Source organism: Lissotriton vulgaris, chromosome 7, assembly GCF_964263255.1.
Source record: "Lissotriton vulgaris chromosome 7, aLisVul1.2, whole genome shotgun sequence".
In the NCBI taxonomy this organism is placed as follows: domain Eukaryota; kingdom Metazoa; phylum Chordata; class Amphibia; order Caudata; family Salamandridae; genus Lissotriton; species Lissotriton vulgaris.
In genome coordinates, this window is record NC_141695.1 from 1,151,287,007 (window position 1) to 1,151,359,095 (window position 72,089).

General features: G+C 44.5%; 1 protein-coding gene and 1 pseudogene across 1 annotated transcript; one reads left to right on the forward strand and one right to left on the reverse strand.

Annotated features, from left to right (window-relative positions):
* Nucleotides 1-512: 512 nt before the first annotated feature.
* IL17B (interleukin 17B) lies at nt 513-50,147 on the reverse strand. The gene is made up of 3 exons (XM_086931593.1): nt 49,859-50,147; nt 32,231-32,586; nt 513-2,816 (listed from the first exon to the last, which is right to left on the reverse strand). Exons 1-3 carry the CDS (start codon nt 49,877-49,879, stop codon nt 2,558-2,560), a joined length of 636 nt encoding a protein of 211 aa, XP_086787719.1. The 5' UTR covers nt 49,880-50,147; the 3' UTR covers nt 513-2,557.
* LOC147703059 (calpain small subunit 1 pseudogene) lies at nt 3,309-3,996 on the forward strand (annotated as a pseudogene).
* Nucleotides 50,148-72,089: the final 21,942 nt, after the last annotated feature.

Here is a 72,089-nt window from a genome sequence, read left to right on the forward strand (position 1 = left end):
TGGGATGTTTACAATTAATGCCATATTTTATATAAATTGACATTGCCGCCATGCTGTTTAGAATTGTACAACATTTTGCAAGAAAAGTGATTTGTCTGCAGAAAATTATTATTTGCGGGGAAATGTGATTTAGAATTATGCAACATTTTACACAAAAAGTGATTTGAATACAGAAAATGAAAAACGCGACTATTTCATTGTTATAAATATCGAGTATGTTTTGTATTGTTATGTATTGTTTATGTACTTTCAATCTATTTTATTTAGAATAAACTGGAGAGTATGCTTTGGGGCTCCATAGAATATAGGTGCAAGTGTAATCGTGAACATATACAGTTTGTGTGATAGATATGCCACTCTCTCACTAAGCAGTCGTGAACATATCTGCATATGCATAAATCTCTCTCTCACGCTTTGTACAAATAAACGCACATTCCACCGTTTATTACTAGAGTACAAAGGTCAAATTCGAGTTTATTCCCACAGTACAGAAAAATAGAAGTGAAAAGAAATGTGGCCAAATAACACTTTATTGAGAGCAACTGTACTAATAAATGCACGTTCACACATTTCTTATCACAGTGCAAATTTCAAATTAGAGTTTATTTATACAGCAAAATTGGCATGAGAAAATATTTTTTACTGGTTCAGAGACTGCAAGTAACAATTTACATAGGGAAACAAATAACTTAAAAGTCATAATGTCTCCTTTGTGTAATGTTACCACATTGCACAAAGCACAAATTTAACCCCTTGCATCATGGTTTGGTTTTAATACAATTTCTTACTACAGATACTCATGAAAATTGGATAAACTGTATGCCAATACCTTTGGCCGGATCGACAAAGGTAAATTTACACTTTTGTGAAAGTTTACTGCTCGTAAATCCCTTTGTAAATAGCAAACAATCGCAAACTAACACCAAACTGAAGTTTACCTTTGTGAATCAGACCCACAGAGTAGAATAATATTCAATGTGCTACCATCACCACAACCCAAATAAGGTACGTTTTAGTACTGGCACACATTTGACTATTTGTAGGTATATTTGTATGCTTGTTGTTTATTACCATTGTTCGAAAGACGGTAGGGATGTCATGACTCACTCGAGTCCTGGTCCATCCTCACACTTAACAATGATAATAAACCACAAATTACACTTTGCGTCTGCATAAATACATACCTACATGAGTTGCATGTGTCTTAGTTTTAAAAGGTCATTTATTTGGGGCGTGGCTTTGTCTGTGAATGAGCAGGACAAAATGGTACTAGTATCAGCCATTTTGGATGGAGACTGGGGCTCCTAGCACTGGGCACGAGTATTTGTCCTAGTGAAGATACTGCACCAGGAGGTGCTGAGCTGAGGTGCCAAAGGCCGAGCTCCTTAACTTGAATAGCACAAGGGATTATGTCTTCCCTGTTGAATTGCTGTGATGGTGATGCTGGCCCTGGGTCATGTACATTACTATAACATATTCTTTCGGGTATGATTCACAAAGTTTCCACTGTTGGAAGTAATGTTTTACTCTTAACTTAATTGTGATATACTTGTGAATTTCTGTAAGACTCACTTAGTCCTTGACAAAGCATTGTGCATCGGGCCCTTTGTGTTTAGAATCAGGGTTATCTCCGCATGTCTGGTCAGTTCACAGGTCAAAGTGAGTTGCAAGTTTCCATTGTCTGTCTTAGCAATCATGTGTATTTTCCTACATGGTGCTTAAATATGAGCTGGCTTTATTTGCATGAATCACATGTAGACACTAGGGTAAATTGAACGTAGGAATTTGGTTCTGGTTAAGGACAAAGTTGATCAATTGGTAGCAGTTGAGCCCCAATCCCACAGGATGTCTTAAGCTGCCATATGGAATTACACAATGGTCAATGAAAACTCTTTGGTTCATTCAACCATTAAGCGTTCTATAGCCTACAAATTGGGGAGAGAGCCTGGTTTGAGAGCAATTTTTCTAAAGGATGATTTTTGAGTAGGGTCGCTATTCAGCAGGCAAACGACAAGGAGCTTAGGGGCCATATTATCAAGAGCGGTGATAACATTATCGCCGATTTAGCGACAGGAAACTGCTACTAAAGAGGCGATAATGGGCTTGATAATATGTCCTTGTGAATTCCCATCGAAGCCCAGGTTTGATGTCATTCACACCAGAACCTGGACTTCTACAGGAATTCATAAGGGCATATTATCAAGTCCCTTATCGCCGCTTTAGCAGCAGTTTCCTGCCGCTTTAGCAGCGATAATGTTATCGCCGTTCTTGATAATATGGCTCCTGGTCTTTAAGACATGAAGTGTAATATGTAGGATGCAATCCCTGCTCCACTCTGAAGAGTATCCCGACAGATTCTGCTTTGCTCCCTACTGTCTTAGCCTTTTGTGATACAGGTTCTATTTTGGATGATTTTCACTGTAAGGAGCATTGAGCTTCTGTCGGTGCTGGTTCTACTCAAGATAGCTATTGGAAGAGGACAACTACCATGTCATATGGAAAAGGGGTGTGTATATTTTTGTGATCCATCTGAATGCTTCAGGCTTTGCTTCACTGGTTAGAAGATGCATGTGCAACCAATCACGATGTTCTCCATCACCGTCTGATATACTGGGTGGCACCTCTTCTTCTTGCGGTGGGACTTCCTACCCTGCACTTCCCACGGGCAGAGCAACCTCCTGACGGGAATCTTGCCGTAGATGGGGATGCTGGTCATTGAACGGTCCTCCTGCATGGTAAAGGGGTTGATGCAGCCCGTGCACAGGCAGCGGGCCTCAGGGATGTCCACGGGGATGCGCGACTCATCATGGTTGATGCTAGGGAGAAGGATGAAAATGTTAATTTAACGGTTTTGCTCAGGAGTTTGACTGTCCTATCTCGATTGAGGATAGTCTTCAAACATACAAGTTCCACAGACATGAACTGCATTCTGAAGCAGTACCTGTAATTTTCTACAAATAAAGATTTCGTAAAAGCTAGTTATTAAACAAAGATACACTAATTTTAAACAATGTGTATTTTCAACAAAGAAAAACTATATTTGTTAAGCCTGCTGTATTTTGTTTGTATTAAACCACATTTGCAGGTCACATTTTGCTTGCAACAACATACTGACATGACCGGAAAATATTAGATACATGAGAAATACATTTTGGCTTGAAGAATAGTAATACAATGACAATAAAACCGATCATAACAAAAGAAAGACTGCACCAGGAGCAGCTCTGCCTCCCGAGCAGTGCTCCTCGTCCCACATCCCGTGACTCCATCTTGTATCTTTCTTGTATCTTACTTCATGAGACGCCATAATGTTCCTAATCAATAGCTTTAAGAAGGGTGTCTTCAGAGATGGTAGTGGTGGAGGAGCAGGAAACATGATGGGGACCTTCATGAACATCATCCGTGATGCCACCACCCCCCGCAGCCATGCTTCCAGGGTCCAGGCCAGTGAAAGGGAAGAGGTCCGTCAGTTTCAGAGTCTTATTTGCACAGCTGGCTGGAGATGATATGGAAGTGAGACAGACAGAGTTGATGGTAATTTTAAACAAGGTCACCACTGAAATGCAGACCTCAAGCCTGATGGGTTCAGAATTGACTTGTGTCGTACCATGGTGGCTGTCATGGATAGTGGCAGCACTGGAAAACTGGGTTTCAGTGAATTTGAGTATTTATAGGACAATGTCAGGAAGTGGCAGGCCAGTTACAACCGATATGGCACTGACAGATTTGGGACCATTGACAGGTCAGAGCTGCTGGGGCCATTAGAAGCTGCAGGGTTCCGGTTGAATGACCAGCTCTACATTGTAGATAGACCAGCTCTACATTGTAGTTCGAAGATAGTCTGATGAAAATTGAAATATGGACTTTGACAACTATACCAGCTGCCTTGTGCGACTGGATGCTATGCTCCGAGCCTTCAAAGCCTTGGATAAAGATAGGGATGACAAAGTCAAGGTCCCCATGCAACAGTGGCTGCAGCTGACAATGTACTCCTAAGGAGATGACCTCAAAATATAAGTTTCCCAAACTGCAAAATTCGGATTAGCTGACGAATGCTAATTTGTAACTCCTGATCAGCAATTTCTCAGAGAGAATGTGTCCTCCTGCCCCTGCACACTCTTTACTAGTTTTGAGTTGTTCTCCTTTGCTCTGTATTTCCTAATGATAGAAGTCTATAACTGAATATTTTATACAGATATATTTGTTTATGTATAAACATTAGGTTTCAGAAAACGCATGTTCCCGCTTTGTTTGAATTCTGAAATACTCAACCCTTATCATGTAGCATATTGGAGGGAAAAGGATGCCTTATCGAGGAATATTGGCCCTTTTCTTGCTCTCATTTCATCCCTCCACATCAGTCTCTTTAAAGACCATTACCTTCCATCCCTCCCTCACCGTCCTTCTTTACAAATGAGGCCCGCCTCCCGCTAGACCTACCCACAGCCAATAAAAACCGCGCCCGCCCGACCTCCACCTGTTCTTTTTTTGTCTCCCTAGGTGAGACTTACCTTTGGCTTTCTCTATGTGGCGGTGTCTGGGAGTCTTTGGTTTGGTTCTCTCTGTCGGCGGTGCCCTCGGTAGCATTCTCCCAGCGTGCTGTCTCTTCACGGTCTCCTCGTGGTCAAGGGGCGGAGCACTTGCACAGGAAGTCATGAAGGAGGCCGGCAGTCCTCCTGCGGCTGGGTTTCCGGTTTGAGGCTGTGAGGCGGCCTTTACAGTGCACATTAATTGAGACCTGTTATGCCGGGTTTTTGACCTGTCATTTATTTATTGTGGGCATATTGGTATTTTCTACTGATTGGGGTAATTTTTGTGGCGATTTTCTATTGGTTGCCGGCATGGTAGTTTCTAAGCCGTATAGTGGGGTTGCTGAGGAGTGACTTCACCAGTTTGCTGCGGTCATGTGTCACAAGAGGTTGTTTGAAAGGAACAATCTGGTGTCCTCTTCTTCATCATCTTCTGACCAGTTTCCGGTCCTCCTGAAGCACCCTAGAAGCCAGGGCCGAGTGGGGGTGAAGTGCCTCTCATATCTAAAGAAGAATTGAAGGGCATGATTGAGGCTGCTTTGACCAGAGCTCTGCAGGCCCGCCGGTGCTTTCTGTTTAGTCCCGTCCTAGTCCATTGGATCCTATGGGCGACTTATCTCCCTCGGATGGTGAGGGTCATTCTACTGCCTCTGGCTGTAAGTATGTATCCAGGGAGGAAATGTGGGACATTCTGGCTCATGTATAGGACAATTTAGGTTTTCCTCCATTCCAGCTGAGCGAGGACTGTCGGACTCTTTTTCCTCAGTACACTAAGCCTTCCTGGTTGGGCATGTCTTTTTAGGGCCCAGTGAAGGAGATGGTGCTGAGAGAATGCCGTGAGGTGGACAAATAGCAGGTCCCTCGCTTTCTCCTGAAACTTTACTTGTTGGAGGGGGGACGACCCCTTACCTCACAAGGTAAAGTTGGACTCAATCCTGGGCACGCTGATTGGCAAGGTGGCATTCTGCCTGAGGATTGTACCCCGACTGATGCAAGAGATAAAAAAGTGGACCTGGCCTTAAAATGGCGTGTGCTGCTGAAACCTTAGCGCTGAGGGTTAGCCTTTTATCTGCTTATTTTGCGCAATCCTTAGTGCAGGATTTTGAGAAATTGGCGGTGGCTGTTCTGGATGGCTTGGAGTGTTCTGACCTTCTGGCCGCAATGGTACAGCAGGCTAGGCTATTAGAGGACATTTCCTCAGACGTTATTAAATTATCTGCTATGTCTACTGAGGCCTTGTGGCAGTGAGGTATTTCCTATGGCTCGAACAATGGAAGGCTTATACAGGGGAAACAGCAGCTTTGTTACAGTGACCATTTTATGGCCAAGCTCTTTTTGGGGATCAGTTGCCAGCTATGCTCTCAACGGCTTTCAAAGAGTGAAAGAATGCCTTGCCTTATAAAGGGGGTGCGCTTTGTCTGATAAGCCTTGGAATAGGGCCTCTTGGTCATCCCCAAAGCGGGCATTCTTTCTGGAGGAGACTGTTTCAGCCCCGTTTTTCTCCCAAGCACACTGCCTCCACGCCTAAGGGCTCTTCCAAGAAGGGTCCCTGACAACTACACTCTGGACGACTCACTGCTGGTTGGAGGCCAGCTCAGGCATTTTCTTTCGAGGTGGCAACAGGACCTTTTGGATGGCTGGGTCCTGAGCACTGTGAATCATGGTTACGTGATCGACTTTTGGCAGGTTCCTCCAGATACAGGGGGTTGAATAACTCCTGTGCCTCTCTCCCGTCCGTGCAGAGTGGCTCTGCTGGAAGGGGTGTCCAGTTTGTTTGCCAAACGGGCCATCGGTCGGGTTCGTTCGCAGACATCGGCAACGGGGACTATTCCATTCTGTTCCTGGTGCAGAATGTGTCAGACGGTTTTAGGCCCGTTCTGGATCTCAAATGGGTCATCTCCTGGGTTTCAACTGTTCACTTCCGTATGTTGACCCTTCAGGAGATTATTCCTCTGGTTTGGATGGGGAATGTTTTTGGCCTCCTTGGATCTCGAGGACGTCTATGTCCATGTCCCTGTCACCGCCTCTTCTCAGTGTTTTCTGAGGTTCGCAGTGGGAGACTCCCATTTTCAATTTTGCGTTCATCCCTTCGGCCTCAAGTCCTCTCCCAGGTTCTTCACGAATATCCTGGCTCCTCTCGTGGCTCTCCTTCATACAGAAGGGGTATTCATTCATCCTTATTTGGATAACCTTGTACTATATGCAGCAGAAGAGACTCTTGTTCGCTCATGTCGAGAAGTCCTTGGAGGTTCTGCAAGGGCACAGCTTTTTGGTAAACTGGGAAAAATCTTCTTTGTCCCCCTCTCAAGACATGGTGTTCATAGGGGTTTGTTTTCAGACTCTGGTCGGCCATGTTACTCTGTCCGACCGGCGCCTGGTCTCTTTTCAGTCATAGGTTCTGACCTTAATGTCCCTGGAGCCTCCTCCAGCAGTGGAGTGGCTGAGGGTGCAGGGGCATTTGGTTTCTGTGGTGTTTCTGGTTCACTAGGCTCATTTTCACCTTCTTTGCCTTGCCAACTAGATCCTGTTGAGTTGGTCTCCGGGGTCTCTGAGTCTATTGTCTCCACTACCAATGACTGTCCAGATCGGGGAGGAGCTCTCCTGGTGGATCTGGCAGCGTCATCTTCTAGGCGGGATTTCCTTGGCTCCCCCCGATCTGCCTGTGGGGTCTTCTGATGCCAGCCACTCCAGGTGGGGTGCTTGACAGGGAATGGAGCAGGCTCAGGGGTGCTCGCCCCTGCCAGACTCCGCGAGGTCTTGGAGTTGTGTGCAATTTGGCTAGCCCTGATTCACTTTCAGGTCTCTCTGCGAGCCATTGGGTGCTGGTTCAGACAGACAATGTGGTGGCGAACTCCTATGTCAACAGGCAGAGGGGTACCAGGCCCAGGTCCATGAACTTGATGGCCAGTGACATATTTCTGTGGGCACAGGTCTGGGTGCCGGGTCTGTCAGCTGTCTACATTCGGGGGGTGGAGAATGTGCGGGCCGATCACTTGAGCAGGGACATTCCCTTGTCAAAGGTTTTCTCCCTCCGTCCCAGTTTGTTCAAACAGTTGGTGGGGCCTCCCTGTGGTGGACCTGTTTGTGGACCCGGAACGACTTCTCTGGGCCCGTGTCCCAGGGCTCTGGGTGTTGATGGGCTTCTGTATGTCTTCCCCCTTTTCCGCTGCTACGGGCCTTTCTGGTTCGGGTCCGGAGGGACCGTGCTCAGGTGGTATTGATTGCACCTCGTTGGCATCGGGCGAATTGGTTTCCTCTCCTTGCCCGGGTGTGTTGCAACCGGGAGTAGATCCTTCCTGTGGTTCCATCTCCTTTGATGTTTCTGCCCCTTCCCTGTGCACCTTGAAGAAGTTACACTTGACAGCCTGGCGGTTGAGCGGCAGGGCTTAGCTGGTTTATGGTTTATTGACCATTTGGCTGTTACGTTGCAGGCTTCTTGTAGATCCTCTACTCTTCTATCCTATGCTAGACATTGGAGGGCCTTTTCGGCCTGGTGTGCTGATGAGGAGGTTGATCTCAGGGTGGCAGACCTCTTTTTGGTGATGAAGTTCCTACAGGATGGGGCTCATCTGGGGTTGTCGGTGGTATCCCTGCGGGTGCAGTGGGCAGCTATTCAGGCTTTTGGGGGCTTTTGGCATAATTTGAGGGGTGATGGAGGCCTGATGCCTTGTTTTTTTCAGGGTCTGTTGAACTTGTTTACTCGACCTGTCAAGTCCTTTCTTTCTTGGAACTTATAGCTTGTCTTGGATGTCCTGTCGGTCACCCTTTTGAGCCCCTTGAAGGTCTTTAGTTGAAACTCTTGACTATTAAAGACTTGTTTTTTGGTGGCCATTACCTTGGCCCAGCACTTAGATGAGTTGGGGGCTTTGTCCTGTAAGTATCCCTTTGGCAAGATCTTTTCAGACCAGGTGGCTTCGGTGCCGGTTGCTTCCTTCGTCCCTAAGGTTAATTCAGCTTTTCATCTCAGCCAGGAGGTGATTTTGCCAGAGTTTTGTCCTGATCCTTCCACGGTTGCAGAATCTTGTTTGTACTGTCTAGATGTGCTAAGGACATTGCTGCAGTACCTGCAGGTTGTAGAGTCTTTCCGGAAGGGGGACTCTTTGTTTGTTAACTTTTGTCCTGCTAAGAAGAGTGTGAAGCCTTCTACGACTACATCAAGTTGTTGGATTCGGTCCACGGTCTAGTTGGCTTACAAGCTTAAATGGGTGGATCCTCCGGTTGGGGTCAGGGCTGTTCGACTCACAGTATTGCTGCTACGGTGGCTGAGTTGCAGGGCACCTCTGTGGTGTAAATCTGTAGGGCTGCGACCCTACAACGTTTTGTCCGTCACTATCGAATTGCTGGTCTGGAACATTTGGATAATGTTCTGGGCCACAGGGTTTTGTCCTCTATGAGGGATTAGGGATGTTGATCTGCTGTGGTTGGGGTACGTTATTAAATTGGTGTTCTTTATCACTCAGTTGTCCGTCTCGGGTTTATTCTGCTTGCTATGTCCTCATTTGTAAAGAAGGAAGGCAAGGGAGGGGAAGGAGGTAATGCATCCATTACTGTTGATAATGGCATTACTCCCTCGCCTTTCTTCTAAGACCCTCCCGGTGCAGTACATCTGAGTTCTAGCTCAGCTTTACGTACAGGTGGAGGTGGGGGCGGGGGAGTTTTCATGGGCTGAGGTTAGGTCTAGAGGGAGGTGAGCCTCATTTGTAAAGAAGGAAGGCAAGGGGGTAGGACTAGGAGTAATGCCATTATCAATAGTAATGGATGCACTACACCTCATTTTCATAACTAGCATTTGGACTGACGCCTAAGCACACAAACGCCTCCTACTTCACCTTACAGGGTTGAGTTGTTCACTGTCCTCTTACAGACTGGTATGCAGCACTTCCACACTGTAGTTTTCTAAAGAGGATTGTAATGTTCTTATTATAATAAAATTAGAGTTTCAAACAAAGAAAGACTGCATGCTTTTGAAAGAGCCGGTGATTCTCTTGTATAGTTCAGAGTACCATGACTGTCTGACGATGTTTATGTGAAATACATAAGCTCTTATTGTAAGGTCTTCACAATAAAGGTTAGTAAAATCATCGAAGGGTAAATCTGTTACTGCACCTTGTGGTTTTACCCTAAGCAAATTTTATTAATGATTTTTTTGAGCTTGGAATGGAGGGTTATGCACTGATGGGGTTACCACCCCTTATGTTTTTGAAAGCAAATACATTTTCGCAGAGGTAAAACCCTTCAATGTGGATTTACTGCATAACTCAAATCAGAAATTGGGTGCAACCACCATTTGCCTCAGATATTCGGTTTACCAGTCCAACTTGGAATGAGGGCCATAGTTTTGGATTTGGACAAACACAATTGTATTACACATGTACTCCAGAGTTGACTTACTATAATAGAGCTGATTGTACTCTGCGGGGAATCTGTGCAAACTAATGAACCATAAAGCAGTGCTTAAGTTGTGCTGGGGTTTCCCGGTGCTCAGCACCGTCACTTAATTGTTAACACCGGCACTTACCTATGACAGTCAACTAAACGGCAGTGCTGTCTGTTTATTTCTGTATGGAACACATCAGGTTAACAATTAAATGTAATTAAAAAAAAGTATAGTATAGAGCATTTACACTGACAAGTGGCATTGATAGCCATTAAAGTAGGTAGTACAACTTGAGGCCTACTGAGCAATACCCTGGGCCCTGGCACGTGTTTATTTACAGAATAAGCACTGCCAAGAAGTAAGGCCAAAGACGTTATGTTCAAGGATGACACACCTGTGCAATGCAACTACACTGAGAAAGAGCGTGTGCTCGAATGGCTGCAAAGAGGGAAATCTGAAACAAAAACAGTAACCAGAAAGTAATTGAGTCCCAGTTCATGGGGCTGCGAGGATTCAGGCCGGTCTGCCATTGTCCTTTTAAAGGGAAATTCGTCGTATGAGAAGCTCATCTTTGTCTATTGCTAATGTTTTTTAGATCTGGGAACCGTTTGAATAGAAGTGTGGTATAGTACTAATTCGATAGGTAAGGAGAGGTGGACTATTTTGGTAATAGTTGATGAATCAGTATCACTTGGCACAATTCTAAGACATTTTTTTTTTTAGAAATCTTCTTATTATTTTCAAAACAAAGAAGGAAATAGACATATCAGGTGCCATACATTCAGACATAATAATAAGGCGAGCAGGCTTAAAAACAGGATAGATGCGAGCAATGGAAAACAATTGAGACGACTACGCTAATGTTAGGGAAACGGGATGTGCAACAGTACAATATACGATCCACTGTAAGCGCAGGCCCTCAGAGCCCGCCCACCCGTAAAATCAGGATAATAAAAGAAGCATGAGCACCAGATACTAGAATACAATCAAAGTCAGGATGTTCCGCAAGCTATACTTATCAACGGAAAGTGAAAGAGAGTGCGAAGAAAAAGAATTCATAAAAACAAAAAAGAAGACAAAACAATAAACCCATCCCTGCACCCCTGCATATGGCTGTCGCCTAACCCCAACTAGCAGTGTGCCTGTCGCCCCAACTAACTAACACAAAAAAAATAGAAAATGGAGGAGGGCATCTTCATACATGCCCCCGGTCCCCCCTCGCCCCGCCAGAACCAGAATCCCCAGACGAACGTCAAAAAATCTATTAGGCTGCAAATACGTAGCGCAACAGGGGAAATTTCAAATACCGCCCTACTTCCCGAGAGCATCATGATTGCAAACCCCATGTCCAGCAAGACTCGATGTCAAACTCAGTCACTTAGTCTCATACTTGACCCTTCCGATAAGACATGTGAGCTCCTTCCGGACGAACTGCCGCTTCCACAGGATAGTCAAAGCACAACAAAACTGTACCAAAGTTCAAATTGAGACGTAGCAAAGAGATGAAAGTGTTGGGAGCTCCGTCAGGTCCAAAGACTCCCCTCACCGTAATGAATTCCCAACGTTGTTCCATCCGCCATCTTAGCGGTGCCGATGCGTAGGGGAGTGACGCAGTTACCAACCAACAACAGTTCCCATCAAAAGTCTCCGGAAAGGGAGCATCAAATAGTCCTTTCGTAGTTGGCAATGATCGTACGCCTGACAATCCATGTAAGGCATCGAGCTCGCTCTCATCAGTCAAGACACTGGTCAGAGGCTCCGACACCTCCCATAGTACGGGGTCTGCTTCCTCCATCGAAGTGGCCATCTTGGGTATCTCGAGTCGTTCCATTTCTCGTAGTGGCGCTGGGTCCGGTCCAATCTGCCCAATTCCAGACAAACGTGCTATCATTTTATGAATGTGGGCTTCAAAGTGAGCATGAAGTGACCCTATGGCTGCCAGCACAGTTCGTAGTGACGGGTCACTCTCGGTCCGTTCCACCATTCCTCGCTCAGTTTCGATCATGTTTACGTCCCCAGGGAGCCCGGTCTCCCCGGGGGGGAACAGGTGGATGTGTAACGGACGACTGTAGAGGGGGACTTATCGTTGGTTACAATAACGATCCAAATTCTGCCACCGCAGGCGGAGATCCCAACCCAGCAAACACTGGCGGGACCCTGACCGGGCCACCGGGCCAGGGACCCCCGTCCACCATTTCAGTTGCGCATCGTTGGCCCTCCTTCGATGTTCACCAATTCAGCCAACCGTCGTCAACATTGGTCCAAAAATTCTTCCACTTCGGTAGACCGGACCCTGTCACACCACTACAGCCGATGTTGTTCAACTGGAACCCGGCTGAGCCAGTACTCGAAACCCCGGCTTCCAAGCTGGTCTAGGCCGCAAACTGCCACACGACGTATCTTCGTCCACCAAATAGGTAGAAATCTCGGGATCTCATCATTAAGCTCTAGTCCGGTTCATATACACGGAGGCAGGGCGCAAAAACAGGATAAATGACAGGATCTTCTGGCAGGAGTCGAAGGTCGGCGGAGCCGGGAGCTTACACAGTCATCTTAGTTTGCTAGCGTAGCTCCTCCTCCCACAATTCTAAAATTATAATTAATTTACACATCTGCAAAGGCACACCAAAATGGAGACGATGGTGAGGTTAAATGTTGAAGGAAAGCTGGAGGATTGGAGTGATCAATAAAGTAATTATTCAACGTCTATCAATGTCAGATTAGAAATAACAAGTGGCAGAAATAAATGGTTCAAGGCATATGAGCTGCAGATTACACACTGTGCATAGATCTCCACCTAGTGTTGGGCCCGGATGTTTGCAGTTTGCTGTTGTCCTGAAAAGTTCTTTGGAAGTTACGAGATAGGTGACTCCTCCTTTGGACCATATTGCGCCTGGGCATCGGCTCCATCCTCAGATAGTTTTTTTCCGCCATTGGGCTCGGATGTGTTTCCTGCACTCCTGTTTGGAACCGAACTTCCTTCGGCGCGCAATCCTCACCCAGTTTGACGGTATTGTTTTGATCGCTCTCCACATCGACGCGATTCTTCACCACTTCGAAGTCTTCGATTCCGGTCGTCGACGAAGGTCTTCAGGCCTACCTAGGCCTTACTCTCTGGCTCATGGAAAGGACGTCATTCAAGAAGTGTCCTTAATGTGGGTCGAAGTTTCCCCACACCGATCTACATGAGGTGTGCAACCTTTGCCTCTCACCGGAGCATGAGGCCAAAGACTGTTCTGCCCCAAGAAGACGATCCGGGACCGACGAGCTCGAAGAACAATGGCTCACTCGTCAGCTTCAATCCCCGATGACATCTTTGAAGAGGGCGTCGATGTGCCAGAACCCTAGCACGCGAAGAAAGTACCAGCTCCTCTGATGCCAAAGACTCAGATGTCGAGGACATCACTCCAGCTCAAAGGGTCGTAAGTAAGACCGTCGACACCAACGCTTCCTCGACACCCTCAAAAAAGGCTTCGGTCACGCCCTCAGCTTCGGGCCCAGGTGCACACCGAGAGACTGCTTTCGACGCCCTGCCTTCGGGCCCGGCAAAGAATCCTACTAAGCCTTCAGGCGGCTCGGGTTCGAGTCAGCCTATTCCCGGTGCCGATCCTATACCAACACCTAAGAAGAAGCCATCTTCCTCAACCACACCGACCGCTGCTCCGACACCTAAGCACACGGCGCCGAAGACTGGCAGTGGCTCATCGATGCCGAAACTGCACTCGGAGCCCCCGATTCACACGCTTCAGAGCCAAAGAAACACCCGGAACTGAAAAATTATGTTCCAGTAAAACACATTTCGAAAGGTCACACTTCTAAACCAAAAGACCCTAGACCAGCTACCGACTCGGTGCCGAAAATACCTCCGGGACCAAAAACTTTAACGCCAAAGGATCTGCCCTGTACAGAAGAACTTTTTACACCAGATCCTAATCAAAAAACTCTTGTAAAGGATCCTAAGATTGGCCAAATAGTTCTTCGCTCCAAGAAGAGACCACCAGAGGCGCCGGCACGTCCTTCTCCTCCAAAGAAGAGAGACATTGCAACCTCTCCATTAAGGGTCCCTTCTCCACCACCTCCCCATAGTGTGCATCCTCCTACACCTCCTCCACCACATCATTCACCTACACCATCCACTAATCCAGACGATGTGGATACAGACTCTGATGACACAGGTGGGGGTGCACATGACCCAGCAGGGACCAATTGTCCCCCTCAATAACCTAATCCATGGGATGATTATAACACCCCTGATGTGCCTTACATCCCACAAGACGATGTATATCCTTCTAGACCTTCTCCACCAGAAGACACTATAGGTTTTAGCCTACTAGTCCAGAGAGCTGCCCAGTACCATGGGGTTGGCTTGCGCACCGATACTGTGGAGGAAGATTTCCTATTAGATACTTTTGATAACACACAAAGGTCTACTGCCATTTTGCCAATGCTTAAAGGTGTCATCAAGCATGCAACAGAGGTTTTCAAAGATCCTGTCAGGGCTCGGGTCCTCAACCCTCGCATTGAGAAAACATATAAAGCTGCCCCTACTGACCCAGTTTACATTAGTGGTCCAGCACCACTCGATTCTTTAGTAGTGTCTTTAGAGAAAATGAAAAAAGACATCAACACAGCAAAATCTATGGGAGCCTTGCATCAGCAAGCTCCCAGACGTTCTTTTCGTCGCTCATCATATAGAGGTAACACAAGAGGCTACTTCTCCGAAAGCCCCTCCACTTCCTACAAAACCCCTAGCCAATCCACATACACTAAGGGCTACCAGAGAGGGGGTTACAGGGGTAACAACAACAAAGGCAGAGGCAAAACCAACAACTCCTGCTCTGCCTCCACCCCTACCCAATGATTTTCCTCCCCTTCCCCCCAACATTCCACTCCTGTGGGGGAAAGACTGCAGCAATTCCTGCCTGCCTGGATCAACATCACATCAGACAGGTGGGTGCGACAAATTATTCAGTCAGGTTACTGTCTAGAACTAACATCTACCCCCCCCAAACATACCACCCAAACAGTGTCCAATGTCACAAGAACATCTATCACTGCAATAGAACCAGTTCCTCTGCACCAACAAAACAAAGGGGTTTACTCCCTATATTTTTTTATCCCAAAGAAGGACGACTCTCTAAGGCCTATTCTGGACCTCTGACCGCTAAACATATACATACAGTCAGACCATTTTCACATGGTCACACTCCAACAAGTCCTTCCTCTCCTGTTACAAAATGGCTTCCTTGCTACTCTAGATCTCTAGGACGCATACTTCCACATTCCTATGCACAAGGCTCACAGGAAGTATCTCAGATTTGTAATAGATGGACAGCACTTTCAATTCAAAGTACTCCCATATGGAGTCACAACAGCACCAAGAGTATTCACCAAGTGCCTAGCAGTAGTGGCAGTACATTTACGAAGACAGCACATCCATGTCTTCCCGTACCTCGACGACTGGCTCATAAAAGCTAGCTCATACAACCAATGTGTGGAACACACTCATGCCACGATCCAACTGCTCCACAACTTGGGGTTCACAATAAACCACACCAAGTCTCATCTGCAACCATCCAAAGTACAACAGTACCTCGGTGCTACAATAAACACCTCAACAGCGCTAGCTTATCCCACTCCAGTAAGGCTAGCCAGCATGCAAACTCTTCTCACAAAGTTTCAGCCACAACACTCTCCATTGCACGAGTGTTCATGCAACTCATAGGGATGATGGGCTCTTGCATTTTCATAGTGCCCCTTGCAAGACTTCAAATGCTTCCTCTACAAGAGTGCCTATCACGTCAATGGACCCAGGCTCAAGGTCAATTAGCAGACCTAGTGTTGGTAGACGGTCAGACTCATCGCTCTCTGCAGTGGTGGAACACCAAAAACCTTTCCAAGGGACGACCGTTCCTAGAGCCAGTTCCTCAGATAATCTTGACAGCGGACGCATCGCTCTCCGGCTGGGGGGCCCACCTACTGCAACACACCATGCAAGGCAGGTGGACACCGCAACAAAAGCTACTCCACATCAATCATCTGGAGTTACTAGCTATATTCCTAGCACTAAAAGCTTTCCAAAAGCAAGTATCAAACAAAGCTGTGTTAGTCCGCACGGAAAACATGACAGCCATGTATTACATACAGAAACAGGGCGGAACACACTCCCTGCAACTCTCTCAACTAGCACAGGACATATGGCGGTGGGCTATACCTCAACACATATTCCATCTAGCCCAGCATGTTCCAGGAGTACAAAATACCATAGCGGATCTGTTAAGTCGCCAGACACAACAGACCCAAAAGTGGGAACTTCATATGCAAGTTCTTCAACCATTCTTTCAGATGTGGGGACAACCTCAGATAGACCTCTTTGCCACTCACGAAAACACCAAATGCCCAAGCTTCGCCGCCAGATATCCACACTCACTGTCCAAAGGCAATGCGATATGGATGAACTGGTCAAACAAATTTGCATACGGTTTTTCACCTCTACCACTCATAGTACACAAACTACAGCAGCATTCGCTAACCCTCATCCTAGTTGCTCCAACGTGGGCCAGACAGCCGTGGTACACCACACTGCTACAACTGTCTGTAGTACCGCACCAAAAATTGTACCTCTCTCCACACCTTTTAACACAGAACCATGAAGAGATTAGGCACCCGGACCCAGCTCAGCGCAACCTTGCGATCTGGCTTCTGAAATCCTAGAATTTGGATATCTTAACCTTCCTACAGACTGCACGAATGTCATAAAAGAAGCTAGACTTCCAACCACTAGAGCATGTTATGCAGCTAAGTGAAAACACTTAGTATTATATTGTCACAACAACAATATTAATCCCCTAGACATGTCTATTCAACACATCATAGGATATTTACTGCATCTCCAAAGATGTAACTTAGCCTACACGTCTATTAGACTGCATCTGGCTGCAATAGCAGCATATCTGCAAAACATCTATCTCTGTTCAGAATGACTGCTATTAAAGCCTTTATGGAAGGCCTTAAGAGAATAATTCCTCCCAGAGTACCACCTTCACCTGTGTGGAATTTAAACATTGTTCTCACATGGCTAATGGGACCTCCCTCCGAACCATTACATAAATGTGAACTACAATTTTAAACATGGAAGGTTGCGTTCCTAGAAGCTATTACTTCTCTGCGAATAGTGAACTACAAGCACTAACCATTCAAGAACCCTTCTTGCAAATGCATCATAATAAGGTCATTCTACGCACTAATCCGAAATTCCTGCCCAAAGTAATTTCTCTCTTCTACCTCAACCAATCTGTGGAACTGCCCGTTTTCTTCTCGCAGCCACAGACAGTAGCAGAAAGAGCTCTTCATACCCTAGATGTCAAAAGAGCATTGCTATACTATATCGAGAGAACACAACCCTTTCGTAAGACAAAACAACTTTTTGTATCTTTCTCACCACCACACAAAGGTAATCCCATTTCAAAATCTGGGATAGCTAGATGGATTGTTAAATGCATACAGATGTGTTACCACAAAGCTAACCGTACGTTATCTGTTCCTCCGAAAGCCCACTCTACAAGGAAAATAGGGGCTTCAATGGCATTTTTAAGGAACATTCCCCTAGGTGACATCTGCAGACCAGCTACATGGTCTACACCGCACACATTCACAAAACACTATTGTGTAGATGTGCAAACCAAACAACAAGCTAATGTGGGCAGGCTGTTCTCAAAACATTATTTCAAACTACTGCAACAGATAGGGGTGGTCGCCGCTAAGAGTGGGTACTGCTATACAATCTGTGCATAGTGTGTAATCTGCAGCTCATATGCCTCGAACGGAAAATGCTACTTACCAGTTTGCATCTGTTCTTGGCATGTAGAGCTGCAGAGTTACATACGCCTCCCCGGCTACCCTTGTCTGTTCCAGTATTATCTTAATTAGCTACAGATTACATGGTCATCCTTCCTTTTCTTGCAAAGCTCCATCATTTGCCTAATGGCGAAAAACAATCTGAAGATGGAGCCGATGCCCATGCGCAATGTGGTTCAAAGGAGGAGTCACCTATCTTGTGACTTAAAAAGAACTTTTCACGACAACAACAAACTGAAAACATCCGGGCCCAACACTAGGTGGCGATCTATGCACAGTGTGTAACTCTGCAGCTCTACATGCCAAGAACAGAAGCATACTGGTAAGTAGCATTTTCCTTGTGAAGTGCGCATTAAATAAAAAACTTGCCAAGTTACATGAGTTAAGCTAAAATTATTAATGGAGGAAAACTGTTAGAATCCAAATGGTGCTCTGCGTGACAGGTTGTCTTGCATGAATTACTCATCGACGTAGTGCTCGGGAAAACTTCTTGTCAAAACAGGAACTGAATCTTGCAGCATGAGTTCTATTGGATTTAAAAGGCGTATAGCGGCGTTTTAAAGAGATGGTGGCGTGCTTTACTGATTGTTATCGTGCTGAGTTAATAAAGTTAAACAATTTCAATAAGCGAAAAACCATGCAGTGAAAATTAAATACTTGCAATATGCTTGCGATCAGTTAACATAAAAAATTAAATTGACAACAGCTGTGATGCATCAAGGAGCCGATTCCGATCCTGGAAAAAAAACATCCATACTGTTTTCACCTGGAGCCATCGCCGTACGATTCGTACCCATCCGTCCGAGTCGCGTAGTACAATCCGCATTCCGTCAATCCGTCCGAATCGTCGCGATCCATACGTATTGCAGGGCTGAAACAGGGAACCGTACGACTCGTACACATGCCGTACGACCCGATGAGTATGATCCGGACCAGGGAATCAGGACGCAATTCGTACAGTCCACGTCAGGTAAGGGCGATTCATACGGAAAAGCGCACAATTACTTACACACCGTACGGCGTGTACCCCCCATGATCGCAGGGGTATGGCACGTACCCCTGCGATCATGGGGGGTACGCGCCATACCCCGCGATCGCAGGGTGTACGCACCATACAACCAGCGAACATGGGGTACGGTGCGTACACCCCAAGATCGCGGGGTACGGTGGATACACCCCGTTATCGCAGGGGTACGCGCCGTACCCCTGTGATCTTGGGGGATACGCGCCGTACCCGGGTGGGCCGTTTCATACCTGTTTCGCGGCAAACTCAGCTTGTACGGCTGTTTTCAGCTCCCGTAGAAAAAGGGTCGTACGGTGCGTACCCGAGACGATTTGTACTTGCCGGGTGGGAAAAACCAGGCGCGAACCGTATAGATGTCGCGTACAGCGGGTTCTGAGGAAGAATCGTACGGAGATTAGAGTCGTACTGTCTCTGTACGACTCATACGGACTACGGCTCCTGGTACGAATCGTACTTCGTCGTACGTTGCAGGGTACGATTTGTACGGGAAAAACGCTCCGTCGGCTATTCGGAGCACTTTTTCCAGAATCGGAATCGACCCTCTAATGTAATATATGCACTTAAATGTCCTTGTGGAAAAATTTACGTAGGAAAAACAGAACGCAAAATAAAAGTGCGCATTACGAAACACAAAAGCAACATCAGAAATCAAAACATGAAATCAACTGTAGCCATGCACGGGAAAGAAGCAAAACACAACATTGCGCAATTGTGATTCACTATTCTAGAGGTTCTCAAACCTAGAATGGAGTTTGATCAGCATAAAGCATTAGCCAGATCAGAATTCTTTTGTATTAAAAAATGACATGCAATGCAACCTAATGGGATGAGTGACAGGCTTGAGTTTAATTGTTTTCTATAACCATTAATTGTAATTCAGATCCGTTTGGCATATTCCTGATGATCAGTGATGTATATCTTTTACAAACTACATAATATCTTTATTTTTTTGGTTGAATACTGTGGAATTTATATTTATTGTACCAGTTCCCTATTTCATATACATCTAAACTTTTATTATTATCAATTTAATTTTTTTATGTAACTTATCGCAAGCATATTGCAAGTATTTAATTTTCAGGGCATGGTTTTTAACGTATTGAAATTGTTTAACTTTATTAACAGAGCACCATAACAATTAGTAAAGCACGCCACCATCTCTTTTAAAGGCCGTGACACGCCTTTTAAATCCGGAAGAACTCTCACTGCAAGGTTCACTTCCTGTTTTAACATGAAGTTTTCCCTAGCACCGCGTAGGTGAGTAACGAACGCAAGACAACCGGTCACACAGAGCACCATTTGGATTCAAACATAGTTTTCCTCCATTAACAATTTTAGCTTGATCCATGTACCTTTGCACGATTTTTATTTAATGTGCATGGGTGAGTTGAGTTCATTTTGCAGAATGGGGGTAGACTGTGGATTCCCAGAGGGATTAAGATGTGGACCACCCTTTATCACGGCAGAACCAAAGGCCAGGAAGGTGTGCATCTTAAATAACACCGTTAGCATCTTCTAGAGATGGGCCAGGAAGGACGACAAGACTGGTCTCACCGAGGAAAACTAAAATTCATTTGTCCATTGTGGCTTTTCTGGTGGAGAGTTCCCGAAAATTAGGAGGCAATGGAGTAAAGAGTACAGGAGGCCCTCAATAAAAGAGGATTTACGATGGATTAATAGATCCAAAGGTCTGACATTTTCCAGACTTTAGGAAGAGCAAGAGTATAAGGTGAGATGAGGTGGCCACCTCAACTGAGGAAGCTATGTTAACCCATATAAATAATTGGCAAAGCTCCCCTAAAGTACTGTGTTTGGTACTGAGGTCACACTGAGTATAGTTAAGGGGAAACATAGTTTACAACGCTGTCGGTACAACACAGTGCCATTACAACGTGGTCGGTACAACAACAGCGTTGTTACCACACATACCATTAAAATGCAAGTCATTACAATGACTTGCTGAAGGGGGCTTAAGATGTTGGATTTTAAATTCAACACCTTCCCTACTGTTGCACAGACTGAAGTTGGAATAGTAAATTATACTATTCCAAACTCCAGCGCCCCCTATGGCAAGTCGTTGTAATGACATGCGTTGTAATAGTACGAGTGGTAACAATGCGGTCGTTGTACTGACCGCGTTGTAAAGGCATGCGTTGTAAACACATTCAAAGTAAAGTCATATATTCATAGTTAAGAGATAGATTACTGACAGCACAGCAAAATATCAAGATGGGACAAGGACTGCATCAGAAAGGAGAGATGCCAATTCTTGAATCATTATTATCAGAAACCGAGGAAGGAAAGTGATATTTAACAGAGACATTAAAATTCATCAGGGATATAGAATGCATCTGAGGAAGTGGACATAGAACACAGGATCCATAAATAAAGATTTATCTGTGGAGTCTCAGGAGTAACTTGGGAATCTCTTGTAAGAAACCGTGGTGTGGTCATGGAGCTGGCTTTCAGCAGGCACACTGAGGCAAGAATCAACAGAATGTAAGCAAACCTGACACCCTGTTCTGACCGACTTTTTCGGCCCTTTCTTGAGTGAAGGTGATTGGAGGTGACTTTAGTCTGCTATCATTCTAATAGAAGGATTAGAACGTTAGATAGGGCCTATTTACAAGGCGTTTGACACAATCCCGTACCCTTCTTCTTAGTTCAGGGCTTATAAATCTATGTTAAGGGATAGATTCCTTGGTATTAGTAGTAATCCGTCCTTTTATAAGAGTGCTAGTATATTTCCGATGGAGTAATGCTTATTTCGGGCCTTGTAGGCCTCAAACGGGAGAGACTCCATCTTTCTTTCTGCCCCGGCAGCTTGAGATGCTTCTAGGTCAAATGTAATGTTTTAGTTACGAGGTGTTGTTCGCTTGGAGAGAACCGGATCAGGCTGGCCCTTATCGAAAGACTGTATTTTTCTCCGTGTCGAAGACATAACATCAGATCGGCCGACTGAGAACGTGTCCTTTGTACGGGGAGGTACAAGAATTTGGTGGGCGGCAGGTTACTGGCCGTAACTTTCCATGAAGGGACAAGCTTCCATATTAGTGAAAGCATGTGGTAGTGAGTCAGTCAGTCCGTAGGCGGCAGCTAGTCGTTAGCATCAATGCAATTAATTATTTCAAGGCAGACAGTCGCCATTTTGAAGTCCGAGAAAGACCGAGAAGCTGATACTCTCTTAGAAAGATTGAAGTTATTTTAGTTGGAGCAGCTGGCGAGCTTTGACATTAAGATCAGAGCATACAGAGTGAAGCAGTTAGTTGAGAGAACGAATACCAGAGTGGTAGAAACTGAGTTATAAGATCGAAGCTGGAAAGTGAAGACAGTCAGTGATTGAGAGGAGAGAGGAGTAGTGCAGAACAGCCAGAGAGAAAGCAGCTGATGAGACAGAGAATAAGAGGAAGGTTCCAGTGACTTGGAGGGAAACGGAGGAGACAGAGCATAGCGGTGCAGACGTGTATCCGTAACTGCAGAGGTGTGATCCTAAAGACGAGCCAAGGCACAGACGAGAAGGGAACCCAGATGACTGCTGAGTCCAGACTTCATATTAATAAGGTGACGTCGACCCTTTCTTATTAGTGTGCACACATATTCTAACCTTTCCTTTTCCTGTTCAGGCTATATGTTATAGTATAGTATTATATTGTTGATATTGTTATATAATAAAGACACCCCAGTTCTTAGTGAACCAGTGTGTATGTCTTATTGTCTTATGATAAAGTTAACCTTTCTTCTAGTCAGATGCTGTTATGTGAACGGATGCGATTCCCGTCCAGGTAAATGGTAACTGAATAATGAGGGAGAGAGGAGCCCTTGAAATAGAGAATAAGTTGTACACCGTGTAATTCGGCCATTCTTGTGTGATCCATAATATTGTAGTATTGTACCTCTAGTGGATAGTGAGAGATTCCCCAACATGAAGAGCTAAAGGTATGTTTAGGAAAGTGATCGTCGTTGTAAGGCGGCGTTAATGAGAGCACCGGAGGGAAACGGTGTTTAGTGAGATCGCCTCTAGGGAAAGCGGCGTTAGTGAGAGCTTTGACTGAGGTCGATGTGTATACCCACAGGATTGTGGCTTGTGTAATAGTGAGAGCACTGGGAGGATACAGTGCTTATACCCACAGGATTTTGGCTTGAGAGAGCACTGGTTGTAGTCGGTGTGTAACGGAAAGTAATCAGAACTGCCCCAGGGTAGATTGGTCTGGGCCCATGTGGCAGCGAGACTATATTGTATGAGTGTGGTATTTTAGAAGATCTAAGCTTGTATATTGCTAATTCCCCATCCTTGGGTAGGAACACAGATACCTGTTGTAAATAGGTCCTAAGGAGGGAGGTGGTTACGTTTTGGTTGGGTTAGTGGTGTCTTGGTGAGCTGATTCTATCTGGTCCGAGAATCCGGTCATTATATCTGGCGTCACGAACTGTTTACGAAGCCTGTGTGCGCTGTATTGTTTTTATCTTGTTGGTTTGCGCTCGGCACATACGTAGTTCATTTTGTATATTTTTGTTTATAGTTGTATATATCTTTTTGTTTTGTTACAATGTTTTTGAGAAGGTCGAAATCTACTTTCAAATTGCCTATTGAAATTCCCGGCTGGGAATCAATGCCTTACGAGGCTTTGACCGGTGAGTGGGCCGATTCTACTGGTTTGAGTGAAAATTGAAATTCTTGTTTGGAGCTGGCAGAGCCGGCTAATGTGATTGCTTGTTTGCAAAAAGCGCCAGTAGTGAAGGGTGAGGAGCTTCCTATTTTGGGACGCAGAGGTTGGATTGTTTTAACTGCGTACAGGATTGTACATGAGAAATTTTTTAAATTGCAAAGACGATATGTTGATATGGAAGAAAAGTTTGTTGAAGTGCAGAATGCTCATACTCTTTTGCGATGTCAGAATAAATTGCTTGCCGACAAACTTGAGACTTATCAGACAATAGCCGAAAGGGCTGCTGTTCGTATTGCAAAATACAAATATAAGAATCGTCGTGGTCGTGTTTATAAACGAAAGGTGCGTCTGGTCGTGGCGAAAGCCGGACTGGACTGGAATCCTGATGAATGGGATGGTATTATCTGGGACTCGAATGATTCTGGCTCCTCGGCTGAGGAGTCTGACAAGCGCGAGTCTTCTCGCTCTGGACGTGATTGTAAATCTACATCCTATGATAAATATGATGGTTCCAGCGACCGTGGTCGTTCTTTCCATTCTGATGACGTTTCTCGTTCGGACTGTCCCTCTAAATCTGCTGATCGGGCTTCTTCTGCTGCTCGTCCTGAGATTTCTGCGCATCCGGTTTTTCGACGGAAGTTACAGCAAGCTCCTGGTAATCCAAATGGTGTTCCTTTGGATAGTTTAGAAGATTTTACACAACAAGAAGTTAGTGACATTTTACAACGTTTTCGGCAACGGCCTGGTGAGGCCTTGCTTACGTGGATGGTGCGTCTCTATGAACTGGGTGCTGCTGGCATCATGTTGGATGGGGGAGATGCTTTGAAATTTTGTTCTTTGAGTTCTGATTCTACTATTCAAGATCATTTCCGTAATTACAATGGTGCTGGTCAAATTAGTCTGCTTCAGTTAGCGACTGATGGTTGTAATCACAAATACCCTACTGAATATGATTGGCCCTTGAATGACAAACCATGGTATACGTTGCGCGATGCAGCACAAAGGCTAAAGGAGGAGGTGATGAAAACTGCGATTTTTCTGAGTACATCTGACAGATTGTTGGTTGATTTGTTAACATCTTCTGTGCATAATCGTATCATCCGTTCTTCCCCAGTTGCTTATAAACAGGTTATGATGACTTTGTTGATCAATCAGACTGGCAATGCGTTGTCTTTAGTGCTTGAATCTGTACGTCAGCTTGGTGAGTTGGGCGAATGACTCAAACCTGAAAGGCAGTCCAGACCTGAAGGGCATACTGCTGGAAATTATAAGTTCTCTAGACGTGATATGTTTCTTGCTTTGCTGGCTGATGGTGTGAAGAGTGAGGACATTGATGGTGCTAATAATCGCTTGTGGGACATGTTTCGCAAGCGTGGTTTGGATCGGAAGGAGGGTGCCCGACGTGTGCGAAAGAATGATTGTGATCGTGAATATTCTGATGACAGTGGTGATGATAAACGTCGTGATGATTCTGATTGTCGTGATGGAAGACGGCATGAACGTGATGTGTCCCCTCGGCGTGAAAAAGAGAGAGGGCGAGAGGGGGAAAGAGAAAGGGGGAGAGATGACCGTGTTAACAGCAGATATAGAGATGAAAGGGATCAGTCCCCCGAGATGAGGAGAAGGGAGGATCGACACAGATTTTTCGATCGAAATTCACAGTGCCATGCAGATGACAAGAATCCATTCCGTAATGGGGATGGATATGAACATGATATTATATCGTCCAAGAAATATGAGAGCATTTACCCTGATTTGTCTTGGTTATCAGAACGCAATAAAAATGACTAGGAAATAGGTCAAGCTCCAGTACACATGTGGGCTCACAGAGACAATAGACCCTATGTAGATATTGAAATTTTTGGGAAACATCGTAATATCCAAAGTGCCCGAGCATTGGTAGATACGGGAGCGGAGGCCACTCTTATTCATGGAAAATCAAAGCAATTTAAAGGTCAGTTTTTCACAATTACTGGTTTAGGTGGAAAGGAAACCCCCGCAGTGCAAACTACACTTGAAATGAAAATAGGTAGAATTCCCCGAAAAGAATATTCTGTTTTAGGTATGCCACTTTTGGAATACATAATCGGAATTGATATTTTGAAAGGAATGACATTACATTTAGATGACGGCTGTTATCAATTTGGAAGTAAAAGTTATATATCATCCAGACCTGTACGAGTTGGTCGTTTAAGAATGCCCCCTATAAAAATTCCCCAGGCTACACAGGTTGTTTCCCAAAAGCAATATCGTATCCCAGGTGCCAATGAAGAAATTAGTTCTACCATTCAAGACTTGGTGAATACAGGAGTTATAACTCCGGTTACTTCTGCTTGGAATAATCCCGTTTGGCCCGTACGTAAGAGTGATAATTCTTGGCGTATGACTAATGATTATCGCGAATTGAATAAACATACACCCCCTTTGACTGTTGCAGTACCAGACATAATTACTTTAATTGAGAGAATTCAAAAGCATCCAGGAACATGGTATGCGTCTATTGATATTGCCAATGCTTTCTTTTAAATCCCAATTGTCCCCGAGTGTCAGGAACAGTTCTGTTTTACGTGGAATGGACGTCAAATGACATTTAGAAGTCTTCCCCAAGGCTATGTACATAGTCCCACGATCTGTCACCGGCTGGTGGCGGAACATTTGTCTGAAATATCTGTAAATCCACAAATTCAGATGTGTCATTATATTGATGATATTTTAATTCAAGGTGAGACACAAGATCAAGTTCAAACTCAGTTAGAACAACTTATTGATCATTTACGTGAAAAAGGTTGGGAAATCAATCCAGACAAATTGCAAGGTCCATCACAAAGTGTAAAATTTGTAGGCATCAATTGGCATAAAGGTAACAGAGAAGTCATTCCACAGGTAAAACAGAAAATTCTTAATTTTGCAGTTCCAAGAAACCGAAAAGAAGCTCAAAGCTTTATTGGCTTATTTGGCTTTTGACGTCAACATATCCCACATTTGAGTCAGATATTAGCCCCTCTATACAGAGTTACTCGTAAAAAAAATGTGTTTGAATGGAGTAAACTGCAGCAAGATGCATTTGATTTGGCAAAAGAAGCAATTCAGTATGCTTTGGATTTGTGGCCCGTGCGCGATGGTGATGTGGATCTGAATGTGTCCGTGCAAGGCCGTTATGCAAATTGGAGTTTGTGGCAAAAACAAGGCAGAAATAAAGTACCATTAGGTTTTTGGACTAAAAAGTTACCTGATGCTGGTGAGCGTTATACAACTTTTGAGAAACAATTACTTGCATGTTATTGGGCTTTGGTGGATACCGAGCAATTGACTTTGGGGCATGATGTGATTTTGAGACCTGAGATTCCTATAATGCAGTGGGTTTTGAGTTCGCCGAAAACTCATCGAATTGGACATGCTCAAGAGGCGAGTGTGATTAAGTGGAAATGGTACATACAAGACAGGGCACGCGTGGGACCGAAAGGTGTGGCATCATTACATGAGCAAGTGGCGCAGGCGCCATCGCTTGAGACTGGGAGTGATTGCTCCGTACCTGTAGTACAGGAATCCCCTGTTAAGTGGGGTAAGCCATTTGATGATCTGTCCGTGGAGGACAGAAACCATGTGTGGTTTACGGATGGTTCAGCGGGGTACATAGGAGAGAAAAGGCATTGGAAGCCAGTGTCCTATAATCCCATCACACAAAAATTGCTGAGTACAACTGGTGAAGGAAAGAGTAGTCAATTTGCTGAATTATATGCTGTTTATCAAGTTTTAAAACAAGAGTTACCTGGTACATGTCATCTTTTTACTGATTCCTGGTCCACTGCTAATGGACTGGCGGTTTGGTTGCCTACCTGGCATTTTCATAATTGGGAATTGCATTCTAACGAACTTTGGGGTAAAGAATTATGGCAAGAAATTTGGAAGATGCTCCCACAAAGTACTGTTACAATCTTTCATGTGGATGCTCATACACCAATAGACTCCCTTGACAAATTCTTTCATAACATTGCAGATGAGAAATCTAAAATTTCTGAGGCAGTGGTGGACATGCAAGATTCTGATTTGGCGGGATTGGCGAAATGGGCCCACCAGAAAGCAGGACATTTTGGAGAGAGAACCACTAGCAGGTGGGCTGCTGATCGAGGAATTTATATTCCTTTAAATTTGATTAAAGACACAATATTGCATTGTCCTATCTGTCAACATTCCAGACAACGAAAAGTACCCCAAATTGTTGAAGGACATTTACACCGAGGAAAATTGCCCGCTAATCAATTTGGCAGATTGATTATATTGGTCCACTCCCTATGAGTAAAAATTGCCAATATATTTGCACCATTGTTGATACATACAGTGGCCTTTTGGTGGCCTTTCCCTGTAAACGAGCTACCCAAATGAATACCATTAAAACATTGGAATTGATTATGATCTATTATGGTGTCCCATTTCAAATTCAATCTGATAATGCATTCCATTTCAAGGGAAGATTGGTGCAGGAATTTTGTGTGGAAAACAATATTGAATGGGTGTTTCATATACCATATTATCCACAGGCAGCAGGCCTTATTGAGAGAATGAATGGTTTGCTAAAAGATCAATTGCGTAAATTAACTGACAATAAATATAAGAATTGGAGAGATTATTTGTTTCAGGCACTATTGATTTTGAATAATCGTCCCTTTTTGAATGCTGAATCTCCATTAATGCGTTTATTTCCCGCAGTTGTTGATGCACAACCAAACACGATTGACAATAGTGTAATGTATTGGGAAATTTCCCCTGGAGCATTAGCTCCATGCAGAGCAACCCCAGGTTCCGCAGTCTTAGACCTGCATGCCATGAATGATATTACCATAAAAAGCAGAGATCGAGTTATCATTGAAACTGGTGTTGGTGTCTGTATATCAACTGGAAATTTTGGACTGATTGCCCCTAGATCAGGCCTGGCCTTAAAAGGCATTCAAGTACTCTGTGGAGTCATTGACAGTGATTATCAGGGAGAGATTAAGGTACTCCTGCTGAATAGCAGTGAGGTTGATTTACCGATTCATAAAACTGACCGAATTGCTCAGTTGCTAATCATGCCTGTTTTCAGTGGTGAGATTCAGAAAGGCACTGCCCCAACTTTGCTAACTGTACGAGGACAAAAAATATTTGGCTCCACAGATAATCCAGGATCGAGAGTGTAGGTGCAATCGCCTAAAAATCCCCCTGAACAAGCTGAAGTTATTGCAACCGGTCATGATAACACAGTACTCGTCATGAGACCAGGGAAAGATAGCTGGGAAGCTGTCCCGGCTGATAAATGTTATTTACGAGATTGAATAATGCCTGTATTTGACTTTCTTTCAGATCACTCTCTGGACTGCTGTTGCAGGATGTGCCGGCGTTGGACTCCTTTTGGCCTGCTACGTCGGGAAAGGAGGGAACCCACAGACTTTGGTTGATTCGATAACCCGAGTACCGCGTTCCTTTGCTGCGTGGGATTCATCATCTAACTTTTGGACTACTTTAGCTAGAAGAGTCACTAACTCTCCACATTTCTGTTTAACACCGATGCGTTCGGTGACTGATATACTAGCGACCTGCTTGGTTGCTGTCCCTGCTTCGTTGGAGACTTTAGCCCATATTTTTAATATATCAAATGCCCGTCCTAATATTATTCTTGGAGACTTTGCGACGCACGAATATTGTTGTATATGTACTGTGCTTTCAGATCCAACACCCCCTATTCATTCCCAAATAATTACGTATAATATCACACAGGGTGATTTATGTTTTTTCCTTACCTGTGATCCCAATGCTATCACAAGGTGTGCGTTTAAAATTGAAAGGCGCCACTTCTTTTACTGCTCATGAACGAACTTTGTGTTCCCGAAGATCCCCGAAATTGTGTACTTCTGTTAAAAATAATATGACCTGCAAGAGCTTAGTAGTTACTCCTAGTCACTATCGCACAATGCTGTTATCTTCTGGATGGCTTTTCTCTTGTGGTAATACATCCTGGCCTTACATTCCCGCAAACATTTCTGGAGGACCTTGTGCCATCACTAGATTGAGCTTATTGATGTTTTCTTCACATCCTAATACACATTCCTGTGTTGTTTGTGATGCTGTGATGTTACATGACAATTGTGATTCTACACTACATTTATTTTCTGAATCTGAATATCTTAGTTTAGCTTTTTTCAATTGTAGGTGTCCCTGCATTAGCAGTCTACAATGCAAAGTCCATTGGGAAGATGGCCTGTTGGATGGTTAAATCTATCAATCATACTTCTACAATTTTATCTGACATGTTACTGGATGCCCAGGGTGAACGCAGAGCTATTTTGCAGAACCGGGCTGCCATTGACTATCTTTTGCTCAAACATGGACATGACTGTTCTGACTTTGAGGGCCTTTGCTGTTTCAATCTATCAGATCATACTAGATCCATTCAGGCTCATATTGACAAACTTCATGACTTGACCAAAGAAGTTAGAAAACACATTGACCAGGGCTGGTTTGACTGGTTCTTCAATTGGTTACCTGACTTACATTCTTTACGACAGATATTAGGGGGTATCCTGATTACTATTTGCATTTTAGTACCTATTTGCTGTTTTGTTCAGTGCATCCCTTCTTTACTCCAGACCTGTAGATGTGGTATTAGAAATAGATCAGTTAATTTTGTTTCATATTATTCCTCTACGGATGTTAGTTCCATTTAGCGAATGATTAGTAGCCTAAAGTCAAGGGTGAAGTGTTCTGACCGACTTTTTCGGCCCTTTCTTGAGTGAAGGTGATTGGAGGTGACTTTAGTCTGCTATCATTCTAATAGAAGGATTAGAACCTTAGATAGGGCCTATTTACAAGGCGTTTGACACAATCCCGTACCCTTCTTCTTAGTTCAGGGCTTATAAATCTATGTTAAGGGAAAGATTCCTTGGTATTAGTAGTAATCCGTCCTTTTATAAGAGTGCTAGTATATTTCCGATGGAGTTATGCTTATTTCGGGCCTTGTAGGCCTCAAACGGGAGAGACTCCATCTTTCTTTCTGCCCCGGCAGCTTGAGATGCTTCTAGGTCAAATGTAATGTTTTAGTTACGAGGTGTTGTTCGCTTGGAGAGAACCGGCTCAGGCTGGCCCTTATCGAAAGACTGTATTTTTCTCCGTATCGAAGACATAACATCAGATCGGCCGACTGAGAACGTGTCCTTGGTACGGGGAGGTACAAGAATTTGGTGGGCGGCAGGTACTGGCCGTAACTTTCCATGAAGGGACAAGCTTCCATATTAGTGAAAGCATGAGGTAGTTAGTCAGTCAATCCTTAGGCGGCAGCTAGTCGTTAGCATCAATGCAATTAATTATTTCAAGGCAGACAGTCGGCATTTTGAAGTCCGAGAAAGACCGAAAAGCTGATACTCTCTTAAAAAGATTGAAGTTATTTTAGTTGGAGCAGCTGGCGAGCTTTGACATTAAGATCAGAGCATACAGAGTGAAGCAGTTAGTTGAGAAAACGAATACCAGAGTGGTAGAAACTGAGTTATAAGATCGAAGCTGGAAAGTGAAGACAGTCCGTGATTGAGAGGAGAGAGGAGTAGTGCAGAACAGCCAGAGAGAAAGCAGCTGATGAGACAGAGAATAAGAGGAAGGTTCCAGTGACTTGGAGGGAAACGGAGGAGACAGAGCATAGCGGTGCAGACGTGTATCCGTGACTGCAGAGGTGTGATCCTAAAGACGAGCCAAGGCACAGACGAGAAGGGAACCCAGATGACTGCTGAGTCCAGACTTCATATTATTAAGGTGACGTCTACCCTTTCTTATTAGTGTGCACACATATTCTAACCTTTCCTTTTCCTGTTCAGGCCATATGTTATAGTATAGTATTATATTGTTGATATTGTTAAATAATAAAGATACCCCAGTTCTTAGTGAACCAGTATGTATGTCATATTGTCTTATGATAAAGTTAACCTTTCTTCTAGTCAGATGCTGTTATGTGAACGGATGCGATTTCCGTCCAGGTAAATGGTAACTGAATAATGAGGGAGAGAGGAGCCCTTGAAATAGAGAATAAGTTGTACACCGTGTAATTCGGCCATTTTTGTGTGATCCATAATATTGTAGTATTGTACCTCTAGTGGATAGTGAGAGATTCCCCAACATGAAGAGCTAAAGGTATGTATAGGAAAGTGATCGTCATTGTAAGGCGGCGTTAATGAGAGCACCGGAGGGAAACGGTGTTTAGTGAGATCGCCTCTAGGGAAAGCAGCGTTAGTGAGAGCATTGACTGAGGTCGATGTGTATACCCACAGGATTGTGGCTTGTGTAATAGTGAGAGCACTGGGAGGATACAGTGCTTATACCCACAGGATTGTGGCTTGAGAGAGCACTGGTTGTAGTCAGTGTGTAACGGTAAGTAATCAGAACTGCCCCGGGGTAGATTGGTCTGGGCCCATGTGGCCGCGAGACTATATTGTATGAGTGTGGTATTTTAGAAGATCTAAGCTTGTATATTGCTAATTCCCGATCCTTGGGTAGGAACACAGATACCTGTTGTAAATAGGTCCTAAGGAGGGAGGTGGTTACGTTTCGGCTGGGTTAGTGGTGTCTTGGTGAGCTGATTTTATCTTTTCTGAAAATCCGGTCGTTACACACCCCTTTCCCATAAGTATATTTGTATTGTATTTTTGGGCAAATCATAAGACTGGTGAAACAGTTATAGCTCTCCCTCAGACAGACCTACTGAAAATCTGCATACAGCATAAGCCTTATGGTGTTCATAGGGTCATCAGGGAGTACTCACCCATAGGCCCAAGGAGACAGGCTTCTTTTGTTGGACATCCACAGTCGCAGGTTCACTTCACATTTGCCTCCAGATGCCTCACTGTGGTTCCGCAGCTGGGCCACCATGTCCTGTAGGCTGTGCTCATACTCATCGAGCAGCGTGTAGTCTTTGCTGCCAGCTGTGGTGAGGGAGTTCACACGTAGCAAAGGGTCTGTGGAGATCTTCTCAAAGGGAACAACCTCTGGGGATTGACCTTCAGCCTGCTCCCTCTCCTTGTGTCGATCTTTCTTCCGGCCTTTACCTGCTTTGGGTTTATGTTTGTGGTCTGTGGAGATCACCAGTGTCAGGAGCATAGAGATGGCAACAAATATGATCTGGAAAGAAGGAAAGAGGTCACTGTGCAACTGTCACATGCAATGACACATAGAAGAAATTTAATTTGACTAGTAGACAGACATTAGATGGCCTAGCCATGTTACCCTCCTTTATAGTGTCTGAAGAGAGAAATGTTCACCTGGTAAACTATAGGACTTAAATGATTAATGGACAATTAATAGCAGCAATTAAATTTTTCGTCTGGAATTGCCCTGTCATTCATTCATCCCTGGGGTCTTCCTTCTTTTGACACAAGCAATTGCTAATAGTTTAATAAAGTTCTGGACCCCCTACACTCCCAGTGGGCTGCCAGGGTGGGTGACGGTTTTAGGCTTCAAAAGCACCCCTGTAACAAAAACGGCTTAAACCGGCCCTGGCAAACAGCTCGGCCACATCCCCAGCCCCCTGGGGGGGCCAGCTGAGCACTTTGCCAGGGCTGGTTCTGGTTCCCAGTCCGGCCCTGTTTGTGGTAGCAAAACTACCCCAAAGTTTGAACACCTCAAAATTTAGTTACACCAAAGTTATACCTCATCCGGTTCACCCACAAATTGAACTGTGCATTAGGACACCCTTTAACCATCAATTAGCAGAGTAAGCCAGTTCAAATAAATACTAGGGCCCACTCAATAATTGAGTTTCAGATGAGTAAAAGTTAAAGATTTTTATTACAAAATTCAAACAGAAGTGGTACAGAAATAATGCCATAAAGGCTCTCGGATGCAAAATCATATTGAGTATGCAAAATAAGAGTTTCTCTCAAAAAGAAGTCATCGGCATCCCTAGTAGAACAGGAAAGTCTTCTGGCTCACCCCCAAACTCCAGGGGTTCTTATACACAATTCTTGCAAAACAAATTAGTAAACATGCAAAATCATCATGATCCAAGCAAAGAATGCGATCTCTTTGGCAAATCAGAAACAATACACTTCATTACCTTAACACATAAGCACCATCCCATTAAAAAAAACGTATTTGGCACCCTCTTTGCTAATACTATCCGGAAGTGTTCTTCCCCATATGAAATATTAAAGCAGTAGACCTTTCAGCGAAATAATGGACTCGTATTCACAATGGAAGGCAGCAGGAGAAACCTTGATAATGTTGCAGATCGAAGGAAACAAGAAAGTTGATTGAAAGCAATTCAACCAAAACAGTGTAAATAAAGCATAACACTTCAGCTTGACTATGCTCTGCGGAGCCTGTGGGGAGAAGATGTGGGTGGGAAACAGAAGTGAGTGGCAAACAGGATTGAGTGACACAGATGGCATCCATCTTGTCTATAATGGTGTTTAATGGGCAAATGTAGAATTATTGTAACATACTAATAAACACATTTCTATGCATCATATAACAGCCTGACAGGGGACCACTCTGAACTCTGGAGACTAATGGGGCAAACCATGGGTCCTTCTCAGCCTACCTGGAGCACCAACAGTCATGGAGCCTACCCATCTACCAAGAAGTCTAGTCAACATTTCCCTTGCTCTCCTCAGGGCTGTTTCCAACTTGTCCACTTCTGCGTGCCTCGCTCAGCACCACACAGCCCCTTAATTTCCTTTTGTAACTGCACGATGGCCTTATTTTTCTGCTTTTGTCATAGTTATGTGTAAGGAGCAGAAGCCTGCCTTTTAACATTATGGGTGTGTCCTCTAACATACATATCTCTAAAAGATTTCTTCAAACAGCAATACTTTTTGCTCAGTGTGAGGAAGCTACTGATTCACTAGACTATATTTTAACTAGCAGCCCGTCCCGACGTTGTCCGGGTATGAATTGCTGCCTTCCAGTAGCATATTGCTTTGTAGGATTTCGTTTTGATAGCATTTCTTATCTGTGACAGGCCTGTGAAACGCTCCGATTCACAGTGCACTGCTGATGCACTTAAGAGTGCGCGTTCAGTAGTGTGTGAACTTGAGTTTCCCTACTTTATTATTCCTTGCAATATTAAGTAGCGTGAACTCGACAACATGGCATGAGCACAATTTACATTACAGAAGAACACATTGATTTGTGGTAGGCACGGGGAGACAAAGCGATTTGCCTGTAATGACAGGAAGTTGTGCTGATGCCGAGATTCGAACGTAGCTCCCCCAGCTCTAAAGTTTGCAATTCTAGAACTTGTGGAGGGAGGTGTGTCTAAAAGTTTATGTCGGTACTGGCCATCAATGAGAGAGACCTGTGCATTTTTCAAATGGATGGTGAAAAAATATGAGTATGTTGCTGGAGATGTGGGCCGCCGTGCCACCAATGTACTTACCGGGGGAGGGTAAACACCCATTATTCCGCAGCTTTTTTTCCGCATACCATCACTCCTCATACGTTCATTACAAAAGTACCATGACTCCGCAATGCCATCATAACGCATGGCATTACATTTTATATGCTTTTACCATGCATACATTTACAACGAAATTCGTTGTAAATGCATAAATTGTAAAAGCATGTTTTTTTTAAAAAATGTTTGGATAAGGTAAGTATGGGTATAGGGGTATATGTTTTGGGGTACTGAGGTATATGTTTTGGGATGTTTGGGTATTTTAAAGGTTCAGATATAGTTTTGGGTTATGGGGTACAGGGGTCGTTTTAGGGTTTAGGGATAGCTATGGGTTTTGGGGTACAGGGGTATTTTTAGGGTGCAGGGCTAGGTTTGGGTTTTGGGGTATAGGGTCTTTTTAGGGTTCAGAGGTAGGTTTGGGTTTTGGGGTACAGGGGTATTTTAAGGGTTCAGGGCTAGGTTTGGGTTTTGGGGTACAGGGGTATTTTTAGGGTTCAGGGCTCGGTTTCGGTTTGGGTTTTGGGGTACAGGGGTATTTTAGGGTTCAGGTGTAGGTTTGGGTTTTGGGGTACAGTGGTATTTTAAGGGTTCAGTGCTAGGTTTGGGTTTTGGGGTACAGGGGTATTTTTAGGGTTCAGGGCTAGGTTTGGGTGTTGGGGTACAGGTGTATTTTAGGGTTCAGGCGTAGGTTTGGGTTTTGGGGTACAGGGTTATTTTTAGGGTTCAGAGCTAGTTTGGGGTACAGGGGTATTTTAAGGGTTCGGGGCTAGGTTTGGGTTTTGGGGTACAGGGGTATTTTTAGTGTTCAGGGGTAGGTTTGGGGTTTGAGGTACAGGGGTATTTATAGGGTTCAGGGCTAGGTTTGGGTTTTGGGGTACAGGGGTATTTTTAGTGTTATGGGGTAGGTTTGGGGTTTGAGGTACAGGGGTATTTATAGGGTTCAGGGCTGGGTTTGAGGTACAGGGGTATTTATCGGGTTCATGGCTAGGTTTGGGTTTTGGGGTACAGGGGTATTTTTAGGGTTCAGGGGTAGGTTTGGGGTTTGAGATACAGGGGTATATAGGGTTCAGGGCTAGGTTTGGGGTTTGAGGTACAGGGGTATTTATAGGTTCAGGGCTAGGTTTGGGTTTTGGGGTACAGGGGTATTTTTAGGGTTTAGGGATAGGTTTGGGTTTTGGGGTACAGGGTATATTTATTGGGTTAGTGTTTAAGGGTGTTGGGGTATTTTAAGGAGTAAGGGTGGGTTATGATTATGGGGTGCAGGGGTATTTAAAGGGAGCACAGAGGGATTAGCACACAATATGAGACATGGCATGAAGGGCGGAACGTACCACACGCCCCCAGCGTTTGTCACACCCCCAGCACACGCCCACAGCACAACGCAGACACGCCCACAAGGGACTACTTTGCTTTCACTGTTCTTTTACCTTTTAAATGTATATGGTGGGCGTCTGCATAGCCTATGTCCTTCTGCTGCAACTGCCCTTTCCAACGCTGTATTGGGTGTTGTGATTGGTGCTCTGGTTCCTGAGATTACCCGCCTCAAAGGTTTGGGCTCTCTCTTTATTATATTAGTATGGATAAATGAAAATCGAGGCATGAAGAATAATATTTATGAACACCTGTTTGAATGTGTACTCTTGGACAAGTACATTATTCTAAACTAGAAGAGATACACATCAATGAAACCTGTGACTCTTTGAGCTAAATTTAGAAGTATCAAATCCAATAGCTGGGGCAGTCCATGAGCTGTTCCATCATTTTATTCGATTTGCGGACAAGTTGCCACAGGATGACGCCCCATATTAAACGGTGTTTGTTCCACTGCAATTCTTCCCCAATGGGCATGTTTTTATTGTCTCATTTTTCATATGTCAACTGTATTTTTGTTCCTATTAGGTCCCATCTTGAACCTTCTTTGTATATATTGTGGAATTCTGTTTGCTGCGGCTAGCCTGCCCGGCTTTGAGTCCAGGTACTCTATTTGATGTTTTTTCGTTTTTTGGCATTCATTCCTTTTTATCTCAATTTTGGGCACGATTTCATTATTTTTTCCCGCTCCATTCGGTGGTCTAGATCATTGGGATTGTATTTTCTTATCAATGCCTAACACTAGCCTTGGAAACACCTGTGACACACCTTATCTGTTTGTTTTCTATATGAGGTGATGGTATATTTTCTCTTTTCTGAGCTATTCCATCCTACCTATATTCTTAGTGTGCACTTGTCACCCGGAGATTGTATCTTGACAACCTTTTTTGAAGCTGTGCCTTCTGATCTAATTTAAGTTTTGGGCCATTTATTATATAAACTTTTTATTGGCCTTTTAACCTCCTTATCCGCTGTGTACACATTATGTACTATTGATGTCTGTTTATCTTAGGAACATCCCATGGTCACTGCCTCTGATAGTCGCCCTGAGGAAGGTGAGACCCGCATATGGGTCTAACACCGAAACGCGTGTCGGCGTTGAAAAATTCCTGAGGACCATTAAATGCTTATGAATAATTTCTCAGCTTGATCAATTTTGTGGTTCTGAAGTTCGTGGATTTTTGCATGTATTGTTTATTCACTTTTATATACATTTAATTTACTCTGCCACTATTGTGTATAATAATCAGTATATATTTCAATCTTTGTAATTAATGTTAATGCCAGAGCGCAATTATTTGGTACATTTTTCTCCGTGCTGCTGTTGGTACTTTCTGTATGGTTGGAACCCTGAGTTCAAGGACTAATGAGTGTGTGTACGAGTTTGGTTGTCTGAATGGCTGAGTGAACGTGGGATGGGATATGGACTGTCTTTTTAAATGTTTAATTAATAATTAAATAATGTGAGTTAATCATTAATTCATTTTGATATCTCAACTTTGGTATATTTATTTGTCAGTAGGCCAGCTTCTTATGTATTTACCCATCAGTGATGTATAGCACACCTTGATTCTGACAGGTAGAGAATCTCTGTTCTGAGTAGTTTGCCTATTTCTCCCGTTGTTCTCTACCTTTATTCTGCCTAGGGGGCCCCCTCTGTGAACGTGTTTTTTGTTGTCCCAGCCTTTTGCTGTGGAGGTTTACGTCTTTTGAGGATATCCCTCCAGGACTTGTGCACACTTCTTCTATAGATATTGTTTATAGTTGTTTATCGTGTTTAATTATTATTTGTTGTTTTCTTTTCTGTGTTTTCTCTAAGCGCCTGATCCTCCTTTTCAGGACTTGATCCATTATTATCTTTCCTGCGTATATCATCTCTGGTGCATCTCTTCTTACTTTGCTCTTTAACCATCTCAGTTCCCTTTGGTCCTGGATTCCGTATCCCATCTCTGTAGACTAATCTCCTTAGATGGAAAGTATTAAAACTTTCGGCTTCCCTGATGAAGATTTTGCCCGACTTTTGGGTCAAGCTCCGGGAAATGACAGACCATTCACTGTATCCAAAGGATTGAACGAGGAATGGACAAAATTGTTCAATTTAAAAAAGAAATCTAAACATACCAAATCACAAGCAAATTTTATGCTTGAATATTTAAAAAGCAGGTACTATCCCTATTGGATTAAGAGTAAGGAACATCCCTGGCTTATTCATAGAGATCAGAAAGTTCCTGGAAAAATGGGTGCTTATTTACAACAGATGTTCCAGGGACTGGATGATGCTCATTATTGAAACAGCCAGGGAGGTGTTCTCCTTTTGAACAAAGAAATCCAGGAACTAGAAGAAAAATTTAAACAATCTAATAGCCTGGAGGAGGGCAAAAAGAAACCTGAGGAGATTTCTTTCGAGTTGGATTCCTTTAGTGAATATTTGTTGAAACTGAAAATAGAAAAACTTAGAAAGGATATACGCCTTTTTTCACAAGACCAAACTTACCCCTATCTCACTGAGAATTTGTATACTACCAACAGTGAGAACCAAGTGGTTGGTAATACCAGCAACTGGGGCAATAGACGGGTCATTACCTTTTCCGATACACCTGACTCTGAGAGCAAGTTACCACCAACCAGCAATTATCAGCCCAGACAGGAATTTGAGAGACCTTCTGTCAATAAACATTTTTAGGCAACTGAAGGGGCAACTATCGCCTCAAGTTTCGGAATCAACATCAGAGAGGTTGTTATGCGGAGCAGGAACAGCCACAAAAGTATATTGAAATGCGGAACCAGCAATACTGGCGAACATAAACTCCATCCCTGTTTTCAACCTCTCTTCCTGCATTATTGATCCCCCCTCAGAAACTCTCCTATCTATTGGACTCTCCTTTGTTCCGTCTATGAGCCTTAATAAGTTTGAGTTGAGTTTTTTGGAGAATCGGACTTAAAAAGTTCTTCCAGAGGAGCCCTAATATCAACACTGATAACAATGTATCTGGCCTCAAACCTCCCTCTAGTTTCACTCCAGGATTAGATACTGTTGTAACTGAGGTGGAAGTGTTTGAAAAGGCTGTTATGGCAAAGATTCAAACCCTCTTTTAATACCACCAGAGGGAGGAAAATACTGCCCTCCACACCCTGAAGAATAACAAAGAGCTAACAATCAAACCTTGAGATAAAGGGGGTGGTATTGTTATCTTTGATACTAGTGACTATGGAAACAAGATGCATCACTTTCTAAGTTGACAAAGTCATTCTAAAAAGATCATTTTCAACCCTGAACCCAACTTAAAACATCGAATTGTTGAGAATTGTTGAGGCAGCTGTTGAGAGAGGTGATCTTTGTCAGAAAGAGGTAGAATTTCTCACCCTGTGCCTCTCACGCACACCCATCATCTACGGGGTACCCAAGACACACAAGGACGAAACTAATCCCCCCTGTGACCTATTGTCTCTACCATAGGGACAGCCACGGAACCACTATCTAAATACGTGGATCAATTTCTGCAACCCCTTGTAGCTAAACTTTCATCTTATGTAAAAGATACTGGCCATTTTAGATCTAAAATTGAAGGCCTTCCCTATGACCAGGAGAGAGAGATACTGGTGACTATGGACCATGAGGCATTATATACGAACATCCCGCAAACTGAAGCCCTTAGGGTTATTAAGGAACTTCTAGAAACTGAAGATATTTACAACAATTCTAATTTCATTCTCCAATGCCTTGACATTGTCCTTGGCGAGAACTTCTTTGAATTTGACGGGGGTTTTTACCAACAAGTCAAGGGAGTCAGCATGGGAGCATCATTTGCCCCCAGCGTGGCATGTCTCTATATGGGACATTTTGAGAACTGTAACATCTATAATGAACTGGCCCCATTTAGTGAGAATGTGTCAACTGGTCACGTTTCATAGACATTTTCTTCATCTGGAAAGGTGACCAGGAAACCGTTAATGAATTTAAAATTGTGTATCAATGCAGCAGACCCTAATTTAAAATTCACTGCACACAGTAACAACAACAAACTGGAGTTTCTTGATGTTTTGATCGAACACTCTAATTCTCAACTATCGGTCTCCTTGTTTGCCAAGCTTAACGGCAAAAAATACTCTCCTGCACTACAGCAGTTTCCATCCTAGGTCCCAGAAGGATGGCATATCGTTTAGCTAATTTCTGCGCTTGCGCAGAAATTGTACCTCCATTAAAAATGATATGGTACATTCTGAAACCTTGAAAAACAAGCTTATCCTAAGAGAATACCCAAATAAACTTATCAAGGATACCCTCAAAAGGGTGAAGAACTATGATCGCGATGCTATGTTTGGACCCAGACATAAGGAACAGATTGATTGAGTGGTTTGTGTTACCAAACATTCCAACTTTGATCACAAGATACACCAAATAATCAATTCTCAATGGCATATCTTAAATCTGGGCCAACAAACACAATCTATACAGAAGCTCCTCTTCGCCTGACTGTACAACAAACCTGTCGCCGGGGTCTAATTCCCAACATCACTTCCAATAATACTGGGCAATGATCTGAGAGGCCTGGTAAAATGTCCAAGTGAAATGGGAGGGAAGAGGAGTGAGTGGATCACCAGGAAATGATCTTGCTGAGAAGAAGAATTATGAACCACCTAAGAATAAGTGAGGTCCGTATCAGAGGGGTGGACAAGACGCCAAACATCCACTAGGCCTTGATCAGCCTGTAGATCTATGAGCTGAGCCCTGTCTTAGGAGTTGTGATGGTCCGGTGGACCAGCTAGTCGAGAACTGCCACATTCAGGTCGCCCTTCCAATACCAGTCTCGACAAACTCTGTATGGAGTTTGTTCAGGTAGGTAAAGTATGTGGCTTTACTGCCCACAGGAGTATATACCGAACCCAAACCAACAATGTGTGTTCCCAGTTTCAATTTCACGAAGATCTACCTACCCTCAGGATCAGCCCATGTTTTCAACAGAGTATGTGGGAGAGATTTATGTATGAAGACAGCAACCCCACATTTCCAATATGAGCGGGAAGAGACTTGGCGGGTAGGTGAAATAGACTCTAAAGTTATAGAATGCTACTCCCCACCACCTGACACACCCAATACCTGCATAACTTTTCCACCTCACCTGTGTGCAAATGTAATTCCAGCAATATTGTCACATCCGTATTATGGAATTGTAAGAAACAGAGGATCTTTTTACGTGTAACAAAACTGAACAGGCCATTAACTTCCATGGACACAACACAGAGAGATGTGTCCAGAACCAATGGGAGAGGGATTGTCATAATAAAAGAAAGGTACACACTGGGATATTAGAAGGGGAGGGTGGATGTCCAAGTCCTAGAGCATCTGCCGAAACGAAAGCCCAATTAAGCTCAGTGCAAGGCTGCTAACCAGTTATGGAGATAGTAGTGTCAGCGGAGTGAGTGGATGTAGTAATGAGGAATGTGAGGTCTCTGTTAATGTGTACTGTGAGTAACCGTGACTAACAAACTGTAGTCTGCAGAAATAACCCTGGCTGGGGACACCAAAGGACCTTGCAGCCTGTCACATGCCATTAATGAAAGGTCTGTTGAGGGTCACTCGGTCACACACAGGGGATATAGTTCAGTGGAAGGGAGCAGCTGATCAATGAGTGCGTCTCTTTATCAGCTCCAAGTCCCCTGATGTGAGGGAAACATAGGCCTGGCCCATCAAGAATTAGGCATCAAACCCCAGCGGCCCACGGAAATCCCTCCCCCAACCATACATGACAATGAGCAGCAACACAAGCATTGAATAAATAAGAAAACGGTGGCCCAAGCAGGGGAGAATGCAATACAAAAGTACGACAAAGGATATAATCATGGATGGGACCATGGCGAACTTCTAGGACAAATGAAGCAGAATAGAACCAGGTTTGAAGTGGGTAGGCTGCAGCTCCCTAGGAGGTTGTAGGTCTGTACTTCAGAGGGGTCCCTGGTCCAGACATAGATCATCTGGTCCAGGCCTTCTCTGTTTGAATTCAGGAGGAGGAGAGGCATTCAGTCCACCGGCTCGTGCAGATTCGTCACCCTCCTCCAACTGATGCGAAGGTGAGTCCATCAGCTACTTCAAGGTATCGAACTAGGATGATCATCAGGGCTAGGTCTAAAAGGCCAAATTTGATCCCTGCATCTCGTAGTGCCAGCAGCTTCATGCATGTGACTGCCGTCTCATGCAAGAAATCTGCAGTGATGTGTATCAGGGTTCATTGTGCTGAACGTTCTCCTATTCCATCTTGCTGCCTGCAGGATGGCCCTTCACAATATTGATGGTGCAAAAGGCATGCTATGATTGCTCAAGGGGTGCCAGACGACTGCCCCGGATGGGCCGGAAATCTGTGCGCACAGTCATACTCCAAAGGCTTCTTGAATGCCATGTGGGTCAGAGTGGGTAGAAAGGTGCCAAGGAAGACCAGCATGCGGGCGCCCTCCAAACCCTCCCGGATCCCATAGAGCCAGATGTTATCCATCCAGGCCTGGTCCTTCAAGTCCACCTTCTGTTGCAGTCACTGAATGTCAGTAACCCAGTCTAGCTATTGACCGTAGATCCTGTCCTGTTTATCCACCCTGTTGTCTCTGGAATTGAGTCTTAAATGCATTTGTGATAGATCAGACCACAGGGACTTGATATCAGACGCCATGGATGTGATAGTTGTATTGAAGGCAGACAGTGTGGCACTCACAACAGTTACCTTCTTGAGGACCATCACCAGTGTATTCTCAGCCATAGAGTTAGTAGTTGCAGTTGTGCGCAAGGTACCCACTAATAGTGCCTCAGACAGCTGTCTTCTTGCCTCTGTACCAGGTATGAAGAGGGAAGATGTAGCATAGGCAATACCCTTGCACTTTTCCGTGCAAAGGGGTATGCATTATGTCCATTGAAAGAGAAGCCAGTGGCACTTGGAGAAAAAGCTACAGAGAAGTTCACCATCCTAGGCCACCCCTCATCGTTAATAAGGCCGACATACCTAGGGTTAAAGGCTAGCGGAGCGTTGCCAAGCAGAAAGAGATCACCAGGAGATCTGGCAGCATGGGCCTGTCCAGTAGGGGGGACATGCCAGGCGAGACCAAGCGTTCGAGTGGGCGGGATACAAGAAAGGTGTTCCAGGGCCAACGGAGCAGCACAGCACAAGTCCCAGCCAAAGTCACTCCATTAGTATGTGAACCAGCGACATGCTAACGGTTCAAAGGAAGTACCATTGTCCGAGGGTAAAGCGGGGACCAGATGTCCTGGATAAACAGTCCCTCCTCCAACAGAGTACCAAATTAGTAGTGCCAGGAAAAGACCAGGCTCTAGGTAAGCATGCCACGAATACCCTAGACCCCAAGAGCAGGCCAGGTACATCAATAGGCGGGAGTCCACGTATGGGAGAGGGTATCTCTTAGCAGTCCTCCACCCTCACCACTGGCATAAGTAAATGGCAAGGAGGAGCAGGCCTCAAGTGGTTCAGAAGCCCCCACACCAATGTGGTGAGGGAAGAGCGCTCGATGAAAGAAGCCTCTAATGAGATGGACCAGTCAAGAAGGAGCAGGGAAGCAAAGAGCACTGCCACCGAATCTGTTCTGCACACGGGTGGAGCCTGAGAACAGGAGCACCTCTCCCCTCGATAAGCACAGTCCAGGCAGACACCTCAGAAGCCACCGCACATGAAGCAGCACACTCCACCAGGCCACCGTCGCAGGCTCCAACACCGGAATCGCCTCTCCCGAGGGTGGATCACTTCTCCCAGTAGTCAGATCCCAAAGGTGGGAGCACCATGCTCCCATCGTCCACAGTCCCTCAGGAATCTGGTGCTGCCATAGTCCATGCAGCCCCCAGCAGCCGCTACACATCAAACTGCACACTGGCGCTACAAGGCTGCCTGCATAGTCATCAGCTCTGGGCAGCTGTGTGTGTGAGGGCGGAGAAGCGCGCATCAGAAGCCGTGAACACAGGAATCCAGTGCCCCTAAATCAGGTACATCGGAGCACGCCCCCTCTCGAGCCTCTCCACTACCTACTTTACAACCGGGGACCGTGTCTATGGCATGAAAGGGGGGGTAGATCATCCCCGGTGCCGGAGTCATTCAATGAGCCGCCATTTTGCTCCGTGGCATAGTTCCGCCCCTTCAGCTGGCCCATTCTTAACACAAAACCCATTACATTAACAAGTGAAAGGTAGAGGAACAAAAACAATTAATTCCTCTAGCCTTCAGCCATAAAAGAAATGTTGTTTGTTTCTTAGCTGGGTCATCTTGTCTCATTCCTGCAGGCTGGTTCAGACAGCCAGCACTCCTACCCAGAAACAATGAGGGAAGTTGGAACACTGCCCCAAGCACCATCTCTGTGAAGTGACAGTTATTTAAAAAACTGCTTCTACACACACAAGGCTTGGGCGCATGTGCTCCAACTTCCAAGGTCGTTGTGCCTCAAGCATTGTGTCATCAACTTATTACAAGCAACTAAGTGCTGCATTTTCTTATAATTAACGCTTTCTGATATCAGAACACGCCGATTATAAGAAAATTAACACAATGCATTATCGGGAGATTGCGAGTTCCCACATATTATATCGATTCAGAAAAGGGGGTGGTGATGATGTTGTAAATATTTTTGTCCACCCTAAGCGTGGAAGGGTATTCTCAGATGTGAGACCCTTGCTCATTGCACCATCAGGATTCAAGCAAACCGGGCCGAAGACGGCTGTAATGCCAGAAACCGGTCCCCGGGAGCTTGTTTCCTTCCCAGTGTAAGAATTGGCTTTTGTAGTTTGGTGTGCCCTGTTCCCATCATGCACTGGGACAGGAACAGACTAATTTGCATACAGCCAGGTTCTGAAACTGGGATGGTGCAGTGAGCTAAAAAACGGTGTTGGATCTAGCCCTGATCTCTTGACTTGGTGAGAGCTTTCTGCTTAATTCAGAGACTCTGTCCCTCACCACCCCTTGTTGTAAATATTTTTGTCCACCCTAAGCGTGGAAGGGTATTCTCAGATGTGAGACCCTTGCTCATTGCACCATCAGGATTCAAGCAAACCGGGCCGAAGACGGCTGTTTTGCCAGAAACCGGTCCCCGGGAGCTTGTTTCCTTCCCAGTGTAAGAATTGGCTTTTGAAGTTTGGTTTGCCCTGTTCCCATCATGCACTGGGACAGGAACAGACTAATTTGCATACAGCCAGGTTCTGAAACTGGGATGGTGCAGTGAGCTAAAAAACGGTGTTGGATCTAGCCATGATCTCTTGACTGGGTGAGAGCTTTCTGCTTAATTCAGAGACTCTGTCCCTCACCACCCCTTGTTGTAAATATTTTTGTCCACCCTAAGCGTGGAAGGGTATTCTCAGATGTGAGACCCTTGCTCATTGCACCATCAGGATTCAAGCAAACCGGGCCGAAGACGGCTGTAATGCCAGAAACCGGTCCCCGGGAGCTTGTTTCCTTCCCAGTGTAAGAATTGGCTTTTGTAGTATGGTTTGCCCTGTTCCCATCATGCACTGGGACAGGAACAGACTAATTTGCATACAGCCAGGTTCTGAAACTGGGATGGTGCAGTGAGCTAAAAAACGGTGTTGGATCTAGCCCTGATCTCTTGACTGGGTGAGAGCTTTCTGCTTAATTCAGAGACTCTGTCCCTCACCACCCCTTGTTGTAAATGTTTTTGTCCACCCTAAGCGTGGAAGGGTATTCTCAGATGTGAGACCCTTGCTCATTGCACCATCAGGATTCAAGCAAACCGGGCCGAAGACGGCTGTAATGCCAGAAACCGGTCCCCGGGAGCTTGTTTCCTTCCCAGTGTAAGAATTGGCTTTTGTAGTTTGGTTTGCCCTGTTCCCATCATGCACTGGGACAGGAACAGACTAATTTGCATACAGCCAGGTTCTGAAACTGGGATGGTGCAGTGAGCTAAAAAACGGTGTTGGATCTAGCCCTGATCTCTTGACTGGGTGAGAGCTTTCTGCTTAATTCAGAGACTCTGTCCCTCACCACCCCTTGTTGTAAATGTTTTTGTCCACCCTAAGCGTGGAAGGGTATTCTCAGATGTGAGACCCTTGCTCATTGCACCATCAGGATTCAAGCAAACCGGGCCGAAGACGGCTGTAATGCCAGAAACCGGTCCCCGGGAGCTTGTTTCCTTCCCAGTGTAAGAATTGGCTTTTGTAGTTTGGTTTGCCCTGTTCCCATCATGCACTGGGACAGGAACAGACTAATTTGCATACAGCCAGGTTCTGAAACTGGGATGGTGCAGTGAGCTAAAAAACGGTGTTGGATCTAGCCCTGATCTCTTGACTGAGTGAGAGCTTTCTGCTTAATTCAGAGACTCTGTCCCTCACCACCTCTTGTTGTAAATGTTTTTGTCCACCCTAAGCGTGGAAGGGTATTCTCAGATGTGAGACCCTTGCTCATTGCACCATCAGGATTCAAGCAAACCGGGCCGAAGACGGCTGTAATGCCAGAAACCGGTCCCCGGGAGCTTGTTTCCTTCCCAGTGTAAGAATTGGCTTTTGTAGTTTGGTTTGCCCTGTTCCCATCATGCACTGGGACAGGAACAGACTAATTTGCATACAGCCAGGTTCTGAAACTGGGATGGTGCAGTGAGCTAAAAAACGGTGTTGGATCTAGCCCTGATCTCTTGACTGGGTGAGAGCTTTCTGCTTAATTCAGAGACTCTGTCCCTCACCACCCCTTGTTGTAAATGCCCACATATTATATGACAATAATACATGGGATTCTGTAATTCCTGAATAGAAACCTGTCTCTTTCTTTATAATAGGTGACATGTGACACACCCAGTTGCCTATTATAAAGAAAAAACGTAGTTGCTCAACTGTAATAACTTATTAAAGTTGAGTTCTGACGTCACAATGGCTATTGCTAGAGAGAGCAGACGAAGGCAAAGAAAGCATAATTAGGGAGCATAATAAAATAATCTTTTATTATTTTCTTTCTTCTACATTGTTCTTCCAGCTCAATAGTGACATGGTGAAAGGAGATATTTAATTTATGTAAATATGTTTATTTGTTGCACTCCTTAGGTAATTAAAGAAAAGTTAGAATCCTTTTGCATGTTTCTAAACATTTTGAATTACTGTCTTTTATTTTTAAATTACATGAATTAAACTGATTCTATGTTTTAACAAATATCCAAGCTTTTTTATGTGCTTAATTTGCACTAGAGATTCTAATTTTATTCTTCATGTTTGCAAATATGCTCTCTGTTACATATGAACGAGCTATGCGCCAGAATTGTACGTGGTCTGTGGAAAACGTGATGGTGTGACCATGTATTATTTTGAAATAAGGATCCCCTGCTGTACTTGATAAGGATATTGCTAGTCGCATTGGGGTTCCATAACCTCATAAAAGAACATGGTCTTCGACCTTCTTCCTCTAAATGGTGATGGAACTTCTACGTGACCTGCAATATCTTTATAATGCACAGTGTACTTTATCCCATATATGCATATGTGCCATTACTCATACATAGGGCCTGACCCTGCATCCAATTCCTGCCACACACAGCCATGTGTTTCCAGTCGTGGTTGGACGCCCACTGAGACTAGTGTAGGGGCAGCCATGTAGCCAAACCCTACTGAGCATACAAAAAAACATGCACAAACGGAGGTTTGCTGCCCACGGAGAGATAGGATCAGCATCTGTGGCCAACCCCAACTGTGTGCAGGCTAATGAATGCACAGGAAGAATTGAATGCCCACAGCAGGGCATGGTTGGAGATGAGACCCTTCGGCAACTCCACTGAAGGCCGTTAGCAGTGAAAGTTGGCTGTCTATGTGAGTTGAAATTAGTACAGAGTATATTATCTCCAAAAACACAGCATTCACAAAAGAAACTACACTTAAAGTGAAGTTATGGTTAGGATTGAATAGAATACCTTAGCATATGTTTGGAAAAGGTTCTGAACTCCACTTAAAATGACACAGTTATGGTTATGAATTAAAAACGAAAAATCACTGAAATTCCACAATATGCAATATGCTAACTCACACTAGAGCTATGTAAAATACAATTGGCACACCAAATAGAATGCTGATGACCTCAACCTTGCTGTAACAGATGCAATACATGATCTTTTAGGTCAGATTACATATCACATTACCATTAGTACTATCAATGAAACAACAACCTATATACTTATTTTATATTGGTTTGAGTAAGTGTTGACATTTAAGGATATTGGGCTTTTACGTGTAGTTACTTATTGGCATAACTATTGTTAGTTATCATCATAAGTATTGCATTTAGTGCACAAGTTTTGTATGTAAGGCTGGTGTGAGTTATAGATTGCAGAGATACCCATAACTTGCACGTTTCCGATTATTTTTCTTAACTGTACTTTAACTGTGGCTCTGTATGTGAGTGTGTGTTTTATGTATGTGGTATCTAATTGTTTATTCATTGCACAGTACATATAACACCAAACATCTCAAACGTAAGACATTCAACAGATATATACAAACAGCTCATATCCATTTTAGAGGCCAATAGGTGAGTGAGCAGATGAACTGTTGCTGCTGGTACAATAGAAGGGACTGTTACCTTTTCAGCACACTTTCTTCTAAACGTTTTCCTGCTGAAAATGCAGTACTAAGAGCTCAGCAAAAGACATCTATGGAACAATTTGTATTTTTGTGTACTGCAGTTCATTGCTGGAAAGCAAGAACCTGTTTGCATGTTAGAATCCATTGTAACTCACAGTATGTTATGAAAGTGAGATATTAAACTGCTTATAGTATGTGTTTGCAACAAAGATCAGTTTCAGTTTCATAAAGCTTTATTCACCTTTGAACACAAAAAAAAATAAAGCTTTATTCGGTACATATAAAAACAATGACCATAAAAGCACAAAATAGCATACACATATAGGCAAAAGACGGAAATACAGGGGTAATTATTTCAGCTTAAACCCTCAAAATGTTAAAACACTCAAGAAGTTAAAACACCATACTTTTCCTTGAATGGATTGATTTGTATAAAAAGGTAGCAGTAAAAAAGCAAACATCTGGGTTATGCATGTTAAAAAGCAATTTCATAGAATCGTTTACAGTGCGGACCCCATATTTTACAAAGATGGGTTTTAAAAAGGCTGTGCGCTTGCAACAAAGATCATATTAACACACCTATTTTTCCAGTACATATTTCATATTTGCTCATGGATCTCTGTCATAAGAAGTATCAAAAGACCAAGTGTTTCAAAGTGGTTTCTGTAGTTTAAACAATAAAAATGCCACCCGCCCTAAAAGTGAACTTAGTTCATCTCAGGGTTCCATTACTATGGATAAGAACTCTTTATATGGCCTCGTTTCTATATAAGGTCATAGCACACTAACGATTTGCAACATCTTTACAATACACAGTAGGGTGTACTTTATCCCGTATATATATTACCCTTGCGCACTGTTCAGTTAAAGTGCCATGAATCGACCCTGGATAGCTTCACTCTAAATATCACCTATGACTCAGTCATTAACGTGAGATACATCATACCATCAGACACTAACAAAAGCATCAAATTCTTTCCTTTGGGAAGTCAAAACATAAACACCACATCACAAAATCTTACAAATCAAACAATTTGAACATACATGCGTGTATTAAAACCATTATCGACACCTACCAGTTTCCATGAACACGTCATTCTCCAGCCACGCAGCGCTGCGTTTGGAGGAGAAAAATTGTAAAGTTGACAATGTAGCAAGATCTTCGCATAAGTGTGGGTGTGTGTTGTGAGGATAAAGGCACCTGCTTAATCAGAGCTAATCTCCCTGGGGGTGGAACATGGCACACAAACCCTTTCTAAAGGTGCTGACGAGGATGTTGACAGAGGCCCGGGCTTCGCTCTGTCTCACGCGCTACGCCGGGGAGTGTGCGTGGCGTGCGCGCCGCTCCCAGCATGCCGCTTTCCCACACTGTGTACACACACCGGGCTGATAGGCCCTGTTTGTTTGTGTCTTTCAGAACTTTCAAAGGCCCTTAACCTGCGGCTATTTGAAAAGTAGGAACACGAGATAAAGGGAAGGCGCACAAAGTCTAGAGCAGACGGCGAGCGTGTGAACCCGTGTACAGGTAAAATGGTGTAAACACAGTGCGTACTGACCATTGTGCTCAACCAGGTGTGCAGTGCTTAGGCCTGACTTGTCTACATTCGAAAACTTTCTTTTTCCCAATTTCCTGCATTCATCCCTATGAGCGCCCTCACATAATCTACAACTGCCTCCATTCAAGGTGACCCTAACACATCTTTGACCTCAGAGATTCCAATTTTCATTTCAATTTTTAAATGTGGATATCTGTTTTCACATTACATTAGTAAAGTGTGTGGACTTTCCTAGAACTTTTACACCAACCTCATCTCCTTGTCCTCTTTCTCCAAGCATCACCTACTGCTTTCCTCTCGGCACACATGCATCTGCCACCCCAACAGATCTCATACTGCTTGGCTTTCTCCATCAGCACAACTAACTTTTCTCCCAAGAGAGGAGCAATTTATGTGTTCCTCTTATTAATTAGCTCTGTTTTTTAATCATAAAGTCTTCTTGAAAATACTTCTCAATGATACTATTTTGTTTTTTTTGTTATTCAAAGTTTTGCGATCAATTAACTGTACACGACAGAAAGAGCTGCCAGGCCACTCTAGCCGTTCCTTTGTCACTGCCTGCTCCACCAAGCACCAAAGTGACTATCTCCATAATGGAGACAACCACATTGCTAAAGAAACCACTGCTTTCATGACAGCAAATCAAAAGGTAACGCACAGTGTTTTAAAATATGGTCCAGTGGTGAACAGAAACTACCAACAAAACAACATGCCGTTAGTCTCTTGTGCATGAAGTTTCCCTTCTACAAATACATTCCCACTAGACTTTCACTGAGCTCCCATTGCATCTACCTTTATCTGCCTAGACACTGGCTAAGTTCTACTCCTTCTGTGCATCATTGATTCCCTACAAGTCAATAGCACCAAAATCTAGATATCATTTTTCAGTGGGTCTCACTATTTCACACATCATTAAATAGCTTGATGTGCTTGATTTCGCCAGAGTCCTACTGCCATTTTGGCAAAGGCCACCCCCAAAGGGGATATCAGGGGCTGGCGCAATCTAATACGCTGGGGTCCTAAATTCCAGTTCTGACGGCCACAGTGTGCCGAAAAACACAAATGGGGAAGGCATCCTGTCCCCACCCCCAGTATTCATAAAGCACACCCAGTTTGGCGCAAAAACGCCAGGCCAATCCGGGTCCAAGAATTTTTTAAACCCACTAGGGTTGGTGGTGTGTACCGCTGCACCTCAGTTAGGGGGATCTAGGGGTTAAAATACAGTTTTGCCCCCGTAAATGGTGATCTCGAGGAGCAGGTGCAGCATGCAACACTTATCAAAAGAACGACGAATTTCCAGAAAGAAGACGACTGTGACAAAGACTGAGTGGAGCAAGAGGTTACCAGTTTTGGTGTTGCTCTACCTATCTTCCCAATTGATCTGCGGCCTCGCAGGGACCAAAGAAAAACCAAAGGGGATGATGGACGGAGCGTTGACAATACAAACCCTCACCCCCAGTCAACTGATCTGGGTTTAATCCATCACCGTTCTTTAGCTCACTCCGCCACCCCAGTTCAGACATGGTCATATGCAAATCAGTCTGACCCTGTGCCTCATGGGAACAGTCCAGCCCGAAATGCCAAGCAATGTCTTCCCTGGACCGGATACAAGCTTCCCAGGACCGGTTTCTGGCGTTACAGCCGTCTTCAGCCGGGCTTGCTTGAATCCAGTGGCAAAGTGAGCAAGGGACTCACGTCTGAGCATACCCTGCCAACTTAGGGCGAACAAAGAAAAACCAAAGGGGATGATGGACGGAGCGTTGACAATACAAACACTCTCCCCCAGTCAACTGATCTGGGTTTAATCCATCACCGTTCTTTAGCTCACTCCGCCACCCCAGTTCAGACATGGCCATATGCAAATAAGTCTGACCCTGTGTCTCATGGGAACAGTCCAGCCCGAACTGCCAAGCAATGTCTTCCCTGGACCGGATTCAAGTTTCCCAGGACCGGTTTCTGGCATTACAGCCGTCTTCAGCCTGGCTTGCTTGAATCCAGTGGCAAAGTGAGCAAGGGACTCACGTCTGAGCATACCCTGCCAACTTAGGGCAGGGACCATACACTCTCCACCACGAATGTAGCTGTGTAGACACTCCACCTGCACCGTCCCGTCTGGACCCTTTTCCCAGCCTCTGCCCAATGCAGCTCGGCACTGCCAAGGTTTCCAGGACACCACTGCAGCCATGTGAATCAAGCCTTCGGCGGCCAGCCTGGTGCTGCAGAGCAACGGAGCTCAGCTGGAGAAGACGTGCTGCACCCAGCAGCAACATATTACCATGTGGTAAAAAACCACGCCCCTCTCCAGTACGGCATCTGTGTTTCATGCAGTGGGCTTAAAGCGGCAGCACCCCACTCTCAAAGGAACTGAATCGTGGCAATGGTGGTATCCGGCAAAAAAGTAAACAGCAAAGCAGCAAATGGTCAGCTTATCAATGCAATAGAACATAAATGTTTGAAATCCTTTACACCGTTGTTCAATGACTCAGGTGCAGCGCAAGACAAAATAGGTGCACTTGCACAAGAAGGAGGCATGTAGGGGCTCCCATGGCATTAGATGGAGCCATGGTACACATTTCAGGTACATGCAAATGGGCCACAGGGCCTACCATTGGCGGGGACACTGTGGAAAGATCCTCAAGCAGGGGGAGGCAGTGAGCCAGGAGTAAGACAATCTTGCCCCGGGGCAGGTCATTGGCAGGGGGCTACTATCACTCATGGCAGCTTGGGGTAGCGCAGCAGGGAGCTGTGCATCAAGGGCATAAAACCCAGCCTTAGTGGGGCAAGCTCCAGCAGCTTACACAAAGCCCTCGTCAGGGTAGCCATCAATGGTCACAAGGCCAACAGGTTTGGCAAGTCTCATCCCATTGGCAGTAAAGGAAAGGATTTGGAGGAAAGAGTTTATTGGCATTTTTACATTGCTAGAAGTCCAGTTAACGGGTTACACCAGACATTGTGTGATAAGAAAAAGGAAGAAGGGGAGAGAGGAAATGGGTAAGAAAGGACTTTTGATAACTAGATTGATGCATTCTGGATAATGGCATGCATTATTGTTGAAAGGCTCCTACACTGCACAGCAGACATCGGGCTCTATGAGTCCAAAATACTTGAAGCACATAGGCAATTCCCAGGATAGGCGTGGTTGGATTATGACAAGAGTTGTAGATTAAAAATGCAGACACACCCTGAAATGGAATGGAATGAGGTGGATGTATCTGTTTCCACCCACAAGCTAATGGTGCAAAGAAAATCAAGGGTTGGGCAGGAAAAGGGGAGTAGCCCTTTGACAAACAGAGGTCATTCTACAAGCCTAAGTCATATCACTGCTGGAAAACAGTGGCAGACAGGGGGTCAGTAGCAATACGCTGGAAATACAACTCAGACGAATCCACATGGGGTATGGAATGCAAGTCTAGGCATGCTTGCACATCCTGTGGAGGGAACCTCTGGGTGCAGGCACAACAAAGGCCATGGCGACAAAAAGCGAAGAAGAAGAAGCACTAGCAGGGGCAGGAACACTGGGGGGACCATTAGGGATGGGAAAGTTTCCAGCTAGCCAGGTCCTCCCATTTACACACACCAGCTCAGGAGGCTAGTCAATGGGTACTATAATGGAAAAGACGCTGCCCTACTGGTGAAAGTTTTTTAAAATTCCATTTGAAGGATCCATCTCCGCAGGCATAGTGAGGAATCAGAAATCTACCCAGGAGCACACAGAAATAGTACAACAGAAGATAAAAAAAAAGAAGCACCTGGGGGTAATACAGGGCCATTTATGCCCTCCATTTCCCCAGTCGTTGGTAATCTGACACCTGGCAGTGGTGCCCATAAAAAAGATGGGCCAGTTCAGACTTATGCACCTGTCTTTCCCAGAGAGAGCATCAGTGAACAATGGGATCAGCCTAGTGGCATTCTCAGTTGGGTACTCAACAGTGGTGGATGCCGACTTGGTAAGGGCAACAGACTTTCACCTGCTAGGTTTTCAGTGCAAGGGAGAAACATACTTTGATAAGGCAATGCCTATGGGTTGCTCGTTATCCTGCTTATACTGTGAGCATTTTAGCATGTTTTTAGAATGGGTCCTGCACAAGAGACACCCTCAAGGAGGCAAGCTACACTACTGTGAGGATTTCTTGTTCATAGGGTGGGCAGGGACAGGGTAGTGCAGGGACATATTAAGGGCAATCCAGGAGCTAGCCAAGGAGCTGTGCATGCCACTGGCAGCAGAGAAGACAGTGGGTTCGGCAACAAAGCTAGTGTTCCTCGGAATCGAACTAGACTGTGTGGCAGGGGTATCCAAGGTACCGGAGGGCAAGCTACTTGAGATGAGGGAATAAATAAGGGTGATGTGCAGCAAAACGAAAGCTACACACTGCAAGCTGCAAACACTGATTGGCAAGCTCAACTGTGCTGTGAGGGTCATACCAGCAGGGCGAGTTTTTGCAACCCGCCTGACCCAGCTGACCTAAGGTTTGCAGGAGATACATCATCACGCTAGGCTGGGGGCAGGAGTGAAGGGGACATGGTCATGTGGGACTCATTTCTGGCTGATTTTAATGAGCTCCTTCTATGGAGAGAAGGAAGGGTGACAGACTGACAGATAGTCCTCTTTACAGACGCAGCATGCTGCCAGGCATGAGTTAGGCATCGAACAACGAAGGGACCAGAATGAGGTACCAGACAAACTGCACAGCCTGACCATTGTAGAATGAATCCAATCAATCAAATATACATATTTCTTCACTATTTTCTTCTTCAGTTCCTCCAAAACGTTTTCTTGTCTTGCTCAAATAATATTATTCAATCCATTTTATTCATCCAGATTCCATAAATAGATGTAATCAAAACGTGGGAGACTTAAAATCAGTCCACATGTCACGATTTTATTAAAAATGTCCCAATGCATTTTGGGAAACTTCCCTTTGTCGGGGGACTGTGAAAAAATACAAATGAACACCACCTTCAACCAAACTGCTGTATATGTCACTGTTAAATACAACTGGTATTTAAGCAAAAATAATATTGTTTAATCGAGTCTGTAAATGCTGCCCACCGGCCCGCATTGAATGATAACCCACTATCCTTTTCTCAGTTTGACGATAAAGGCTCAAACCATTAAATCTCTCCCAAACCGTAATGAACCAACACTTATAGATGATAAAAAACCTCCCATCTCAAAGGAACACCCACCTGCGGAGAGCTCAAAATACTACTACTACAGTCCTATCAGCATATGGCTCAACCACAAGCTTACCGTGACAAATGCAAAGTTATTTCCATAATTAAGGACCCGTCTTCTCACAATATCCCGCTCAATTAATAATTATTCTGCCTCCTCCCCCTCAGGTGTTCAGCGGAAATGTGGCCTTCTACAAGACTGCAATAGACAAAGGACTTCATTTTGAAAAGTTGGGCTGATCCCCGTGTACGAGCTTATTACTGAAAACTCCATTTCCCACAATGCCTCTTTCCTACCATGTAAGACATGGATCAAACTTCCAGAGAACAGGAACCAATACATTGTTAACACTCTCCGTAATCACACCTTCACATAATTTTAGAACAGGGCATACTTATGCATGTCAAATGATGTAAATAATTCTTATACATGAAAGGTGTCATCTAGGCTTTAAACATGGATGCAGGCTGTTATGATACCAACATTTATGGCATTAAAAATTCTAGTGCATTTAAAGTGTTGATGGTGGATCCATGTAAAAAAACACAACTTGTGTGATATTCATGGCTATCTTAATGATCAATATATAACATTGCTTATCCATTCTTACGTTTATTTCTTGTTTGTCCACGCTATGTCCTTAGGTGCAATCTCATTTTTGGCAGAACATCATTTAATGTAGAAACACTAGGGGTGAGATGCACACCAATGTATTCAATATTCTTCATTTTGCAACTTCAATTACATACTGAATGCGTGCAAGTTTGCTTCGCGCTCCGCCGAAATGCGCTGTAATCGAACTGAACAACGAAGGGGCCAGAATGAGGTTCCATACAAACTGCACAGCCTGACCATTGTAGAATGAATTCAATCAATTGCAGTCTTGTAGAAGGCCACGTTTCCTCTGAACACCTGAGGGGGAGGAGGTAGAATAATTATTAATTGAGCAAGCCTGCAAAAAATATATAAAGGTCGTGTCGAGGCGGTAGGGAGCAAGAATTGACCCAATCATGGGTTTAAAAGTAATTTGACTTGTAAAATGAGAAATGAGGAAAAAGCCTTTTTTGGATATGGTTGAAGAGAGGAGAATTCAGTATAAAAGAAAAGAAAAAGTAAAGCAAACTAAATCTACAATGTGGACATTTGAGGATGATACTATTGAAGCACATAATGTGAATGTGGCTATAAGTATAGATAGACCATTATTAGGGAAATGATGTATTCGGAAAGACAACACTGTGCATGATAATTATTTTGTGGGAGCAAGTCAATGTGAAGATACATACATCATTAAAGGGGGTTGAGAATTTAAAGGTGGTAATGACCCAGTCTTTCCTGGGATTTAATTTCTATGTGGGAACAAAGCTTATTATAAACTGCCTGATCACTGGTACGGGTCCTGCTACGTAGGCCTGGTCTTTCCTAAAATTTTCGATGTAGATAGAGGTACTAATGGGATTCATGAAATAGGTAAACCTCTAAGTCATAAAAGAAGAGAAAGTGTGATAGAAATAATAGGTGATGTTTTTGGAGCACTGTTACCAGAAGTGGGTATATCCTTTAATACAAACAGAATTCAAATATTGTCAATGATAGTAGATCGTTTGTCAACAGATACAGCTGGAGGATTTTTAATGGTAAACACTGAAATGGTTGCTATGAGAGCTATGGTGATGTAAAATCGACTTGCTCTTGACATAATTTTGGCAAAAGAAGGAGGAGTTTGTGGAATTTAAAAGGTACAACATTGCTGTACCAACATTCCAGACAAAAGTCAAAACATTGAAATATATATTACAAATCTTACAGAGTTGCATAAGGAAGTTGAACCACCGCAGGTTGATGGTGTTCTTGAGAAACTTGGTAGACATTTTTCAGCAGTTAAAAATTGTTTTTTATAAAATAGGTAGATCTATTATAGGGAGGGTACTAATTCCAGTAACAATAATAATAGTAGCAATTTTATTTTTAAGATTAGGTTGTAAACTCAGAAAGAGAAGGAACGTTAAAAGGTCTATAAAGAAAGTCATTGAAGAGAAACAAGAAAGGGAACGTGAAAAAGGTGACTTTGAGATGGAAGAGTTCAAAGAGAAACTATATCAAGACAGAAAGAAAATAGAAGAATCTAGAGTATAACTCATACTAATTGAGAGAATTTGAGGTGTTTTTGGTGATAAATCATCAAAGGAGGGAGTTGATGGAGCGAGGATGGAAACAAAACTTTTTGTGTACCCCTTGTGAAATCACTTCTCCATAACAGTAACATGAATTAATCATGTGGTTTTGAAAATAACCAACATAGAATAGAATTCACACACACAAATACACATGGGATACTAATTTGCTTATGTTGCGAACCATAATTCACTAATTAAGGGAAGTTGTCAAGTTAATCTTGTGGCAAATGTCATAATCTAACAAAAATTTGTATGAATCTGCTTTCTGTATGTCTAATTGTGGCATAAATGATGGAGAATGGTGAGTAAATCATGCTTATTTTGTTGCTAATTTTGCTAGGTAATAACTAACTGGGGTACCTTAGAATGGGGGGAGGTAAACAGAAGGCTATATTTCGAAAATTACCGTTTAATTGTGTTTGTTTCTATAATAGTTCCCATTATGGCCTATGCAGCTTAATCCAAAATGGAAGTTTTCCGCGACTCCGAGTTTGAGATGATGTTCGCATGCGCAACAGAACTTGAGAGGAGTGCAAGCAGCCTGTGCCTGTACAGAATGGGTCAAGGACAGTGTGGCCTGGATGCTCAATTTGGTGCCAACAAATATTAATGTCTGCACCGTGAGCATGGGAAAGTTTGAAGAAATTACAAATTAAAGGACACAAGCGGAAAGGACTGCTAAGAGACAATAGAGACTTTCTTTTTTGAATTATAATGATGACTATGCGTAAATCAGAACAATAAGGAGGTGAGGTTATGCTCATCTACCCCTTGAATTAACCAATCAGAATAAAGAAAGACCCCAAAAGTTACAACTTTTAGATAGATAAGTCAGGGAAAAAGGGTATAAAAGAAGACGCTTGGAAGTAAGAAATAAGCTTGCTTTTCGTTTTTTATTTTGCACCCCAACATGCTGCCGGATTGCTGAATTTTGTGGCGCAAGGACTTTGAAATCATTTGGGACTTTAACTTTCGAGTCCTGATGGGAGGTGAACATCAAGAAAGAATATAGAGGTGGTTTTTGGGAACTATTCTGTCCTTATGCTGATGTCCGTGTCCTGAAATCTTGGTGATATAATTTTGCTTCTTTTCCTGAACTGTTATGCTAATAAATATAAATATTTGAATGTAACTTATTTTTTTCTCTGGGTTATTAATGTTTGAAATGATTGTTAAAATAGAGTGAATAAAGTAAGGTCATGCTGGGAGACTAAATCTCTAAAATAAAAATTTAATAAATGGAGAATTAAGCTGGTCTTGTTGTCCATCAGTTAACTTTTACTAGCAGATCCATTGACAATAATGGTGGAGGGTTTTAACGTTTCTTGAAAAATAAAACCATGGTAATATTGATAAACTGAAGATGTATATAATGTATACATTTTAGTATTAAATAAGACACTCCGCTAAAATCCAGCAGCTCTCCTCTAAACTTCACCAATCCTCGGAGCAGGGTGAATGTGTGTAAAAATGACTCTCAGTGTAATGGGCCCCACTGATGAGTAATGTGTGAATAGCTCCTAGGGAACACGGTGATGGTTTTGCAGGTAATTTCTGGAGCCGCGCTGGATCACACGTAATAAATCTACACATTTCCACAATAATTGCCTGAGTATCCTGCTTCTCCACAGTACCCATCTCAACTTGCCTTTTGGGTAAAGGCATTGGGTCCAAGACTCTGATGGCGCTATTGGTTTTATTACTCTTTGTTTATAGAAATCCTCTAAAATTTGTTTAACCTCTTTCTTTAGGACAGTAAAACATCTCATTTTAAATTAAACCAAAATGCCATCTGCTTTTAACACTGTCCAATGTTTGACACCTTCAAACGTCCCACTTAGTTACAAAGCAGAGTCATAGAATGCTTCTTCAGCTCCCCCCGCAGGCTACACCTCTTTTCCCGCATTTATTATTGAAAACACATGGAGGACAGAACATGGATTAAACATCACAGCTTATCCTTCTTGATGTAGCAATCCTAAAAGTGGTCCCCCCATTTTTCATACTTAAACTGTTAAGCGGCATCCCCTATTTAAGCGCAGAAGAAGTGACACAAATGGCTTAATCAGGTACTAGATTTACTGGAAACATCCTTTACCGTGCAGTCCAAACAACGACCTGCCTTTACAATGCAGTCACCACCCAGAGGTTGCCACTCGTTCCTTTAACCCACAAGTCATTACAATGACTTGCTTTCGTTGGAGCTTTGTTAGACTGGTGTTGGATTTTTAAGTCCAACGCCTTCCCTACTGTTGCGAAGACTGGAGTTGGAATAGGAGTTTATAATATTTCAAAGTTCAGGTTCCCGAAGGCAAATTGTAACCACTTGCGTGGTAAAGTAACGCGCAGTAACGTCGCAGTCAGGGTAGTGACTGGGTTGTACAGGCATGCGGTTGCGGTCATTCAACCAGATTTAGTGATAAAACAGACCTTCTCTGGGAGGCAATGACCATCATGAAAGGCATCCAGGGGCTCAATCTCAAACATTTTAAAGACTAGAATGTGTTTTAGGAAACGTACCCCCAGGACCTTATAACCAGATACAATGTATCTTTCCCATTTCAGACTAAAACAACAGAAAACACACACACACACAGGACTACTCATCAAACAAAGGGCCAGGAATCATAACATGATGGGTTTTCCTGGTGCAGCACAGAGCCGAACACCTGTTTTATGTGCCTACAGTATGTAAAGTGAATTCATTTAACCCAGTATTGGTGCTTTATTTTCAGACAGCACTGCTCAGGCACAGAAACGGACAAACATTGCGCACAGATGTGAGGGTGTGTGAGGGTGAGGGGGTGTGTGAGGGTGAGGGGGTGTGAGGGTGAGGGTGTGTGAGGGTGAGGGTGTGTGAGGTTGAAAGGGTGTGTGAGGGTGAGAGGGTGGGTGAGGGTGTGTGTGAGGGTGAGGGGGTGTGAGGGTGAGGGGGTGTGAGGGTGAGGGGGTGTGAGGGAGGGTGAGGGGATGTGAGGGCGAGGAGATGTGAGGGTGAGGGGGTGTGAGGGTGAGGCGGTGTGAGGGTGAGGCGGTGTGAGGGTGAGGGGGTGTGAGGGTGAGAGGGTGTGTGAGGGTGAGAGGGTGAGTGAGGGTGTGTGAGGGAGTGTGAGGGTGAGGATGAGGGGTTGTGAGGGTGAGGGGATGTGAGAGTGAGGGGTGTGAGGGTGAGGAGGTGTGTGAGGGTGTGTCGGGGATGTGAGGGGGTGAGGGTGAGTGAGAGTGAGAGGGTTGTGAGGGTGAGTGAGGGTGTGTGGGTGTGTGATGGTGAGAGGGTGTGTGAGGGTGAGGAGGTTTGAGGGTGAGGGTCCGAAGTAAATGGTGGCAGGGCAGACATCATAAGACAGAGAGAGGAGACTGCGTGGTGACTGCGTTGGTCAGTTTCCGAATCAGGAGGGGCAGAGTCAGCACAGTCTGCGAGGGATCAACGTGTCTAGAGGCAAAGCATAGCGGATGTAGCATTGCAGTTAGCAAGTTGTGTGTTTTCAAGCTGAGTGTCCCTAGAGAGATGGCAACACAGCAACAGCATTTGAGGAGGAAGGCTACTGTAAACAAGCACGGTAGGCTTTCACTTTCGTCCAGAAAAAAAAACAAACGAGAAAGGTGCATAGAACGCCGAACAAAACACGGCTTCCCTACAAAATGGATGCAAAAAAACCCAAGCTCTTGGCATTGCTGTGGCGGGGGGGGGGTAGGGGGGTGCGGGGGAGCAGCAGCCTTTGAAGTCTGATGCCGAGGCACAGACAAATGGTGGTGTGCGATGTGCACGCGGGTGGGACGGGGGAGCGGCAGCCTTTGAAGTCTGATGCAGAGGCACAGACAAATTTTTGTTGTGTGATTTGGCTGGCGATGTGCACGTGCATCAGATCAAAGGAAGGGTGGGAGGGACATTGGCGAGCGAGGGGTGAGGGGGTGGGCAGCCTGGTGAGCTGAAGTGGCAGCAGAGGTGGAGCGCGGCGCGCACGCACGAGCGCGTGGTTTTGCTCACATGCACTGTGTCCGGTCCGCAGTTTTGTTAGACTTTTTAGGTCGCCTACTATAATCTCGCCAACAAGCATTGCTAAAGCAATGCCTTAGGCTCGACCTAAAAAGTACTGTAAAACGCACACAGATTTGATTCTGCATGTGATGCAAGGCCAGAGCAAGATCAGATTTTCCAAATGCAGAATTGGGTCTACAATGATTGGGAAGGCCAGACTCATGCCACAGAAGACTGGGCTGAAATTGGCCAGAAAAGGGCCTTCTTGACACTTCTGCAGCATTTACAATACTTCGAACAAGAATCGCTTAGCTATGGCCAGCACTGCCAGTCTGTAACATCCACAGCTTAGACATCAGACACATTAACCTCACAAAAGGGGCAGGCACGTTTGCCAATAACAAACATATGTATGTTTAAGGAAGCAATGGACGTTCTTTGGGTAGTCGTTAGATGAGTATCAACAGATATAGGTCACATCTTGGTCGGAAATTCTAGTCTCAGGCCCGTTGTGGTACTCCAGATGTGTGTGAGCTGGCTGTGCTTCTCTGGTGCCAATTTAATGATGAGGTAGTGTGGACGGAGGTGATGTCCTCTGACAGTTGAGGTAGCAATACAATGTTTGTATTTCTCGTATACCTAAACTTAAAGATAACTAAAAAGATGCTCATGGACTTCCAACTCCATTATTCCCACTCAGCCCTACGTCCTTCAAAGTTCACTGTCACCACCCAATATTCAAGTGCTCAGAGAGGATATAGATTATGAAGTGTGCCCTCAATGCAGTCGCTCTTAATAACACGGTGGATAAAGACACCACTGACTTCCACGCACACCCCACATCACATTACTGGCAGCAGGAAAGCTAAACTACTCAAGTAAGGCTCAACAGTCACGGTAGACAAAGTTATCTTTAGCTAATGTTAGCGTGAACAGTCTCTGAAATGTGACTGGCTGCTGTCGCTCCAACATTCCACTAAAATTGCAACCAGGAGGGTGTTCTCAGTCAGAGCAATAGGAAGTATGCCCAGAGGTGGTTTGTTTTCTTTCTAGTCAATATCTAGACATGTAATCACAGGAAAGCCAGCAGTGTGTGTGTGGAGAGCTACACAATATTTATACATTTTAAACTCATCTACACAATGTATTTTTTTCTGATACAGATTTTGGAACGTGCAAGTTAGTTTAAAACGGTAGATAATCTAGATAGAGAAAACACTCAAAAAAACAGAGCTTCTAAGCTAAAATGTTATTGTTCTAGTGCAACAAACATTTTGAAATGTTAAAAGTGGAATTACCCTTGTTAAGAAATGAAGCTCTGAGTAGCAGGGACTGCTTAAATCACAGATCTTTGCACAGGGTGCAGTCCACGTTCTAAAAATGAAGAGGTATAAGATAAATATAACATGGGCTGCGTAAACATACTGCTGTATAGGTTTTTTTACAGAGCGCTCCGTAATTAAAAATATAGATTAGGTTGCATAGACTGGTGAGCAAAACAACCCTGTTAAAGTCGGGGCGGGTTGGTGCTATAGTTGTCAGTCAGTTTATGCACCTTCATACTGGATTGTATCTGCTAGTTAGTTGATCCCTTATTTGTTTTCAGGACTTGCACCATCATGCCGTTAAAAATGTATCACAACACCTCATGCATTCATATGCTTTGCTGAGGATGCCTATAGCACCCGGTTTAATCACCGATATGCAAGTATGTTTGCAGCTAGGGTACACACAACTTATGATCCACCTCTTTGCAGAAGAGGAGTTCCACTCCGGCCAGTCTTAGCTTTTGCTGTTAAAATGTTCAAGCACATGCATCACACTTCCCTCTTCTCGTACCAAATAACCAGGCAAACACATACAACATGCCCCTTCTCCTCTTCTCGGCCCAGACAAATATCCGGAGAAACCAGTCAGGGTGCTTGCTCCAGCCCCATAGGCTGTCCTTTGGGATTCTTGTAGAGATGGCGATGCCTCGAGCACAGTCTGATTATAAACCACGTGATCCAGATAGCAGCTCGTGTGCCCAGTAACAGTATACATGCAAATCCTCTTCTGTCCCCGTGTATCCATGTGTCATTGGCACAGTAAGCTTAGACATCCACAGGCACTAGGCTTCTCACATTCAGTTCACAGACTTAAACTACCGTTCTTAAAATGCGCTCCCAAACTCGCCCGTCCGGTCCATTCGCATACTTGCTGCTATGCTCGTGCTCCAATTTATCCTGAAACCTGTATGGCCTTTTATTATTCAGCAGATGCTGCTGTTAACATCTGCAGAGTGCAACTCAATCCTCCAGCATGCTGCATTTCACGGCTATAATTTAATCTGTGTGGCAATATCTTACGTGTTTGATGATGTGAGATGTTCAATAATTGTAAAAAATGCAAGCTACAATGCAAGCTACACGCACATTCTAAATCTTTTTTTCAGCCGAACCGCACGTCTTATCACAAAGTGAAAAATACATAGGAAAATAAATAAATTACATTACATTTTAATAAAAACGACGGATCTGCTTGTCTGGAGTATTGCAAAAGCATAAAACAATAATATGAGCAGCTCTGGTGAGATTTAGACGAGAGGTAGCGTTTGACTGAGAGAGAGTGTGTGTGAGCAAGAGTGTGAATGTGTGTGTGTGAGCGGAAATGTGCGTGAGTGTGTGTGTGTGTGTGTGAGAGAGAGAGCGTGAGCAGAGATTTGTGCGCATGCTAATGCCTTAATATCTGCTGCGGCAGGTAGAAATGAATGTACAAAATGGAAAATTTCAGAGTGGAACCAAGCTCTAAAATAAACCCCATCTTTAGAACAGCGCGTGACTGAAGATAACAAGCTCTCGGCATTGCTATGGCGGGGGGTTGGCGGGGGAGCTGCAGCCTTTGAAGTCTGATGCCGAGGCACAGACAAATGGTGGTGCGATATGAACGGGGGCGCGGCAGGCTTTGAAGTCTGATGCCGAGCCACAGACAAATGGTGGTGCGGGATGTGCACGCCGGGGGGCGGGGGAGTGGGGAAGCGGGAGCCTTTGAAGTCTGATGCCGAGGCACAGACAAATGGTGGTGTGTTATGTGGCTGGCATGCACGCACATAGATCACATGAACAGTTTGCGATCCGCAGCCGTTTTGGTAGACTGTTCTTTTCGGCTTACTATAATCTCGCCGGAGCAATGCTTTGGCTCAGGCGAGACCTAAAAAGGAAGAAGCTCTATGATGCAGCCAGTGATCACTGCGTTATATAACTTTTTTTCCGTTTAAACCATGTAGCACTACATTTTTTTTTTAAAACTGCGCTGAGGGTGTTTAGGGGGGGTCAACTCATTGGATCGAAGGCAATTCCATTGTAGGGTGTCAAAACGGGTACATTATACATGGACAATAAATCATACAAGTGTGTAGTGTATATCAATAAACAGAATGTCACATAAGACGTGGAGGGTTACAAGGTGTTGGAGTCGCACAGCATGTTTCTTGGGAGGGATTATATGCTACGATTGCTGGTACATAGCTCACTGTGCTGTATTAGAAGGATTGCAGTTTATGAACTGCAGGTAATAAACGCATATATGCGTCAAAAGCATTGACTCACTTACCTATCTACATCACATAATAAGCTGTCATCTGCATGTTACCCAAAGAGCTTTCCTGGAGATGCATTACCACTCAATGCTACTTTGAAAACGGTGACTAAATTAAACACAGACCTCTCCAGAAATTGCTTTAACCACCAGAGTTATCTTACTATTATTATGATTCCTTCAGATTTTCTGGGTACACAACGCTCTTTCATTAGGTGCTTTAGCCCCATTAAGATATTCTAAAAGGCAGACTTTGCAACCAATTAAGCCAGACCAGATTTTCTGTCACATCTCTCCTTGCTGCCAATTTCTTTGTAACAGAGTTTTTAAAAAACATAAATGTATACATTGACTGTCAGACTGTTTTTCATGACTCCACCCCTAGTGACACCTTCCCCTTTTTGTTACCCACCTTGGGCCAGATGTAGGTAATTCCTATTTACCGACTCTTAAATACCGAATTTTACCGATTCGGTATTTAAGAGTCGGTAAATAGGAAGGGGGGAGATGTAGGTAATTCGAATTTAAGAATTACCGAATCGGTAGGATTCGGTATTTACCGATTCGGTAAATACCGAATCGGTATTGCCCATTGACTCCTATGGGCCTTGAAGCCCATAGGAATCAATGGGCAATACCGATTCGGTATTTACTGAATCGGTAAATACCGAATCCTGCAAGGGTGCAGGGGGGTCACTTTGACACCCTCTAGCACCCCAATTCCGGACTTGTGTGCCATGTGGCACACAGACATGCCCTAAGGGCATGTCTGTGTGTCACATTGCACAGGTGTGCATGCACAGATGTGCATGCACACCTGAATTCGGTATTTTACCACACAATAGGATTGTGTGGTAAAATACCGACTCTTAAGGGCCTGTGGCACTCTCAGGAGTGCCACCTACATGTGGATTTACCGAATCGGTAAATATACTGATTCGGTATTTTACTGATTCTGTAAATTTACCGATTCGGTAAATTTACAGAATCGGTAAAATATAGGCCCCCTACATCTGAAAACCCTAATATCGGTCGGTAACTGCCGAATTCGGCCATTACCGACCGGTATTAGGGCTCCTACATCTGGCCCCTTGACTCCTAATTTATGGGCTCCCAGTGTAAAGTTTTTCCAATTCCAGCACTGGTACCAACATTTATTCGTTTACAAATTAAGCACTGAAAGGTCAATGAGGATAGGAAAGGAGCAGCCTTAGAAAGGCAGGTAGAGCTGGGCAAGGGTCAGTTGCATGTCTCAGAAAGAACTGAAGTTTTGGCTGGTGGAGTCGTTAATTTCAAGCAAGCTAGTTTTACAGCACACCACGCCGCAGCCAGCAAGCTACCTCTGAAAGTACTATAGTTCAGAAGACGAATGTTGCTTATGGTTCCCGGCAGACAGGTGAGTCACTCCTCAGAGTCACCTGGAGTTCACCTCCAGCACAGCCCAGCTGCCCAGACACACCCAAGCCCCTCCCCGCTCAGCCTGTCGTGCCAACACGGCCAGCCGTGGATGGAGCCCTCTGTTAGGGCTGGTGATCACAGGAGACCTTCTATGCAACAGTCTGTCAACGGGGCCTTGTGTACTCGACAGGATTCCGGATGCAGCGGTACAAGTAAGAAATGAACTTCAAAAACACCATTGAACTTGTCAGGACACCACTTCAAAGGCATCAGAGCCATCAGGAAGTAGTGGGAGGCAGACGGAGAGCGGCCAGGGATCCGAACTCAAACATGATGTGCGCTGCGCCTTATCCATCCATTGTTGTGAGACAATGACATCCACAAGGCATTGTAAGAAGAGCCCACATCCAAGGATTTCAAGGTGGCAAGCACAGCTATGGGCACCTCAGGCCAATGCTCCTGATGGAGGCTTCAACCAGCATGGGAGATTGGGCAATATAAATTGAACAGATGTATCTGCACTCAACCCAACATAAGGGGGCTTGTAGTAACGTACTGAACAATAAAGGCTAAAAACTTGTCTTGCCTTTCTCAGTTCATAGCTCAGCTAGTGAGCCTGCCTTTACAGATGTAGCGCTGCGATGCTCCTTGGAGCAGCTCTGTGCAGGGCCCGTTCTAGAGAGTTGGCCGGGTAGGCCAGGCCCACCCAAACATCACCATGGCCCCCCAAGTCACGGCATAAACCAATTTCAAAATGCACGTGTTAAAGTTCTCTTTCTCTGTGTCATCAGTCCGAACGTTTTTCTTGAGTTGCCGTGGGCTCCTTTGGCCAGTATCTGGCATCCTACCTCAACCACAGCTGTCTTTAAAATACCATTTACATGTCTTTGTGAACTGGTTAATCAGGCTTTGTTTTTCTTCACTTGTTCCTGCACCCCTTGGGTCGTTACTCTGCCTATTCCTTACATTTGTATTTTACTTTTACCTACACCATTTAACGAAAAGCAATATCATGAGTAGGGTTGCCACCTTTCCAAGAGAAACATATCGGCCATTTGTTGTTTAAAGAGCCAGCAAAGGCCTGGCTGTGATACTAAACAGGACTAGAACTAAAATTGTATGTATTCATTTGTAACATGACTTTTTCTGTCTTTTTTTCCTTTAATTACTTGTCATGGCTCATTAATTCAGCTCTAGAACATATTTAAAATAACTTTTGATTTATTTGTGTTATTTAAAGTATGCACAAATAAGGGCTAAAAATACAGGCTTTAGGTGCTTTTTATACTGGCCAGGACAACAAAATACCGGTGGAGCCAGTAGAAACCGGGTCAGCTGGCAAACCTAATCACAAACTTTTTTTGTTGCAGGATCAGCAAATTATTTATTTCCTAGACCCTTCAGCCCTGATTGATGACATAATATCTATAGTTTAACTTATATCTGACACCCTACTCACCAACCATCAATAACATGCTGAGTTGCTCCAAGTGTCTGGGCATACATACTACATTCAGAGAACTCACTCCTCATTCTCACCACTCACCCTGCACTCACAGCACTCACACTACTCACCATGCACTCATGCTGTCACCCTCCACTCACACCATTCTTCCTCCTCTTACCCTGCGCTCACACGAGCACACTGGTCACTCGGCACTCACTGCACTCACAGATACCACTCTGCCACTGCACTCCTGCCACTTGCCATGAACTCACACCATTCTCCCTCCATTTACCTTGTAGTCTCACGAGCTCACCGCTCACCCTGCACTCACAGCGATCACACTGCTTTCACTCTGCAGTCACACAAGCACACTACTCACCCTGCACTCATGTGACACTTGACTCACTAGTCACTTTCACTGTTCACTCTGCAATCCCACTCAAACAAGCACATAACTCAAAATGCATTAATTCCTCCCACTCTGCACTTTCACCAGCACCCAAACTCATATGGTTACATCACTCAACCTGCAGTCACTCCTCTCACCCTACTCTTACATTGGCACGTCATTCACTGAGCACTCACATAAGCACTCCCACAGCTAACCTTTCACTCTCACTGACACACCACTCATCCTGCATGCACACCACACCAGCAAGCACATCAATCACCCTGGAATCATACCCCTGAGGTTCCGTGACAATTATAAGTGGTGCATTCGACTCGCACGAATATGGTCGAGTCTGGTATCTAAGAACCGCAAATGACGAGTTTAGTGAGTATGCGCAGTTTCGCTGTGCTAACTTAAACCGTTCGTTTGTTATGTGGGTTTTTCATCTGTACCCACAGGTTCCATCTTAGATACGGCATCCATTTTGTCTCTTGCCCTCAAGTAGCCAGCGAACGGACGTTGTCCGCTTCGCGACCCTGGGACTCCCAAGATATTTTCGGAAAACACATGTCCTTTGTAAGTGTCTTTATGACGAGGGGGATGTTACTGTAAGGCAGATGGCGCCGCTCAAGGCTCATCTTGCCGCACGGACTTATTGTCTCAGCCGTGCATCTCATTAGGCACGTCCCTTTGATGCCTGTATCTCGTGTTTCCCGATACCTCCCCTTTTACACCCTTTCCGATTTCTCCACTGTCCCCGTCTTCCTCTACATCTGTCCTTGTTCCTATTTCAATCTATTTTATTGATGATTGGAATTCACTAATGGTGGGAAGATGGTTTTTTCAGTTGGGAATCGCCAAATGTTTCCGCACTTATGTTCCGGACCTGATGTGGTTTAAAGTGACCAAAGTGACCCCTCTGGGAGATGATGGTGGGAACCGGGTTGTAAACTTTGTGTGCCATGTTGTCGTATGGGTAAAAACTGTATAAAAGGAGCGATCCACAGAACCAATTTGAAGCAGTCTCCCCAAGTTGCACGTGTGTTGCTTGTCGTGACTACTGTATTCCCTGCAGTAAATAAACCTTGAATCTTTGACGTCGAAGGAGGTGTCCCGTGTCTCTGTCATCTGTACGCCGAAGCAGGTTACCCACGAAGGTTTCAGGTGTTGTGCCCTGGCACCGCTGGGTCCTACAGAACCCAGTCCTTCAGTTGGCGCCCAACGTGGGGCTGCATCAGTGGTACCGGTCCAAGCCCGACGATCGTGAGGAACTTCGTGTGAAATCTCCGAGGGAAGGTGCACTCCGCTTCATCGATCCTGTTGTCGAAATAAGTGGCCCGAAGACTTTTCCCGCGAAGATTCCCGCCTCCTGACGGCTGCGACGGACTGCTGCCCTGACTGTAGACCTGTTTTGGCGCCTGGCGTAGACCTTGGTATAGCGAGACGATAGACGGGCCTTCCTGGTGACGCCACTGATCTTTGAGTTAAGTATTTGTGGGTCGCTCCCAGAGTTCTTGGTTGTTGACACTTTAGCGAGTGTTTTTGTTGTTAACGCTGTGTGAGTGTTTTTGTCGGTGACACTTTGCTAGCGTTTTGTTGTTGTGTTATTTGACGACTGCAGCCGCCAAAAACCGAGGGTTTTGTTTCTTTGCTGGGACTTGGTAAATCCCGTAACCCTTGAAGTTTGTGAAACTCGGCTAGTGTGCAAGATGCCTGGTCGCAGTACTTTGTTCAGTTGTTTCAGACCTTGTGGTACGGATTCCCGACTGGAGGACTCGTGTCCGATACCTCCGGTTGGAACTCCCACTTATGACCTATACAGTAAACATGGGCTAGGCCCGATTACTTTTAATGATTATTGGATCAAGTACACGAAGAAAGATGGTGACCTTCGTTGGCCACCTCATGGTAGCTTCGAGGCCCCGATCTTAGATAATTTAGAGATTAAACTGTTCGAAAGAAAGTCAAGGCCGGCCATGTTTGATGCCTTTCGGTTGTGGCGCAAAGAAGCCCGACAGAAAGAAATTAGACAGACTAAACATAATCAGCGAGATAATGTTGCTACTACAGTAAAGAAAGCAGAGCAATTTCAGCGTGATAAGGAGGTTAAGGATAAGGAAGTGTTTGACAGACTACAGCGTATGACCGTAGATAAATGTTATCCTGCTTTGCCTACGGAGTCGGAAAAGAAGGAAGAGCCAGTTGAGGATCCTTTAATGTCTTATCTCATGAAGTCGCCACCTCCGTACGTACAGGGTACCGCAGCTGCAGCTCTTGTGGTTCCTGCCGTACCTATTCTTCCGCCTATTCCTCCTCAGCCTGTTCCTCAGCTTGCACCCGCTCTTCCGACTGTTCCTGCTCCCTTGCCTGTTTCTATCCCTACTGCTCCTCCGCTTCCGCATACTCCTGCTCCCGCTGCTGCTCCTGTTTTGTTGACTCCTGCTGTTGTTACTGTTTCTACTCCTTCACTTGTTAGTCCTGTGTCCTTTACTTCTCCTTCGACTCGTTCTCGTAATTCTCCTCTTGCGGCTAGTTTCTTTCATTCGCTCGGACCTGTCCATGGGTCCGCTGGTTCCGACGGTCCTCAGAGACGTAGTCAGCTTCCTGGAAACAGAGAACGCGTTGCACTATATAATATGGCGATGGGTTGGATGGTAAACCCTCTTAGAAACCCGCCACGTGTTGTACTCGAAACGTTTTGTCAATTCAATATACCTACCCAAAGATACGTGTTCGATGAAATGTGTAAGTTCCTTCGCGATCAGATAGAGGCTGATGCGCCTGACGAGGTGCTGACCGCCCTGTCTGAGCTTCAGCTCCAGTTTTCACATGGACTGATAGTAGATACTAATGTTCGACGTGCTATTGAGCGGTTGTTATCTCTTCGCCCCGCTCCGATACCTCATGCATTGTTTGTCGAGGATATTGAGAAACAACCAGACGAGTCTGGCCAATATCCCATGCGTGAAGTTCCGCCGGTTTGGATACCAGCAAATCCAACTGCTCAACCTCCGACATTGGCGCACTTCCAGAGAGTATGGATACATCTCCCATGGAAACGCTCGGAAGTGTTACAGGTGAAGCAATCTTTGCCTGACCCACGCAAGAATCCTACAGGGTATTACAAAGAATTATCACAGCTTGTAGATGCTACGGTAATGAATCTTGCCGATATCGATATGTTGTTTGGCAATGTAGTACCGCAACCGGTATGGGCTAAGATTCGACATGAAAATCACCCGGCTGAATTAGGTGGTGCTTGGGCTGCCATTGTAGCGGCAGACGCCGGACAAGTAGCTGCTACTAAACCCGACCAGTTGATCCTTGACCTTCCTCAAAGGATTATTACGCTAATGAAAACTCTTATGCCAGCTATGAAGGTGAACTGGGACAAATTATCAGCTTGTAAGCAAAAGAAGGACGAGAGTGTTTCCGACTTCTTTACGAGGTTCGAGGAAGCATTCATTGACCATAGTGGACAGGATATGGGTACAGAGGGTGGTCAACGATTGTTCGTGGATAAATTTGTTTCAAACTTATTGCCCGATTTGAGCAATAAATTAAAGAATTCAGAAAGTGCATGGGCCGTTTCTACTTCAGCTCAGAT

Bases quoted from the DNA above. Each gene is read 5' to 3' on its own strand.
- IL17B (XM_086931593.1), bottom strand. From the start codon at position 49,879: ATGACGTGTTCATGGAAACTG. The intron at 32,587-49,858 runs GTAGGTGTCGAT...CCTTCTTTCCAG, and splicing joins TGACGTGTTCATGGAAACTG to ATCATATTTGTTGCCATCTC. The intron at 2,817-32,230 runs GTGAGTACTCCC...CCTTCTCCCTAG, and splicing joins CTGTCTCCTTGGGCCTATGG to CATCAACCATGATGAGTCGC.